General features: G+C 44.1%; 3 protein-coding genes across 7 annotated transcripts in view; 1 reads left to right on the top strand and 2 right to left on the bottom strand.

The window, feature by feature from the left end:
• The first annotated feature begins 9,184 nt into the window (after positions 1-9,184).
• LOC144503105 (tubulin beta chain-like) lies at positions 9,185-38,168 on the top strand. The gene is made up of 4 exons (XM_078227612.1): positions 9,185-9,250; positions 23,335-23,443; positions 23,530-23,640; positions 37,105-38,168. The coding sequence occupies exons 1-4, from the start codon at positions 9,194-9,196 to the stop codon at positions 38,166-38,168; spliced, it is 1,341 nt and encodes a 446-aa protein (XP_078083738.1). The 5' UTR covers positions 9,185-9,193.
• Positions 38,169-49,483: 11,315 nt separating this feature from the next.
• hdhd3 (haloacid dehalogenase-like hydrolase domain containing 3) lies at positions 49,484-56,012 on the bottom strand. Of its 5 annotated transcripts, none has more exons than XM_078226697.1 (3): positions 55,877-56,012; positions 55,679-55,791; positions 49,484-50,659 (listed from the first exon to the last, which is right to left on the bottom strand). In XM_078226697.1, exon 3 carries the CDS (start codon positions 50,613-50,615, stop codon positions 49,899-49,901), a length of 717 nt encoding a protein of 238 aa, XP_078082823.1. In that variant the 5' UTR covers positions 50,616-50,659; positions 55,679-55,791; positions 55,877-56,012; the 3' UTR covers positions 49,484-49,898. The 5 variants fall into 5 exon arrangements, with proteins under 5 accessions (XP_078082823.1, XP_078082822.1, XP_078082821.1 ...); XM_078226696.1 differs by having other exon boundaries at positions 55,462-55,791; positions 55,877-55,984; XM_078226695.1 differs by having other exon boundaries at positions 55,643-55,791; positions 55,877-55,984.
• Positions 56,013-62,260: 6,248 nt separating this feature from the next.
• The window catches only part of LOC144502578 (B box and SPRY domain-containing protein-like), a 37,640-nt gene continuing 30,315 nt past the window's right edge, over positions 62,261-69,585 (bottom strand). The window contains exon 6 of the mRNA XM_078226683.1: positions 62,261-65,618. Within this exon, the coding sequence (XP_078082809.1) occupies positions 65,092-65,618 (527 nt within the window). The 3' untranslated portion in view covers positions 62,261-65,091. The remainder of the gene's footprint in view (positions 65,619-69,585) is intronic.

The raw sequence follows: 69,585 nt of genomic DNA, 5'->3' as shown, positions 1-69,585 counted from the left end.
GCTAGAACTGCTGCAACTACAACTGTTTATAATATATATTAATGATTTGGAGGAAGGAAGTGAATATACTGTAGCCAAATTTGCACACGACATAAAAATAGGTGGATACACAAGTTGCAAGAGGGATACAAACAGTTTACAAAGAGATATTTATTGATAGGTTACGTAAGTGGACAAAAGTTTGGCAAATGGAATATTATGTGGGAAAATGTGAAGTTGTTCATTTTGGAAGGAAAAACAAAAGAATGGAGTAATATTTAAATGGAAAAACTGTATTTATGCATGAAACACAGAAAGCTAGCACGAGTGTAGCGGGTAATCAGGAGGCTAATGTGGGCCCTTATTTCAAGGGGGTTGGCGTATAAGAGTAGGGAAGTCTTGTTGTAACTGTACAAGTTTCTGGTGAGATCACAAATGGAGTACTGTGAGCAGTTTTGGTCCCCTTATTTAAGGAAAGATATTTCATTGGAGAAGTTCAAAGATGGTTCACTGGGATGATCCCCGGTATGGAGGGATTGTCTTATGAGCAAAGGTTAAACAGATGGGACTCTACACATTGGAACATAGAATTCTTAAGGGGCTTGACAGGGTAAATGCTCAGAGGATGTTTCCCCTCATGGGACAGTCTAGAACCAGAGGGCATAGTCTCAGGATAAACAGGCATCAATTTAAGACTTAGATGAGGAGAAACTTCTTCTCACAGAGAGTTGTGGATCTTTGAAACTTCTTGCCACAGAGAGCTGTGGGGGCAAGGTACTTGTGTATATTTATGGCTGGGATTGACAGATTTTTGATCAGTAAGGGAATCAAGGGTTACAGGGAAAGGGCGGTAAAATGGACGTGAGGAATGTCGAGATCAGCTATTGAACGACGGAGCAAGCTCGAGGGCGGCACTGTGGCACAGTGGTTAGCACTGCTGCCTCACAGCGCCAGGGACCCAGGTGCAATACTTGGGTAATTGTGTGGAGTTTGCACGTTCTCCCAGTGTCTGCGCAGGATTCCTCTGTGTGTTCCGGTTTCCTCCCACAATCCAAAGATTTGCAGGTTAGGTGGATTGACCATGCCAAATTTCCCCTTGATGACCAGAAATGTGTAGGTAAGGGAGATGAACGAGGTGAATGATAGAGCGGGTGGGAGGGGGCCTGGGTAAAATGGTCTGTCCCTACAGTGCAGAAGGAGGCCATTCGGCCCATCAAGTCTGCACTGACCACAATCCCACCCAGGCCCTATTCCCGTAACCCCACATATTTACTCTGCTAATCCCCTGACGCTAGGGTCAATTTAGCATGGCCAATCAACCTAACCCGCACATCTTTGGACTGTGGGAGGAAACCAGAGCATCCAGAGGAAACCCACAGACATGGGGAGAATGTGCAAATTCCACACAGACTGTAACCCAACATTCCCTGGCGCTGTGAGGCAGCAGTGCTAACCACTGTGCCATCTTATGGTAACTATAACATCGTTCCTTCACTGTGACCGGATCAAAATCCTGGAATTGCTTTCTTATCAGCACTATGGGTGTACCTACACCAGATGGTCAACAGCAATTTAGGAAGGCACCTCAGCACCACTTTCTCAAGGGCAAGAAATGCTCACATCCCTTGAAAGAATAAAAGAAGTTGGCCCTGAGAGGGATAGTTTGCAACTTGATTATAAACAGAGCTCTATTTTTTTGCTTGTGTCCTTTTCTGCCAATTACATAGAATTACAATGAATTTACAGCATGGAATCAGGCCTTTGGTCTAAGCCAGTGTTTGTGCATAGTTATATGGGATTACACTGTACTAACTTACCTAACTGCTGTTTACCTTTGGCAGCAAAGAGTTAAACAACCATTTGAATTGACAAAGGTGCTTTGCCCTATCTACACAGGAACTGATAAGCTATTGCTGTATGCACATAGGTTGAGTAATAATCTGTTTTAATGAATTTCATGAAATTCAAAACAATCCCAGAAAGAAAACAAATATGCTGCATCATCTGTGTCAAATAAAGCTGATCACTGTTCCAGATAGTCCACCAAATTTCTTGCAGATTGAGACGAGCAAGGCGATTGTCATTAGAAAGATAAACAGAAACTCAGAGGATTTGCTCAAAATTATCACATGGTCCACCCTGGAGAACAGGAGGTGGCAACTTCCTAGCACCAGTCACAAACTAGGAGACTCCTGAGTGCTTGCCCACTGAGGGAGGCCATAAGAAAAAATGGCAATATTTTCAAATTTCAGCAAACTGTGAATGGGCCTGTCATTCAGTAGATGCAGATAATGAAATATTGTTGGCATATCTCACCCTATTGGATTGAAATGATGGCCCTGAAATGCTGTACAGTGCACTTGTCCTTAATAATGTAATAAGTTAATGTGCCAAACTTCCTGGTATTTAGCAATTTATCTATTACTACTCACTCCTGAAACCCAACTGTTTGAATTAGCACCAAGGAGGAATTTTCTTAAATCCTTGGATCCTCTTTGTCTCACCAGGTGGCTGAGAAGGGAATTTGGACTGGCAATATGGCACTACTGCTCAATCCTCTTCAGCAGCAGAAGTGCCCTTTGAGTGACGTGTTCCCAGTCAGAAATATTCAGCAACTGTGTGTTCTGAATCTTACACAGTTGAGCTCTGCCACTGTCAGATATCAGGCAAATCAGCCAGAGCGGATGCCTCGCCTTTTTTTTGACACACACCAAGATCATTTTTAAAATATCTGCTGCAGGCATCATAATGTCAATGAACCCAAGGCAAATTTTGCAAAAGTCAGGTGATGTTTGCTCAAGAGGAAGTAAGCATAAATCAACCACAACTATACACTTTTTTACTAGAACTCTGGAGAAGCTGCAAAGGATCATAAAATCATATGGCTCAGAAGGTAATTTGACCATTGTGCCTGCTGAGGTTCATTATAAAGGTTATACAATTCGTCCCATTCACTTTGTCTTTCTTCATAGCCCTGCATTTCATTTTATTTTTCAAGTGTTTATCTAATCCCTTTTGAAAGCTATTATTGAATCTGCTTCCACCACCCTTTCAGGCAGTGCATTACAAGGCATAGCAAATCACTGTGTAAAAAAAGGTTTCCCTTATCTCCCCCTTCTCTCTGCCAATTATCTCTTGATTGCTGACCCTCTTGCCAGTGGAAAAAGTTTATCTTAACTTATGCTAGCAAAACACCTCATAATTTTGAACAACTATAAAATCTTCCTTAACCTTTTCTGTTCTAAGGAGGACAATCCCAACTTCTCTAGTCTGTATCTTTGGTACAATATTCATTCATTTCCACAGGCAAGACCTGGAAAACATTCAGACTGGGGCTGAAAAGTGGCAATTAACATTTAGAATCATAGAATCATACAGTGCAGAAGAGGCCCTTCAGCCCATCGAGTCTGTACCAACACGAGAAACACCTGAACTCCCACTTAATCCCATCTAAGAGCTCTTGACCCATAGTCTTGAATGTTATGACATGCCAAGTACTCTCCAGGTACTTTTTAAAGGATGCAAGGCAACCCACCTCTACCACCCTCCCAGGCAGCTCATTCCAGACCGTCACCACCTTCAGGGTAAAAACGTTTTTCCTCACATCCCCCCCTAATAATCTCTCCCTCAATGTTAACAAAATGAAGGAGATTGTCATCGCCTTCAGGAAGCATAAAGGAGAACATGCCCTTGTCTACATCAATGGGGACAAAGTAGAAAGGGTCAAGAGCTTCAAGTTTTTAGGTGTCTAGATTACCAACAATCTGTCCTGGTCCCCCCATGCCGACACTATAGTTAAGAAAGCACACCAATGCCTCTACTTTCTCAGAAGACTAAGGAAATTTGGCATGTCAGCTACAACTCTCACCAACTTTTACAGATGCACGATAGAAAACATTCTTTCTGGTTGTATCACAGCTTGGTATGGCTCCTGCTCTGCCCAAGACCGCAAGGAAGTACAAACGGTCGTGAATGTAGCCCAATCCATCATGCAAACCAGCCTCCCATCCATTGACTCTGTCTACATTTCCCGCTGCCTCGGCAGAATAGCTAGCATAATTAAGGACCCAACGCACCCCGGACATTCTCTCTCCCACCTTCTTCCGTCGGGAAAAAGATACAAAAATCTGAGGTCACGTACCAACTGACTCAAGAACAGCTTCTTCCCTGCTGCTGTCAGACTTTTGAATGGCCTTACCTTGCATTAAGTTGATCTTTCTCTACACCCTAGCTATGACTGCAACACTACATTCTGCACTCTCTCGTTTCCTTCTCTATGAACGGTATGCTTTGTCTGTATAGCACGCAAGAAACAATACTTTTCACTGTATGTTAATACATGTGACAATAATAAATCAAATCAAATAAACCTCCTGCCCCTCACCTTGAACCTATGTCCCATTGTGATTGACCCCTAAGGGAAACTGCTGCTCCTTATCCGCTCTGTCTATGTCCCTCATAATCTTGTACACTTCGACCAGGTCATCCCATAGTCTTCTCTGCTCCAACAAAAACAACCTAAGCCTACCCAGCTGTCTTCATAACTCAAACGTTCCATCCCAGGTAGCATCCTGGTGAATCTCCTCTGCACCCCCTCCAGTGCAATCACATCCTTCCTATAATATAGCGACCGGAACTGCACACAGTGCTCTAGCTGTGGTCTCATCAAAGTTCTATATAACTCCAACATGATTTCCTGCTATTGTAATCGATGCCTCGAATGATAAAGGCAAGTGTCCCATATGCCTTTTAAACCACTTAACTAACATGCCCTTCTGCCTTCAGAGATCTGTGGACAAACAGACCAAGGTCTCTTTGTTTCACAGAACTTCTTAGGTGTTCTGCCAATCACTGAGTACTTCCTTGTCAAATTGCTCCTTCCAAAGTGCATCACCTCACACTTTTCAGGGTTAATCTCCATCTGCCACTTACCTGCCCATTTGACCATTCCATCTATATCTTCTTGTAGCCCAAGACACTCAGCCTTACTGTTAACTACCCGGCCAATTTTTGCTAAGTAGTAGCAACCTTACTAATCCTACCCCCCACATAGTAATCTATGTTGTTTATATAAATGAGAAATAATAGGGGGCCCAACAGAGATCACAGGGCACTGGCTTCCAGTCGCTAAAGCAGCCTTCTGTCATCACCCTCTGCCTCCTACAACTGAGCCAATTTTGATTCCACTTTATCAAAATACCCTGTATCCCACCTTCTTTACAAGTCTCCTGCAAAGGCTTTGCTGAAATTCATATAAGATGGATATAATTTTATATATAAAAATAATCAGAGCATCCAGAGAAAACCCACACAGCCACGGGGAGAATGTGCAAACTTCACACAGTGACCCAAGGCCAGAATTGAACCCGGGTCCCTGGCGCTATGAGACAGCAGTGCTAACCACTGTGCCGCCCTTCTCGTTCCCAGGACTGCAGGTGTTACGAGTGACCCTTGAACCAACCGGATTTGCATAGGTAAGGTTTCTAGGCAATGCGGGGGGGGGATCTTCAGAAATGTATATCTGATGTGCTCATGTGATGTAAGGTCAGAGAGAAGTTGGAATCCTCTATTTCTCTCCCAATGCATGTTGGTCAAATAAAGAATGTCTTTAACTGTATACTGTCTTTCGCAAATCTTTTTGTTAGCTGAGATCAGCTGAATACAAGAACTCCCCAGTGGGATGCCCCGAGAAAATCCCCTTACACAAGTCCTTAACACTATGACTTTCCCAGTTAATGTTGGGAAAGTTGAAATCACCGAATATAATAACCCTATTGTTATTGTTTTTACACACCTCCGCGAATTGTGCTCATATTTGCTCAATATCCCGCTGACTATCTGGGTGTCTATAATAAACACCTTACAATGTGGCTGCCCTTTTTTTAATCCCAAGGTTTACTCACAAAGCTTCATTCAATGCCCACTCTAAGATATCATCTCTCCTTATTGCAGTAACTTACTCCTTAACTAGTAATGCAATGCCTCCTCCTCTTTTACCCCTTCCTCTGTCTCACCTGAGGATTCTAAATCCCAGAATGTTGAGTTGCCAATCGTGCTCTTCCTTCAACCATGTCTCTGAGATGGCTACTATATCACACTTCCATGCATCAATCATCATCCTCAACTCACCCACTTTACCTGCAGTACTCCTGATGTTGAAGTAGAGGCCATCCAGCCTGGCCTTACTCCCTTGAATTTTACAGCTGCACTCCCTCTGACTTGATTGTTTTACTGTATGATTCCGTGCCCTTATTTTGCTAAATCTGTGTCCCCTCCCCCTGCCAAATTAGTTTGTGCCCACACAATTGCTAGGCAATGACTATTTTCAATAAGAGAATACCTAACCACCCCACTTTGACATTGAACAGCATTACCGTCATTGAATCCCCACTATCAATATCCTAGAGATCAGAATTGACCAGAAAATTATAATTAACTGGACAAACCACAGAAATACTGACATTTACAAAGTAGTTATATATGCACTTGAAGTGCCATAACCTATAAGACTTCAGACCAAGAGATTAGATAGCTCTATTTAACAACACAAAAGACTGAATAGTCTCCATCTGTGGTGTAAATTTCTATAATTCTATGAAGAGCAGTTTTGGGATTGTGCATTCTATGATTGACCCATCTCCTGATTCCCTTTGGGCTTGCCAAAGCTCATTATCTACAAGGCAAAGTCAAGACTGTGATGGAATACTCTGCACTTACCTGGAATGAGTACAGTTCCAACAACACAAAAGCTCAACATTGTCCAGGACAAAACAGCCATTTGATTAGCGCCCCATCCACCACCTGAAACATTCACTCCCTCCACCACCGCCATACTTGTGACAGCAGTGTGTACCAGCGACAAGGTGAACTGCAGCAACTCACAAAGGCTTCTTCATCCATACCAGGACAGCAGATGCATGGAACACCAGCACCTCTAGATTCCTCTCCAAGTCACACACCATCCTGACCTGAACATACAGTACTTTGCCAATCCTTCATCATCATTGGGTCAAGATCCTGAAACTCCATAATAACACCGTAGGAGAATCTTCGCCACACCACCTGTAGCAATCCAGCATCACCTTCTCATCAGCAATTAGGAATGAATAGCAGATGCTGGCCATACCAACAGCACCCTCATCCCATGGACAAGTTAAAAAAAACTCTCCAGGACCTTGACAGACTTCCTAAAATGTGATGCTCAGTATTGGAATCCTCCAGCTGAATCTAATGAATTTAAAAAAATAATTTAGCATAACTTTCTCCTGCGTGCCTCTCTTAATAAAGCCCAGGATCCTCTATGTTTTTAGCAACCATATCAACTTGGGGTACAGAGGTATAAAGCTGAAGAAAGCAACTTTTACCTGACATAATATGAAAACAGAAAACACTCAGCAAGTCTGTTTCTCTCTCGACAGATACTGCCTAATCTTAAAATTTTAAAGTTTATTTATTAACGTCACAAGTAGGCTTACATTAACACTACAATGAAGTTACTGTGAAAATCCCCTAGTCGCCACATTCGAGTGCCTGTTCGGGTACACTGAGGGAGAATTTAGCATGGTCAGTGCACCTAACCAGCACATCTTTCGGACCGTGGGAGGAAACCCATGCAGACACGGGGAGAGCGTGTAGATTCCACACACACAGTCACCCAAGCCGGGAATTGAACCCGGGTCCCTGTCGCTGTGAGGCAGCAGTGCTAACCACTGTGTCACCATGCCGCCCCTGAATCTGCTGAGTCTTTCACACTTTTTAATTTATTTTTTTCAATGCACTTGCAGTATTTTGTTTTAATAGCATAGTACAGCCATTCATCTTGAGTCTGCATCAACTGTTTTACAGGGCAATCCACTTTTTTCTCAGATCCTTGCCACATTTTCCATTCAATATTTATCCAATTCCCTTTTGAAATTTACTATTGAAGCTCTGTCCAACATCCTACCTGGCAGTGTATTCCAAATTCTAACCACCTGTAGTATAAGGTCACCATTCATTCTTTTGCCAATCTGTCCTCTGGTTAGCAGCCCTTCAGCTATTAGAAATAGTTTTACTCTGACTGAACCCTTCATGATTTTAAACACCTCTATATGTCAACATGAGAACAACCCCAGCTTCTCCAGTCTAGAATCATACAGTGCAGGAGGCCCTTTAGCCCATCGAGTCTGCACCAACAGCTGAGAAACACACGAACTCACACCTTATCCCATCTATCAGCACTTGGCCCATAGCCCTGAATGTTAATCTAGCCACTAAACAGTGCCCTTTACCCCAAAAGCAATCTCGTAAATCTCTTTCATCCCTGCTCCAAAGTCCTCACATCCTCCCCAAAGTAACCCATGCAGGATTTCATGTAATGACCACTTATAACTCTCTCTTTTCCCGTCTCACCCATCAGAGACAGACTCCAATGACCGTTTACAGGATCACAATTGAACGGTCATCTCCCAACAAACCAACGACTGGGTAAAATGAATTAGACCAATTGAAATCAAACATCTTCCTCAACTGAGCAAATGTTAGGAATTGAGGGATAAGGCGGGAAAGTGGAGTTGAGGATTGTCACATCAGATCAGACATCTCATTGAATGGCGGAGCAGATTCGATGGGCCAAATGGCCTCCTTCTGCCCCTATGTTTTATAGGGTGGTGCCCAGAATTGGACACAATGGACAGGATTTTCCAGCCTTCAAAACCAGAAAATCCCACCCAAGGTCACAGACCTTTCCATGGTCCACCCCTCACCCACTCCAATTCCCATGGCAGGCAGGACAGTGAAATTCCAGCCAATATTCCATTTGGATCCAAATTAAAGTTTTGTAAAGGTTTACAATAACTTCTAGTTTTTTTTAATAGTCCCTGTCTTTGTTTATAAAGGCCTATATCTAAGATGTTGTTCAGGTGAGATGTTGCAAGATGAAACATGGTCAGCAAGATGTCATCATTTGTCCAGAATATTGTGACAAGCTGCCACCAGGTAGAAAGGGGGTGGGAGGTAAACTCGTTACCAGGCAACATCAACTCACAGCCAAAGACCAGCAGGACGACTGAAATGAACCAATTGGAGGCGCAGCTCCTGCGGTGATTGACAACCAAGTAACCAATGAAAAGATTGAAATATGATCTACCTGTCCAATAACCGATTCAGAGCATCGGGGACGATGGGCCTAATGTTCTGCTGAGAGGGAAAGTCAGTTTAAATCCCAACTGTCGGCATGCGGGAGATTGTGCACATCCAAGCCGGCCAGTGCGGGAACCAGATTGGGGCCAAGGTTTGTAAGCACCGAGCGTGGGAGGGGGAACCGGCGGGAGTCTGAATCGCTGGGAGTCAGCCCTGACCGCCAGTGCAGCCTAGAGTTACGGTGCGAGGCTGCGTTGACTGCTACCTCAGCGACTCGGCCGTTTCAAAATGGCGGCGGCGCACGCTCGCGCGCTTCGGAATTTGCGCGGGCCTCCGAGACCGCATGCGCAATTTTAACGGGCGGGTGGCCGCAGCGCACATGCGCAGAGTGTGAGATCCCTGGATGCTGGTTCCTCCTTGTGTGAGATTGCAGTCACTCTGTGGGAAGTCTGTATTTGAGGAAGGATGTCCTTACTATAAAGCTAGTGCAGCGAAGGTTTACCTGGCTGATTCCTGGAATGCCAGGTCTGTGATATGAGGAGAGACTAAATCGGTTAGGATTATATTCATTGGAGTTTAGAAGAGTGAGAGGGGATTTCAGAGAAACTTATAAAATTCCAACAGGTAGATTCAGAAAGAATGTTCCTGATGGTGGGGAAGTCAGAACTAGGGGTCATAGTTTAAGGATGAGGATAACCTTTCAGAACTGAGGTGAGGAGAAATTTCTTTATTTAAAGTAAAGTTTTTTTTATTAGTCACACGTAGACTTACATTTACACTGCAATGAAGTTACTGTGATAATCCCCTAATCGCCACACTCTGGCGCCTGTTCGGGTACACTAAGGGAGAATTTAGCATAGCCAATGCACTTAACCTGCACATCTTTGGACTGTGGGAGGAAACTGGAGCACCCAGAGGAAACCCATGCAGACACAGGGAGAACATGCAATCTCCACACAGACAGTGACCCAAGCCGGGAATCAAACTTGGCTCCCTGGTGCTGTGAGACAGTAGTGCTAACCACTGTGCCAAGAGTGGTGAATCTGGAATTCACTGCCACAGAAAGTAGTTGAGGCCAAATAAATTGTGTGATTTCAAGAAGAAATTAGATATAGCTCTTGGGGCTAAAGGGATCAAGGGATATGGAGGAGAGGGGGAATCAGGATATTGAATTTGATGATCGGCCATGATCAAGATGAATGGAAGAATAGGCTTGAAGGGCTGAGTGACCTACTCCTTTGATTTGGTTTATTATTGTCACATGTATTGGGGTACAGTAAAACGTATTGTTTCTTGCATGCTATACAGATAAAACATACAGTTCAAAGAGTAATGGAGAGAAGGAAAGAGTGCAGAATATAGTGTTATAGAGTCATAGCTAGGGTGCAGAGAAAGATCAGCCTAATATATGGTAGGTCCATTCAAAAGTCAGATGGCAGCAGGAAAGAAGCTGTTCTTGAGTCGGTTGGTATATGATCTCAGACTTTTGTATCCTTTTCCTAACGAAAGAAGATGCAAGAGAGTATGTCTGGGGTGCGTGTGGCCCTTGATTATGCTGACTGTTTTCCCAAGGCAGCTGGAAGTGCAGACAGAGTCAGTGGATGGGGGGCTGGTTTGCATGATGGACTGGGCTACGTTCACAACCCTTTGTAGTTTCTTGTGATCTTGGACAGAACAGGAGCCATACCAAGCTGTGATACATCTGGAAAGGATGCTTTCTATGGTGCATCTGTAAAAATTGTTGAGAATGGTAGCGGAGCTTCTATGTTATGTTTCTGTGTCCGACCAATGTTCGCGTTTCAAAGTGCCACTTCTAAAAAGTGCCTCTTCTAGTTTGAAGTTGTTTAATTCAAATAAGACAAACATTGCACAGAGGTGATTCACAAGACTGATTCCAGGGATAAAGAACTATGAGGATTGATTGGAGAGGTTGAGACTGTTTTTCTTGGAGAAAAGAAGGCCGAGAGGAGACTTGAGCGTATTCAAGATTTTGAGAGGTAAGGACAGGTAGATAGTGAGAAGCTGTGCCCACGCAAGATGACTATCAAGAACTAGAGGGCACAAATTCAAAATATTTGGCAAAAGAAGTAACAGAGGAATTTTTTTTTCACCCAGAGGATGGTGGAAGCCTGGGACAAATTTCCTGAGAAGGTGGTGGTGACCCCCTTCTTTGTATAGATTCTATGATTGTTGCTGCATTGATGAATTTTATTGAGGTGCTGTAGCAACAATATGTTGGTAAGTACAGAAATCTGATCATGTCCCAGATTAAAAGCAATGGTTCAGGCACAAATTGAGATAAATGTCCAGTTGGATGTTTATTATGTTTATTTATGTTTCATAAAAGGCCAACCAAATACTTGAGCTCAGGAAATACAATTATAAGGACAGAAATTGATTCCTTTGAAAATGCCACCAAAACTACGGATAGGAAAGCAGAATGAAAGACATGAAAATTATTGCAGGGGATTTGGATGTACTCCTTCAAGGAACAAAGAAAACTAATGTGCAGGTGCAGCAAGCAATTAAGGAAGGTTTTGTGGGTCAATGGGTTGTGTCCCTTCCTCTCGTCCAGTAGTTCTGGGTTTGCGTAAAACTGGAGGACTTGATGGCCAGGGAAGGTGTGTTTCATAAAGTGACTAAACAGATTGAGTATACATCTGCAAACCCTACCAACACTGCCTGTGGCAGTCAGTAAGATGAGAGAGATTCCTTGTCAGCCGTGTGATGGAAAGAATGTTGTAGCCTCCACCATCACACTACAACATGTGTGTAAAAGTGCATGTTGTCATAGCAACTCGGATTTGAGTGAACTGTTTAAAAAAAAAACACAGCAAGCAATTAATAAGTTAAATGACATGTTGGCCTTTAACCGCAAGGTAATAGGGGTACAAAAGTAAGGAAAACTTGCTACAATCATTCAGGATTTTGGTGAGACCACACCTGGGGCCCCATTTTACCAGTTTGATTCTAAGTGCTGGGTGGACTTGAAACTGGGAGTGTTTCAGATTCGTCTTTTAGACCCGTTCTGAGGCACCCCCATATGCACTCTGCCTGCAAAAATATCAGCGAGTCCAAATCGCGCTGCACAAGCCTGTGGGCGGGGTTTAACGCACCCGAAACCCTGCAGCTCTGATTGGCGCCTCGTACTGCACATGCGCAGAAGAACAAATGATAGAATGCTGCTCCCCTGCCACATCTCTCCTGGCCAGATAATGCCTCCCCCTGGCCTCCCACAGACATTGCCCCACCCCCACAACATTACTGACCCCTTTATCCCCCACCCCGCCACCTAGATTGATCACCCACCCCCACCCCCCGCACCACCAATCTCGGAGAGTGGCAGTGGACCCCCCTTTCCCCCCACCGATCTCAGGCAGAGTGATCCACCCTCTCCCCCCCTCCCCCCCACCGATCTCAGGCAGAGTGATCCACCCTCTCCCTATCCCCCCACCGATCTCAGGCAGAGTGATCCACCCTCCCCCTATCGCCCCACCGATCTCAGGCAGAGTGATCCACTCTTTCCGCCCCCCCCCCCCCCCAACCGATCTCAGGCAGAGTGGCAGCAGACCCCCACCTCACCGATCTCTAGCAGAGAGCTGTCAGACGCTAGGCACCTACCTCCTCACTAACCGGAGCGCCCAAATCGGACCTCTATGGAGCATGTCTGTTTCGCGCCAATTCTGGATGGGTGAACGTGATGGTAAAGGGGGAAGTGCTGGTAAGGTTGGGCGTGCAGTCCATTAAGTCAATTTAAATGCATGCAGATGCATTTAAATGGCCGTTGCAGTTTCAGGCGTGTTCCTGATCACGGTCATTTTCAGCCCTTGGTAAAGGAGGAACTGGCATGGAGGCGGGCATGGGTCGCGCTACTTGCCTCACACCCGACTCTATCAAGCTTTTGCGCCCGAAAACAGGCACAATGTGATGGTAAAATCAGGCCCCTGATATACTGTGCATAGTTTTGGTCTTCATAATCTAAGGAAGGATAGGATCTAAGGAATGACCAGACAGTTCATTCTGAAAAGGAGGCATCTGACCTGATTGTGAAAATTGGGCAAGGGGAAGCAGGTTCAAGGTGGTAAAAGATACAAACTTTTCATTATCTGTCTGAATGATCTCCATATGCAGCGATGGAGATGACTAACCCTAGAATCATTTAACAGGCAGCAATTCAATGCCTCCAATTAGGAAAGCATAGGGTCCTTTTGGATGGACAAATTAAGATGGGAGAAATGTCCATGTCTCCAATTGCTTTGATTGTGCGTACTGATGAGATATTCGAACTGAGACTCCATCTGTCACTCTGAGCTATTTGAAGGATAGCAGAGAGAGCTCCTCATGTCCTGTGCAACATTCATCCTTCAGTTCAACCAATGACACTTAAATGAACTCCCTGTGTGGACGGGAACAGGTACTGCAGGGAGGATGAGCAAACTGACCACGACACTGTAGTACAGGGAACCATTCAAGTTGGGGGGAAAAAAAGAAATGTAGTCGTAATTGGGCACAGTATAGTTAGGGGCATTGACAATGCTCTCTGTGACCAGGACCAAGAATCCCGAAGGTTGTGTTGCCTGCCTGGTGCTCGCTTTCGGGATATCTCATCTGGGCTGCAGAGGAACTTGGAGTGGGAGGGTAAAGACCCAGTTGTCGTAGTCCATTATAGGTACCAATGACGTAGGTAGAACAGGAACAAAGGTTCTGCTAAGGGAGTATGAACAGCTAGGAGCTAAATTAAAAAGCAGAACCAAAAAGGTAATAATCTCTGGATTACTACCTGAGCCACAAGCTAATTGGCACAGGGTCAATAAGATTAAGGAGGTAAATGCATGGCTCAAAGACTAGTGTGGGAGGAATGGGTTTGAATTCATGGGACATTGGCACCAGTATTGGGGAAGAGAGGACCTGTTCCGATGGGACAGTCTTCACCTGAGTCGTACTGGGATTAGAGTCCTGGCGAATCGTATAACTAGGGCTGTAGATAGGGCTTTAAACTAAATAGTGGGGGGGGAAAGTTCAGTTGTATGGCAAATTAGAAAATCAAAGTTAAAGGAGAGGGTAGAAGTACAGGTTAATGGAGCTGAGAGCTCAGGAGAGATTAGTAAAGTTTCCAGACCATGTAATAGAACAGAGAGTATAGAAGGTGGCAGGAATCTAACCTCAGGCAGAGCAAAAAAGATAACAAGTATGAGAAGGGAGGTGGTCAATGCAGGACTGAGGGTGTTGTACCTAAATGCGCGCAGTTTACGGAACAAGGTAAATGAGCTTGTTGCGCATGTTGAAATTGGCCGGTATGATATTGTGGGCATCACAGAGACATAGCTGCAAGGGAATCAGGGCTGGGATCTAAATATCCAAGAATATGTGTCTTATCGGAAGGACAGGCAGATGGGCAAAGGGAGCGGGGTTGCATTGTTAGTAAGGAATGAAATTAAATCGATAGCAAGTGATATAGGATCAGAAGGCATAGAATCTCTGTGGGTAGAGTTGAGGAATCACAAAGATAAAAAGACCCTGATGGGAGTTATGAACAGGCCCCCTAACAGTAGTCAGGATGTGGGGCAGAAAATAAATCAGGAGATAGAAAAGGTATATAAAAAAAGGCAATATTACAATAATCATGGGGGACTTCAATATGCAGGTGGGCTGGGAAAATCAGGTAATATAAAAGAAGGTAGGAAAAGTTTTTTCAGTATATAAAAAGTAAGAGAGAGGCAAAAATAGCTATTGGACTGTTGGAAAAGTAATAATAGGAAACAAAGCAATGGCAGAGGAACTGAATAGTTACTTTGCATCAGTCTTCACGGTGGAAGACACCAGTGGGATGCCAGAGCTCCAGGAGAGTCAGGGGGCACAGGTGAGTGTAGTGGCCATCATTAAGGAGAAGGTTCTGGGGAAACTGAAAGGTCTGAAGGTGGATAAATCACCTGGACCGGATGGACTACACCCAAGGGTTCTAAAAGAGATAGCTGTGGAAATTGTGGAGGCATTCGTGGTGATCTTTCAGGAATCACTGGAAGCAGGGAGGGTACCAGAAAACTGGAAAGTAGTGAATTTAACACCGCTGTTTAAGAAGGGAGGGAGGCAGCAGACGGGAAATTATAGGCCAGTTAGCCTGACTTCGGTCATTGGCAAGATTTTAGAGTCCATTATTAAAGATGAGATCGCAGAGAACTTGGAAGTGCATGATAAAGTAGGACTGAGTCAGCACGGCTTTGTCAAGGGGAGGTCATCTCTGAAAAATCTGTTAGTTCTTTGAGGAGGTAACGAAGAAGTTAGATAAAAGAGAACCAGTGGACGTGATTTATTTAGATTTCCAGAAGGCCTTTGACAAGGTGCCACATGAGAGACTGTTAAATAAGTTAAGTGCCCAATGGTGTCAAGGGTAAGATCCTGGCATGGATAGAGGATTGGCTGACTGGCAGAAGGCAGTGTGGGGATAAAGGGTGTTTCTCAGGATGGCAGCCAGTGACTAGTGGTGTGCCTCAGGGGTCAGTGCTGGGGCCACAACTTTTCATTACATTAACGATTTGGAGGAAGGAACTGAAGGCACTGTTGCTAAGTTTGCAGATGATACAAAGATATGTAGAGGGACAGGTAGTATTGAGGAAGCATGGGGACTGGAAGGACTTGGACAGGTTAGGAGAGTGGGCAAAGAAGTGGCAGATGGAATACAATGTGGAAAAGTGTGAGGTTATGCACTTTGGAAGGAGGAATGGAGGGATTGACTATTTTCTAAATGGGAAAATGCTTAGGAAATCAGAAACGCAAAGGGACTTGGGAGTCATTGTTCAAGATTCTTAAGGTTAACATGCAGGTTCAGTCTGCAGTTAACGTTAATGTTAATTGGCAAATGCAATGTTTGCATTCACGTTGAGAGGTCTAGAATACAAGAGCAGGGATGTATTTCTGAGGCTGTATAAGGCTTTGGTCAGACCCCATTTGGAGTATGGTGAGCAGTTTTGGGCCCCATATCTAAGGAAGGATGTGCTGGCCTTGGAAAGGTCCAGAGGAGGTTCACAAGAATGATCCCTGGAATGAAGAGCTTGTCGTATGAAGAACGGTTGAGGACTCTGGGTCTGTACTCGTTGGAGTTTTGAAGGACGAGAAGGGATCTTATTGAAATTTACGGGATACTGTGAGGCCTGGATAGAGTGGATGTGGAGAGGATGTTTCCACCAGTAGGAAAAACTAGAACCAGAGGGCACAAGCTTAGGCTAAAGGGACGATCCTTTAAAACAGATGAGGAGGAATTTCTTCAGCCAGAGAGTGATGAATCTGTGGAACTCTTTGCCGCAGAAGGCTGTGGAGGCCAGGTCATTGAGTGTCTTTAAGACAGAGATAAATAGGTTCTTGATTAATAAGGGATCAGGAGTTATGGGGAAAAGGCAGGAGAATGGGAATGAGAAAATATCAGCCATGATTGAATGGCGGAGTAGACCCGATGGGCCTATGGCCTAATTCTGCTCCTATGTCTTATGTTCTTATTCATCCTGAGGATGTGAACATTGCGAGAAATGTCAGCATTTATTGCCCTTGAAAGGTGGTGGTGAGTTGTCTTCTCACTGCAGTCCACATGATGTAGTTATACCCACAAAGCTGTTAGGAAGGGAGTTTCAGTACTTTGACCCAATGACAGTGAAGGAACAGTGAGTCACAATGGTTCCCAGTTTTTTTTTGCTGTTTGTTGGATTGTGCTGTTTCCTTGCTACATTTCAAGACATTCAATGACTGCAGAACACTCAAGTATTTAGGTGCCATTTATAAATTCCCTTGTTTGTTCTTGATTTAGATTTTATTTAATTAAGTTAACTATCTACCTTTGATTTTATTCATTGTAGACAACTTTACGTCTTTTGCTTATAGTAATTGAATCTGACCAGAAATAATTAATAGTTCAAAGCATGTCTTACAAGTGAGTTAACAGTAACTTTGAAATGTTGCATTGTACTCTAGTTAATTGCAGGCTATTATTCATTATATATGTCTGTTTCCATGGGCCTTTTGTTCATCATAATACAAATCCTAAGGCATAAACTTGAATCCCCCAATCGACCTCTTTTGTTTGGAGTCTTGTTTTGCAAGATGGTGTTTTTTCTTGGCTTTGCTTAATAATCAAATGGAACAGGCTGCTGATGAGGCAGGACAGGAGATGAAAGTGATTGAGGAAGATGACCATTAATTCGGGAGCAATTGTTGTAAAAGGAATTAGCCATCGCCTTGGAACAAAAGTAAAGTCAAGAGGAGCTAAATGGAACTTTAGAAGCCAAGGAAAGAATGGAATTGGAGTCTTTGTGCTTTGTTTGTCAAGTGGTGAACTGGGTGAAATGCTCCCAGTGTTGATTGTGAAACATTCAAGTTGGCCTGAGGTATAACCATTATGGACAAGAGAAAATTATTGAAAGGATAATTTCATAATACAACTAATGCAAATACTTTTGAAATTAGAATCATAGAATCCCTGCAGTGCAGAAGGAGACCATCTGGCCCATCAAGCTTACACCAACAACAATCCCAGCCAGGCCCTATCCCCGTAACCCCACGTATTTTCCCCGCTAATCCCTCTGACGCTAAAGGGCAATTTAACATGGTCAATCTACCTAACCTGTATATCTTTGGAGTGTGGGAGGAACCCAGAAGAAACCCATGAGGACATGTGGAGAACAGACAAACTCCCCACAGTCACCTGAGGCTGGCGCTTTGAGGCAGCAGTGCTAAGTACTGTGCCACCGTGCTGCCCCAAAATTATATAAACATGTAATTTTAGTCTGCCACTATGTTCTTCTCTTCGATGATGCGTACCAATCATACTGAAGGATTTATTTGAAGGTAAGCCTATGTACAGGTAATGTTCACCAAGAGGCTAAGTATATGGGTACATCTGATTTTTACTCTGCTGCATGCTGACTACCTACAAATCCTGGGGCATCATCCTGGGGTGTGTGATGATTGACAGTTGCTTAATATATGATAGTTCCTTCAAGGTTTATGCACATTGTATCACAATAGCCATCAAATATGGCGAGAGCCAGTGGCACTCATTATAGATGCATGTTCACAGGGAAAAAACACAACTTGATGTCATCTCCTTATTTTCCATCTGAAAGTTACAATAACTTTTTACATTTATTGAATTCACTTTTAAAGGTTTTATTTTCCTATTTTATCTGTTTTTTCTTCAGGAGAAAATATATGAATTTCTGTGTTTTTAATGTTTTTGGTTCCTGCCATCCACATTGCAGTTGGAGCTGTCTTGATGAATGCTTTCAGGCATGAGCTCACCCCAGTCTTTAAATTTGACCTGAATTTATATGCCATCTGCCTGAATACTTTTGATCTTCATTTGACAGGATCCCTTTGCTATAAGAACGGTGTTGGAGAAAGTGCAGAAAAGATTCTGTAGAAGAGTCATATGGACATGAAACATTAACTCTGTTTCTCTCTCCATGGGTGCTGCCAGACCTGCTGAGTTAATCCAGCATTTTCTGTTTTATTTCAGATTTCCATCCACAGTATTTTGCTTTAGTTTACAGAAAAGATCTACCTGGATCAAAGCAGAACCTGAGAAATTGCAACTATCAGGAATAACTGAAAGACTAGGTCACTTTTCTCTGGAGAAGAGAAGAAAGATTAATGTGATAAAGGTCTTTCAAATTATGAAACAACTTGAGATGTAGAAAACATATTTTCACTTGTGTGGGAGTCCAAGGGCCATAAGTATAAATACATTTAGTTAAGAAATCAGAACAACAACTTCACCCAGAGAATGAATCATAGAATCCCTTCAGTGCAGAAGGAGGCCATTCGGCCTATCTAGTCTGCTCCAACAACAATCCCACCCAGGTCCTATCCCCGTAACCCCCCAAGTATTTACCCTACTAAGCCCCCGACACTTGATTGGCAATTTAGCATGGTCAATCAACCTAACCTGCACATCTTTGGAGTGATGGCTAGAATGTGAAACTTATTCTACACAGAGACTTAAAGTGACTATCATAACTGCCTTTGAGATGAACCTAGGTATAAGTACATGAGGAAGGAATGTTTAGAAGGACATGCTATTAGGGTGAGATAAAGTATTGTGGGAGGAGGCTTGTATGAGATATAAATATGAGCACTCACCAGTTGGTCTTTTAATAGTCTGTTGCATTGTCAATTTATTACAGTTTTTAATCCGGCGTTCGGTACCTCAAAGCGACCATTATAGTACAGCATGGTACCATCTTCTAAGTATTGCTGCATGTTGCCATTGATTACGCTGAAGACTGCCTCAGTCCTTGGGTAGATCTGAGGAATATAGGAACAGGAATAGGCCGTTCACTGTTCTGCTGCTCAGAAAATGGCTGGTTTGTACCTTAGTTCCGTTGACTCACTTTTGCTCCACATCCCTTGATAAACTTGCTTAACAAAAATCTACCAAATCTACCTTTTTGAACTTTACAGTTGACTTCCCCAACCTCAACAGCCTTTTTTGTTGGCGGGTGGGGAGGAATTTCCAGATTTCCTGTGCCATTTGAACAGTTGCTCCCTGGAATGGTCTAGCTAATTTTTAAGCTTAAATCCCTTGTTTTGTAGTTCATAACGTTATAGAAGCAGAATTAGGCCATTCGGCCAATTGTGTCTGCTCCACCGTTTGATCATGGCCGATCTGCTCCTCATTCTTATCTTTGAGGCCTAACAAGAATCTATCTCCTTCCGCCTTTAAAAATATTCAATGACCTTGCGTTCAGCAGCTTCTGAGGCAGAGAGTTCCCAAGTTGCACAACCCCTCAGAGAAATAAATTCTCCTTAGCTCTGTCCTAAAAGGGGGTAACCCCCTTATTTTAAAACTGCACCCTAGTTTTGGACTCGCTCACAAGAGGAAATATCCTTTCCATGTCCACCTTGTCAGTAACATTCAGGATCTTGTATACTTCAATCAAGTTACCCCAGTGGAATCTCCAGTGGAAACAAGCCCAGTCTGTCCAACCTTTCCTCCTAAGAAAACACGTTCATTCCAGGTATCAATCGAGTAAACCTCCTCTGAAATGCCCCTATTTACACCGTTAATGAGATGACAAAAACTGAATACAACGGCCAGGATTCTCCCAGCCTGCTGTGCTGCCAGCCTGGCACACTGGCACTGTGTGGTGAGATCGGTGGGGGAGCAAGTGAGCAGGCGGTTGTGGCTGGCCATCGAAAGGGAGGGGGCTCATCGAGGATTGGGGCTGGCCTAGGGGGTCCGGTTGGCCACCAATTGGGGTGGGGAGGAGTTGGGAAGGCTGACGATTGGGGGGTACCGGTGAAGGAACCAGGTAAGCTGGCAATTGGGAGGCTGGCGATCTCCTCGGGCAGGATGAGCTCCCCCCCCCCCCCCCCCCCCAAAACTTTTCAGCCTGAATCCCTCTGAGGCACTCTGCATTGCACAGTGTGTCGGAGATTCATTTAAGTAAGTACGCCCAAAAAACGGGTGGGAAAGTCTCCTGTTTTCTCATCCATTGGACACTTATGCTGGAATTTTACCGCCACACCCGAACTGGAATTGCAGCGGGCACGGCTCACAGAACAGAATTCTCCTTTGGCCCCGGGTGGGATTTTACGAGCCTCACCCGAGCGAGGTCATAAAATATCAGCCTTTGTTTTGGGAAAATCCAGGCCAATATTCAAGATGTGGTCTCATCAATGTCCTGTACAACTGCAGCATAACATCTTTACTTTTATATTCAATTCCTCTTGTAATAGAGGATAACATTCTATTAGCCTTAATTGCATGTTGTACCTGCATACTAACTTCTTGTAACTCGTGCACTAGTATACCTAGATCTCTCTGTACTTAGGAATTCTTCAGTCATTCTCCATTTAATTAATACTCTGCTTTTTTAGCTTCCTGCCAAAAGTGAACAACTTCACATTTTCCCACATTTATACTCCATCTGCCAGATTCTTGCACATTCACTCAACCTGTCTATAGCCATCTTCAACCTCCTTACGTTGCCTTCATTCTGTACTTTCCTACCTATTATTGTGTCATCTGTAAATTTAACTGCTTTCATGCCACTCATCTAAGCCATTGATTATTAAATTGTAAAAGGTTGAGGTCCCGCATGGACTCCACATCCTGCCAATTAGAAAAATCAACCAGCCTTCTATCAATTATAATATGTTACACTATGAGCTTTTATTTTCCACAATAACCTTTGATGTGGCATCTTCTCAAATGCCTTCTAGAAATTCAAGTATAATACATTCACAGGCTCTCCTTTATCCAGAGCTTATGTTACTCCTCCAAATAAATCCAATAAATTTCTCTTTCACAATACCATACTGACTCCGTTTCTCCAAGTGCCTGATTATAACCACCTGCACGGTTGATTCTAACACCTTCCCTATGTCATACACCAAACTAACTGGCTAATAGTTTCTACTTTTCTGCCTCCCATCCTTGATTGGAGTGGTTATATTTGCAACTTTATAGTCTAATGGAAAAGAGATGAAGAAATTAATAACAGCAGTCAGTAAAGCAATTCAAAATGTTAATGCTGCACTGGGATTTGTTTCAAGGGATTGTAAAACTCAAAAGTGATGAAGTTAGGACTCTGATCAGGCTACACCTAGAGTATGATGCACAATTCTGTTCTCCATTCTATAAAAATAACATAAAGTGGAAAAAAGTGATGTTAGTACCAGAACCAAGATATCACGGCTATTGGGAAAGATTATACTGATAGAGTTTTGTAAAAGTTATGAATGTATTAGACAGGGTAGATGAGAGAATGCTTTCTCTTATGAAGAATCCAAAATTAGGATCATAAATATCAGATAATTACTAATAAATCCATTTGCGAAATAAGAAACAATGTCTTTATTCTGAAAGTGGTTAGAAAAATATACTTGCTACGATAGAAAGCAGTTGAGTCAAATAGCATTGATGCTTTCAAAAGAAAGCTAGATGAATACAATAGAGAAAAAGAAACAAAAAGATATTGTTGAATAACTGGGCCTGAAGAAGGTCACTGCACCTTCTCTCACACTCACCTACATCAACAGCTCCCACCTCAGATGTTGGAGCTGCTGATGTGTCAATGCTGGAAGGCCTCCGATTGGCCATTCAACCTTGGGAGCCCACCCACCATCTTTAATTGGACATCAAGCACACACTCTTGAACCTTAACCAATTTGCACTTCAAAAATAGTGTCAGGCTCCGAACAGCTGGGTTAGGACCTTAATCCAAAATCAGGATCCTGAGCTCGGAGCAAATATTCAGCCCATTATGTTCACTTAATTTTTACCTTTCCTTTTTTTCTTGTTAATGTTAGTTCGAAGGTGACAATTGTAGATAATGGTTACTTGCTTCTCTGTAAAATTATAAGTATTCAGTCTGAGAAAAGACTCAATCCAAGGACGGATGTGATCATTTATAGTGTGAGTGAAAGCAACACAAAACACTTGAGAAGTTCCACTGCACACTGGGAACACGACTATTTACAAATTCCACTCCCAAATCACACACCAACATCACTAAGAAATACTGTCATTCCTTCATTGCCGGGCCAAAATTGTGGAAATCTATGTGCTGACAAATTGTTTCTCAGACTGAAGGATTGAGTGCTGATTAATTCAGAACTGTACATTCTGGGTTATGAATTGCCACATAGAATATCTGTCACTCGCACAGTTCACTGAGGACCATTTCTCACACTGAAAACTCCGATAGAAAGCAATTAAGGGCAAGGCAATCTTCCAAATAGACATTGTGACTAAGCAGAGTCTGAGTGACAGCTGTGGCTCAGTTACACAGCTGCCTCTGTGTCACATGGTTCTGGGTTTCAGAACCCAAGCACAAAAGTCAAACCAGACACTCCAATGTACTACTGAAGGAGTGCTGCACTGTCAGAAGTGCCATCTTTCAGATGAGACATTAAGCCGAGACCCTTGCAGTTGGATGTAAAGATTTCATGACACTATATCAAACGAGCAGGTTTGTATCCCCAGTGTCTTAGCCAATATTTATCCCTCAAGCTACATTTCAAAAACAGATTATCTGGTTATCATCACATCGCTGTTTGTGGGAGTTTACTGTGTGCAATTAGCTGCCATGTTTCCTGCATAGTATGCTTCACAAGGTAGTACTTTGGCAGTAAAAAGAACTTTTCTTCCTCTCTAGAAATACTTGTGTAAGCTAATGATGAGCAAGGGCATTATACTCTCCCGTGTCCTATATGTGTATTGATGTTGTCCTATTTCTTGTTTAGTTCTGGGAAGTCATCAGTGATGAACATGGTATTGACCCTACGGGAACCTACCGTGGAGAGAGTGATCTTCAACTGGAGAGGATCAATGTCTACTACAATGAGGCCACAGGTACCAATCTTGCAACTTAGCATTTTTCAGGTCCTTTTTATTATTTGTATTTATTTCTCTCTTTACTTTAAACTACTTCTGAACAGGTGGTAAGTTTGTGCCTCGTGCTATCCTTGTGGACCTGGAACCTAGTACGATGGACTCTGTTCGTTCTGGACCCTTTGGACACCTCTTCAGACCAGATAACTTTGTGTTCGGTCAGTGACATTTTATGTAAATACTGGGACTACTTTGTGGCTCTTATGTCATGAAGCTACCAGATTCAACCTAGGTGTATAAAATTTCCTGTATGGTTGATTGTTGGTTGAAGTATTGATAAGTTGCTACTACTTTTTAGAGGTTTAAGTGTACTTTTGCAGCTGTGTGGTTTGACAGAAGAGGCCTAAATCAATGAAGCACAATAATCTTGTGTCATTGTTACAGATGTGCAGAATAGTAGATGACAAGACTCAGGGCACAGTGAGGAAGCACAAGTTAGAAGTTGAGACTACAATGTGGTAGCGACTTCTCTGGCTTGTATTCTCTGTGAGTACAGCTTCCCTGCTGGGAAAGCAAAATGATCGAAACACCTAGTGGAGCCAACTAATCCATTCAACAAGTGAAACAGGTCCATTCTAACTGTGAAGTGAACATTTTGTTCTAAAAATATAATTGCTCCTCAAAGTGTAAATTTACTTCAAGAATCCTGTTTTTATCCTACAAGGGAACAAACATCTGACTCCTGTTCCTTGAGCTGTTTCGTTGATTCATTCTCGGGATATGGATTTCACTGGAAAGGCCTTCATTTACTGTCCATGCCTCATTTATAGTAACTTACAGCATAGATGGAGGCTATTTGGTCTATTGTGCTCGTGCCAGCTCTGTCAAAGAGCTAACCAATTAGTCCCACTCTGAAGAAGAGACATACGGACTCAAAATATTAACTCTTGTTTCTCTCTCCACAGATGCTGTCAGATGTGCTGAGTTTTTCCAGCATTTTTACTTCTGTTTTCCAGCATCTGCAATATTTTGCTCTTATTTAATTAAGTCCCACTCCTTTGTTCTATCCCCATTATCCTGCAAATATCTCCATCGAAAGTTCCTAACGAATCTGCTTCCATTACCCTTTCTGGCAGGAATTCCAGATCATAAAACCCACTAATTTTTATATTTTAAAAAATTCTCCTCATCTTCCATCTGGTTCTTTTGCTAATTATCTTAAATCTGTGTCCTCTGGTTACTTACCCTCTAACAGTGGAGATGTTTTCTCATTATTTACTGTACCAAAAACCCTTTATAAATCTGAATACCTCTATCACATCTCCCCCTTATCCTTCTCTACATTAAGAAAAACAATCGCAGTTTCTGGGAAATTTCAGTGGGGAAATTAGAAGTATTTTGGCACAGCAAGTTGTTGTGATCTGGAATTCAGTGGCTGAAAGGGTGGTCAAAGCAGATGCAAATTGCAGCTTTCAGTTGGTAATTGGATAAATACTTGAAACAGAAACATTTTCAGGGCTATTCTTCAGTCCCCACGCCCATCCCTGTAGTGCTCTGGTAAATCTCCTCTATACCATCTCCAAGTACTTGGCATCCTTCCCAAAGTGCAGTGGTTAGTGCTGCTACCTCACAGCACCAGGGACCCGGGTTCAATTTCCGGCTTGGGTCGCCGTCTGTGCGGAGTCTGCACGTTCTCCTCGTGTCTGCGTGGGTTTCCTCCAAGTGCTCCTGTTTCCTCCCACCATCCAATAGATGGGCTGGTAAGGTGCATTGGGCATGCTAAATTCTCCCTCAGTGTATCCGGACAGACGCTGGAATGTGGCGATTAGGGGATTTTCACAGTAACTTCATGGCAGGGTTAATGTAAATCTGTGACACTAATAAATAAACTTAACTTAAACACCCTTCCCAAAGCAAGATGTCCCAAATCTAGCTGAGGCCCAAGCTGGGATTTATAAAGCTTCAGCATAACTTGTTTATTTTTCTACTCTATGCTTTTATTAATAAAGTCAAATATTCTACCTGCTTGAACAGCTTCATTAACATTCTGCATTTTCATAGAAACACAGAAGATAGGAGCACGAGGAGGCCATTTGGCCCTTCGAAGCTGCTCCACCATTCATTACGAACATGACTGATCATCCAACTCAATACCTAATCCTGCTTTCTCCCCATAACCTTTGATCCCATTCGCCCCAAGTGCTATATCCAGCCGCCGCTTAATACATTCAATGTTTTGGCATCAACTACTTCCTGTGGTACTGAATTCCAGAGGTTCCCCACTCTTTGGGTGAAGAAATGTCTCCTCACCTCCATCCTAAATTATCTACCCTGAATCCTTAGACTGTGACCCCTGGACACCCCCACCATCGTGAATATCCTCCCTGCATCTACCCTGTCTAGTCCTGTTAGAATTTTATAAGTCTCTGAGATTCCCCCTCATTTGTCTGAACTCCAGCGAAAACAAACCTAACCTAGTCAATCTCTCCTCATACATCAATCCTGCCATCCCCGGAATCAGCCTGGTAAACCTTCGCTGCACTCTCCCGAGAGCAAGAACATCCTTCTTCAGAAAAGGAGACCAAAGCTGCACACACACACTATTCTAGGTGTGGCCTCACCAAGGCCCTGTAAAATCGCAACAACACATCCCTGCTCCTGTACTCGAAACCTCTCGCAATGAAGGCCAACATGCCATTTGCCTTCTTTACCGCCTGCTGCACCTGCATGCTTATCTTCAGTGACTGGTGCACAAGGATACCCAGGTCCCGCTGCACTCTCGCCTCTCCCAATTTACAGCCATTCAGATAGTAATCTGCCTTGTTTTTGCTTTGTTTCAAACATTTGTGAATGTGAACCCTGAGCTCCCCCATTCCTGCACCCCTTTTAAATTTATCTTTTACTTTGTATGCTCTCCTTCCTCCCAAAATGCATCACTTTATATACTACACTGCATTAACTTTCATCTGCCACATGCCTTCCCATTTCATCAGTCTTCCTATGTACTCCTGAAGTCTGCTGCTATCTTTCTTACACTTCTGTTGTAAAGATGGTGGTGGGCTGTCTTCTCGAACTGCTGCAGCCTGCAGGGTGAAGGTACTCCTACAGTACTGTTAGAGAGTTTGAGGATTTTGACCCACTGATGGTGAAGGAACAGTGATCTGTGCCCAAGGCAAGATGCTATATGACTTGGAGGTAAACTTGGAGGTGATAGTTTAATCATGCATCGGCCACCTTTCTCCTCCTAGTTGACTGGTTCCCTAACTAATTTCCAATGTGTTACTTCAGACACCAGCAGAAACAATAAAGCAGCATAGAAGCATTCAGTATATAATTATTAAAGCTCAAGTATTATAGATCAACATAGAATAATGCATCATATAAATCTGAACATCTGAGTTTTTAAAATATTATTTTATGTATTCATGTAGGTTTCAGACAAGCTCTACATATTCCTTCACCAAAGAAGACTCGGTGAAGCCCCTCTTTTCCCCCATCACCCCACACATACATTGTAATGAACCCTTCACACATGCCCCACTTCCCAGCACCCCATCCTTCCAAACATACGCGCACACACCAGCCCCTTTTCCCAAACCCCCTCTCGCTACAGACATTGGGGTTGCTCCCCACAGTTCGGGAACCCTTGTTCTAGTTGAAAGAGGTTGCAAGTTTTGGAGGTGCTGTCAAAGAAACCTTGCTAGCTTACATCAATGCAACTTGTTGATACTGCATATTACAGTGTTCCTGTTGTGCATGGGGTATAGGTTAAGCAGACTGCTTTATCCTGGAAAATTGTGGAGCAGGTTGAGTGATGTTGCAGCTGTACCGATCCAGACCAGTGGGGAGTATTTCATCACGCTCTGGATTTGTGCCTTGTCAATGGGGTTTTGGGGAATCAGGAGATGAACCACTTGCCATAGAATTACCAGACATCTGGTCTGCTCTTGTAGCCACAGTATTTATATAGCTAAGTGTTCTAATTCCAGCTGATGTCACTACTGGACGGAGAAGGTCCCAGAATGGAACCCTGGCTCAATAGACTCATTTTAGAAATGTGGGTGAACAGAGTTGCAGGCTTGCCAATTAGCTTTTAACAAAAGGAAAAAAATAAATAAATATGAAAAGTTTGACTATGATACAATACTCCTTCACCCACCTTTAACTTCACAAATTTACATAGATTTTCAAAATAACACAGGTTACAAAATATATCTTGTACAGTAACATTCTCAGTTAGTACACAGTCCCTGTAAACCAACAGGCCACCTGTGGTCAAACCAAGTAGCAGATGCCACCCAATATAACTTCTATAGATTTCTCATCAGATCCCCACAGATGATTATTACACTGTGGGCCAACTTATTGAACTCTGGCTTCCACCCGAGTATCTCCAAACATCACTTTGAAACAACATGCCTTAGAGTCTTCTCCAAAACAATGCTTTCTCTCAGATATTTTCAGCAAGGATCCACTTCCAGGATTTCAAACTCTTCTCTTAATATTCCTCTGGCTTGAATTGCCACGTGTGTTCAAGCTTCCAAATCTCTCTAGTACTCAGCCATATCAATAGAACACTACTGCTTCATAAGTACACTAAGATCACCAACCTTAGGATTACTTCAGATGTCGGGCTTCTCCACTTTAAAACTGGTTACTGCAGCTGTCTCTTTAACTCAGTGTCTGTGCATTTTATTTGAATTCTGCTGAACAGGACCTTGTTCCATTTGTTATTTGTTCCTTTAACTTCAGTCTTGAGACATTCTTTTTCCATTCCCTGGTTTCTAGAACTATCTGTTCTTTAAATTCTGGGACATACTTTCTGTCCTTACTCCATTCTTCTGCTTTTGTCAGAGCTATAAGAGCTGCTTTCACCCCAGCTACCTAGCTCCAACTGCCTCGTGTCCAGATGAACACTAAATTCAATTATTTCTAACCTAAAGGTGGCCTGATTGCAAAGCAACAGCCTAAACTTTCCTTAAACTCTTTTTGCTTTTCATGTCGTAAACTCTCTAATCACAATGCAAGCACGTCTGAAATTGAAACAAAACCCCCATACACGTAAACACCTTTGTTTAAAATGAATCTAACTAAAGTTTTAACAGGGAAACACTTAATTTACGCAGAAACACTAAATGGTGATTGTACTTCAAAAATAATCCATTGCTTGTAAGTTGCTCCAGGACATACTGATTGCCTTTATTGCCATGTGAATTTAACTTATTTTTGCCCGTGTATTTTCTTTATTTGGTGTTTGGATCAAACAAACAATGTTTTCTTACAATCAATAAGTTTGTGTGCAGCCTGGATCAGCTTGAGAGAGCAGACAGAAGAGGAAGGGAGAGATAGGAAGGGTGTGCTGGCGCCAACAATTTAATTCAGCTAATGTTCACTCAGAGAAAATAAAATAATGGCTCATTGACGTAAACATCAAACAGTCAGGTAACTGGAGTTGATATTGGGGACAAGAAAAGATGTTGAGTTGGTGGCATAGTGGTAATGTCACTGAACTAGTAATCCAGAGGCCCAGGAGAAAGCTCTGGGGACATGGGTTCAAATCCCACTATGGCACCTGATGGAATTCAAATTCAATTTATAAAATCTGAAGTAGAAAGTTAGTCTCAGCGATGGTGACCATGAAATTGTCATCAATTGTCATACAAACCCATCTGGTTTACTAATGTCCTTTAGGGAAGGAAATTTGTCCTACATGTTACTCCAGATCTGCAGCAATATGGTTTAAAACTCCAAAATGTTCCATTCAAGGGCAATTAGGGATGGGCAACAAATGCTGACTTTGTCAATGGTACCCATGAAAGAAATAAAAGAAAAAAAAGGTGATGGAAAGTTAGAGATGAATGTCATCAACATTCAGGAGAGCAGAAGTAGGCCATTTGGCCCACCAGGCTCCACCATTCAATAAGATCAAGACTGATCTGATGTGATAACACTTGACTCCACTTTCCTGCCTTATCCCGCTAACACTTGATTCCCTTCCTGATTAAAAGTCTGTCCATCTCAGCCTTGAACATAGTTAATGATCCGCCCTCTACAGCTCCCTGGTAAAAAAAAATTCCACAGATTCACTACCCTCTGCGAGAAGAAATTCCTACTCATCTCTGTCTTAAATAAGTGACCTCTTACTCTGAGACTGTGCCCTCTGGTCCTAGACTCTCCCACAAGGGGAAACAACCTCTCATCATTTGCCCTGTCAACCCCCCCCCAGAATCTTATGTCTCAGTAAGGTCAGCTCTAATTCTTCTTAACACCAGTGAGTACAGGCCCAACCTACTTAATCTCCCCTCATAAGAAAATCCCTCCAGACCTGGAATCAATCTAATGAAGCTTTTCTGGATGGACTCCAGTGCCAGTACATCTGTCCTTGGATAAGGGGACCAAAACTGTTCACAGTATTCCAGGATGGTCTAACTAATGCCTTGTCTAGTTTTAGCAAGACTTCCTTATTTTTATTCTCCATTTCCTTTAAAATAAAGGCCAATATTCAAAGAACAAAGAACAATACAGCACAGGAACAGGCCCTTCGGCCCTCCAAGCCCATGCCGTTCCCTGGTCCAAACTAGACCATTCTTTTCTATCCCTCCATTCTCACTCCGTTCATGTGGCTATCTAGATAAGTCTTAAACGTTCCCAGTGTGTCCGCCTCCACCTCCTTGCCCGGCAGCGCATTCCAGGCCCCCACCATTCTCTGTGTAAAATACGTCCTTCTGATATCCGTGCTAAACCTCCCCCCCACCGCCCCCCTCACCTTGAACCTATGACCCCTTGTGAACGTCACCACCGACCTGGGAAAAAGCATCCCACCGTTCACCCTATCTATGCCTTTCATAATTTTATACACCTCTATTAAGTCACCCCTCATCCTCCGTCTTTCCAGTGAGAACAACCCCAGTTTACCCAATCTCTCCTCATAACTAAGCTTCCTTACCAGGCAACATCCTGGTAAACCTCCTCTGCACTCTCTCTAAAGCCTCCACGTCCTTCTGGTAGTGTGGCGACCAGAACTGGGTGCAGTATTCCAAATGCAGCCGAACCAACGTTCTATACAACTGCAACACCAGACCCCAACTTTTATACTCTATGCCCCGTCCTATAAAGGCAAGCATGCCATATGCCTTATTCACTACCTTCTCCACCTGTGACGTCACCCTCAAGGATCTGTGGACTTGCACACTCTGCGTATCTACACCCTTTATGGTTCTGCCATTTATCGTATAGCTCCCCCTACATTAGTTCTACCAAAATGCATCACTTCGCATTTATCTGGATTGAACTCCATCTGCCATTTCTTTGCCCAAATTTCCAGCCTATCTATATCCTTCTGTAGCCTCTGACAATGTTCCTCACTATCTGCAAGTCCAGCCATTTTCGTGTCGTCCGCAAACTTACTGATCACCCCAGTTACACCTTCTTCCAGATCGTTTATATAAATCACAAACAGCAGAGGTCCCAATACAGAGCCCTGCGGAACATCACTAGTCACAGGCATCCAGCCAGAAAAAGACCCTTCCAGTACCACCCTCTGTCTTCTGTGACCAAGCCAGTTCTCCACCCATCTAGCCACCTCCCCCTTTATCCCATGAGATCCAACCTTTTGCACCAACCTACCATGAGGGACTTTGTCAAACGCTTTACTAAAGTCCATATAGACGACATCCACGGCCATTCCCTCATCAACCATTCTAGTCACTTCTTCAAAAAACTCCTCCAGGTTAGTGAGGCATGACCTCCCTCTCACAAAACCATGCTGACTATCGTTAATGAGTTTATTCCTTTCTAAATGCGCATACATCCTATCTCTAAGAATCCTCTCCAACAACTTCCCGACCACGGACGTCAAGCTCACCGGCCTCTAATTTCCCGGGTTATCCTTCCTACCCTTCTTAAATAACGGGACCACATTAGCTATCCTCCAATCCTCTGGGACCTCACCTGTGTCCAGTGATGAGACAAAGATTTGCGTCAGAGGCCCAGCGATTTCATCTCTCGTCTCCCTGAGCAGCCTTGGATAGATTCCATCAGGCCCTGGGGATTTGTCAGTCTTTATATTCCCTAAAAAACCTAACACTTCCTCCCTTGTAATTCAATTTGTCTTCCCTATTGTCTGCTGAACTTGCATGATTTATGCACAAAGACCCCCAAAATCTTCTGTGCTACAGCTTTCTGTATTATTTCTCCATCGAAATAACATTCAGCTACTTTATTCTTCCTACCAAACTGTATAACTTCCAATTTTCCTACGTGATAGTCCATCTGCCAAGTTTTTGCCCACTCACTTAATCTGTTTGTATCTCTCTATAGACTCCTTGTGTCATCCTCACGACTTGCCTTCCCACCTATTTTTGTGTCATCCGCAAACTTGGTAATAGTACGTTCACTTCTCTCACCCAAGTGTTAATACATATTGCAAATAATTGTGGCCCCAGGACTGAACCGTGTGGCACTGTTATGTTGCAGCTGTTATGGCGTCATCAAGAGATTTCAGACTTTGTTAGGAACATCGATAAAGAAAAGCTTGGGTACAGGAAGGTTTTGCAGCACTAAGCTGCCTGAAGCAGAGCTCCAGTCTATATGCTTACTACATGGCTGCTAGAAGATTCTGTCTGAGAGAGGACTCCAGCCTCTGTAATCACTCACTCTCAGTTTCCATTGGTCCTCCAGTCAGGTGACACACTTCAACTATACTGTCTTAAAGTGACAGACACCACATACAAAACATCCCTCCCCCCTTTCACTTTCTTGTATAATCTTCAAGTCAATTTACTCAATCCACATTTTAAATAAACATTACACACACAAATTAGACGTTTGTAAATTGATGTAGTGATTGTTCAATGGAGGGATCTTGAGGGTTGCATTTAACTTCTTCTAGAAAGCTTCAACTATATACAGTTCCAAATATAGTCTTGCATGGGATTCTTCCATTCAGTCTTGCTGCTTTCCGAGTTCTGTCTTGGATTGTGCAGTGACCAAGGACCACATGCTTTCCTCTGCAGTGTCACTCTCCAATCCACTATTGATTCTTTTCACTGTCAAGTACCTTGCAGTACAGTGCAAAAAGATACCACCATTGTAATACAACAGTCTTGTGCCTTGACAGTTCTGCACAAAGCTGGTTTGTCACTTGTGAAGGAAATGGCCATGGTACTCTATTTCTGGTACTTAGATCATGTGATAAGGTTTCTTCTCTTCCTAGCATTTCTATTCGGCATGTTTTCTGTGACCATGTTATCATATTGGTTCTTGTGCATTTCTATTAGTGTAACCATTTCAGCAGTCTTGTTCTGGCATGTAATCTCAGTTTCCTTCTCTGCTTGAATTGCTGCTTTGTCTCATTCTCTCAAGCACATTTCCTTCAACTGGGTGGCTTAATTTACCATCTCTTCTTTTCATCTTCTGCATCAACCAATCTTCTGCTTAGACCTGAGTTTTTTATTCCATACATCTGCTTTCACAATCCTTTCAGTTTATCCATTTCTGAGTTTCTTCCAAGGTGAATTCATCATTCTCTTCTAACGACATTTGATAATGATCTCTTCCTTCTCGTGCGTAGCATGTTTACAGAGAACTGCCACATTCCTTTAGTAGTAGTTACAGCAAACTCTACTTCAACGTTCCTCATCTCTTCCTTCTTTTTGTCATTTTTATTAAGACAGTTCTCCTGAATTGTTAACTTGTTCAAACAGTTGTGTTCTCTCTGGGTTTGTATGTTGATCCAGTGATCTAGAGTCCAAGGATTCAACCCACCTCTCGGAAACACCTGTCAAGTGTGCGGTTGAAGATGGCAGCTCTGGGGTCAGGCTTATCAGCCAAGTAATGACCCACAGAACCAATGCCCAGTAACACGGAGATTCTTAGGTGGACAATCATACTCGATAGCGAGTGATTGCTGAAGATGTAGGCTTACAAAGAAAAAGGATATGGCAGCATTACAAGACAGCTATTTGGGTAATGACACTCAAAAGGACATGAAAAAGCAACAAAAATTGGGAGTCTAATGTGAGGTTATTCACTTTAGTGGGAAGAACAGAAAATCACAACATTATTTAAATGGAGACAAATTACATAACATTGAAGTACTGATGGATCTGAGAGTCCTTGAACATGAATCACGAAAGGTTAGCATGCAGGTACAGCAAGTAATTAGGAAGGGAAATTACCTTTATTACTAGGGGAACGGGTATAAGAATAGGGCAGTCTTGCCACTATACAGGATATTGCTGAGATCATACCTAGAGTGCCGTGTACAGTTTTAGTCTCTCTTTAAGGAGGTACAGTCTTGCATTGGAAATAGTTCAGAGAGATTCACTAGGCTTATTCCTAGGATGGAGGAATTGTCATATGAGGAAAGGTTAAGCAAGTTGGACCTATACATAGTTTAGAAAAATGAGAGGTAATCTTATTGATACTTAAAATTCTAAGGGGACTTGAGATGGCAGACACTGAGAGAATGTTTGTTTCTCCTCTGGGGAAAATCAAGAACTAGAGGGCATTGTTTCAGAAAATGGAATCTCCCATTTAAGATGTTGATGAGGAGGAAATTCTTCTGAGGTTCATGAATCTTTGGAATTCACCACCTATATCATTGAATATATTTAAGACTGAGAAAAAGAAATTCTTGGCTATGAGAGTCAAGGTTTACGGAGAAAGTTTGAGGCCAAGATCAGATCAGCCATGATTTTATTGAATGACAGAGTAGGTTTGAGGGGTCATGTGGCCTACTCCTGCTCCTATTTCCATAGGATGTATGGCACAGAAACTAGCCACTTGGTTCAAACACCCCATGATGATGTTTATACTCGACTTAAGCCTCCTCCACATCTTTTCTCATATAAATCTACCATTGCCATTATTTCCCTCTCCCTTAGATGCATCTATGTTTTTTGCCTCAAATACTCCCTGTAGTAGTGAGTTTCATGTTCTATTTTTTGTAATGGTTATACACTGGAGCTATTGGGCTATAAAATAATTTTGAATAGTTAATCAGTTTGCCCTATAGTTGCATTCCACATTTTTGCCCTTTGCACAATACTTTTATATTTATGTTGAATTTAATTTGTTATTTCTTTAGCCAACTCTGTAACTAATCCAAATTCCTCTCCGTGGCTGGATTTTTGTGGAGTTGTGGAGACTCTGCAGACCTTTAAAAATGGCAGGACTCAGATTTGGAAGTCCCTCCCCCATACTGACTGATCCTATTTTCAGCAGTGGGGGAAAGAAGGTGGAGTGTGATTCACACAAATGGGGAACCCAAACTCAGCAGGGCCATTTGAACTCAGTGATGAGTGCAAACAGACTCCATTTTCACTGTAACAGGGACCTTAACCCGCAGTATGGGAGTTCTGAACTTTGAGTAGCCATTGAGGTTCGGGAAAGGCAGAAGAGGTCTGAAGAGCTGTCAGGTTATTAAAATTCCAAACCCTTTAAAAAAAAAATGCTTTCTTGTGAGAGTTTGAAAAAAAACTTGAGCTGTGAAGTTATTCTAATGACTAGCCTTTTAATTTTAAAAAAACAGTGCCAGTGAGTTGGAAAATATCTGGACTAACAGTTGCAATAGCTGTTTGTCAACATTACCCCATGGGCTATCGTTGCGCCATTTTTAATGTTTAGGTGCTTTCCACAACCTATAGTCTCAGTATAGAACATAGAACATAGAACATTACAGCGCAGAACAGGCCCTTCGGCCCACGATGTTGCACCGACCAGTTAAAAAAAAAAAAAAAAACTGTGACCCTCCAACCTAAACCAATTTCTTTTCGTCCATGAACCTATCTACGGATCTCTTAAACGCCCCCAAACTAGGCGCATTTACTACTGATGCTGGCAGGGCATTCCAATCCCTCACCACCCTCTGGGTAAAGAACCTACCCCTGACATCGGTTCTATAACTACCCCCCCTCAATTTAAAGCCATGCCCCCTCGTGCTGGATTTCTCCATCAGAGGAAAAAGGCTATCACTATCCACCCTATCTAAACCTCTAATCATCTTATATGTTTCAATAAGATCCCCTCTTAGCCGCCGCCTTTCCAGCGAAAACAATCCCAAATCCCTCAGCCTCTCCTCATAGGATCTCCCCTCCATACCAGGCAACATCCTGGTAAACCTCCTCTGCACCCTCTCCAAAGCCTCCACATCCTTCCTGTAATGTGGGGACCAGAACTGCACACAGTACTCCAAGTGCGGCCGCACCAGAGTTGTGTACAGTTGCAACATAACGCTACGACTCCTAAATTCAATCCCCCTACCAATAAACGCCAAGACACCATATGCCTTCTTAACAACCTTATCTACTTGATTCCCAACTTTCAGGGATCTATGCACACATACACCTAGATCCCTCTGCTCCTCCACACTATTCAAAGTCCTCCCGTTAGCCCTATACTCAACACATCTGTTATTCCTACCAAAGTATGGGGTTGTAAGTTCACGGTTTCATAGCTCAAAGAGGTTATTAAAGGATTAGCTGTTTTTGATGTGCAGTTATGAATACAACTGTTCATTTTTATAAGGGATTAAGTATTTTAAGGGGTTTAAATGTTTTGAATGGACTTTTATGAATGTAAGTGTTATTGTTACTATAGGAAAGGCTGTAATAGATAATTACAACTTTATTTAATCTCAGCATGGTTCCTGAGGTCTACCCATGGAGGACACTGGGTGAATTGGTATGGAGGGTATAATGGCAAAGGATGGTGTGTGGGGTAACTGGGTTGCCATGTGTTGGCATTAATTTGGCATGGAGGGAATGAAGGGCCATGGGGAGTGGCTGAGGGCTAGAGCTTAAAAATTAACAAAATTATTGGGTCAAAGTCTCAGGCCCCTATTACAGCCCACCTTGGCATTTGCATCCTGTGGCACAGGCCCAACTATACCATGCCCTCTCTCTCACTCCCCCTTTGTCACCCCATCCCCAGGGATCAAAGATCCCACCAATCGGGAATGTTTCACCCAAGGTGGACTGTGAGCTGGGAGATTTCCTGACTCGAGCTATTCAACTTTGGGGCAAAAATTCAGACCCATATTGTTAACAAATGCAATAGAATCGGCACAGGATGATTTGATTTGCTGAGGGACCTGGGAGTAAAAGGTAGGCTTGTTAAGACAGTTTTTAAAAATGTGAAAGAAAGTTGGGGTGTGATAACAGATTAGAGCTTATACCACAAGTTCCTACTTCACTGTTCAGAGCACACTTTGAGTAGTGCTTAAGAAAGTTAATGGTTCAAAAAGGATATGTGTATATTGAAGGAGGGCATGCAGAAAAGAGCAAAAGAATCATTCCAAATGTAAAGGGATGAGTTGAGGAAGCTTAACGGAACTACGTTTTAGTGCTTTGAGAGAAGGCTAAGGACAATCTTGTCAAAAGATATAAAATATTGTACAGTTAAAAATCTGCATTATTAATTCATAGTAAGGAGAACCAGAGGACCTTAATTAAAACCTGATTAAACAGGTATTGGAATGTTGTTCGCCTGAAAGGTGATAATTATTTGGAACATTCTGCCAAATCAGGTATTTGAGACAATGTCATGAAGGTGTCCAGAATGCTAGCTGCAGGAGTTAGTGTACTGGAGGGAGGTGAGCTTGTTGCGACAAATAGTCTTTCATCAAACTTAACTGTTTGTGTCTTCTAGTAAAACTTTTTATTTGGCATCCTTTGTTCTAGGGCGTAGCGGTGCCTCGAACAACTGGGCCAAAGGCCACTACACTGAAGGAGCTGAATTGGCTGACTCCGTTATGGATGTGGTGAGGAAGGAGGCTGAAGGATGTGATTGCCTCCAGGGATTCCAAATCACTCACTCACTGGGTGGTGGTACTGGTGCTGGCATGGGTACCCTCATCCTGAACAAGATCCGTGAAGAATACCCTGACAGAATGATGCTATCTTTCAGTATTATTCCTTCACCCAAAGTATCGGACACTGTGGTAGAACCTTATAACGCCACCCTGTCTATTCACCAACTTATAGAGGATACAGATGAGACCTTCTGTATTGACAATGAGGCTCTCCACGACATTTGTTTCCGAACCCTCAAACTGACATCTCCCAGTTATGGTGACCTGAACCACTTGATATCAGCCACCATGAGTGGTGTAACAACCTGTCTGCGATTCCCTGGTCAGCTGAATGCTGACCTGCGTAAACTAGCAGTGAACATGGTCCCCTTCCCCCGTCTACATTTTTTTGTGCCAGGCTTTGCTCCTCTGACCAGCCGTGGTAGCCAACCATACCGTGCCCTCACCGTGCCCGAGCTCACCAAGCAGATGTTTGACGCCAAGAACATGATGGCTGCCTGTGACCCTCGCCATGGCCGCTACCTGACCGTTGCTGCCATTTTCCGAGGCCGCATGTCCATGAAAGAGGTGGATGAGCAGATGTTGAATATACAGAACAAAAACAGCCCCTATTTTGTGGAGTGGATCCCCAATAACGTCAAGACGGCTGTCTGTGACATCCCACCTCGAGGTCTCAGAATGGCAGCCACCTTCATTGGCAACACAACGGCTATCCAGGAGCTATTCAAGCGCATCGGTGAGCAGTTTTCTGCAATGTTCCGCAGGAAGGCCTTCTTGCATTGGTACACTGGTGAGGGCATGGATGAGATAGAGTTTAATGATGCTGAAGCTGACATGCTTGACCTGATAGCAGAGTACCAGTACTACCAGGACGTTCCAGTCAATGATGGGGCTCACTATATTGTTGAGGAAGTTGATGATGATGAGCCCTGAACACCATTGTTTTGAGCTCCCAATTCTGGACTGCTATCTCCTGCAACTGTTCACATGATGTCATCTTAATAGTGAATGGACTTGATTAAAATCACCTGACAGTACTTGAAGTATTGACTAATGTGTGTCGCTGTAGCCTATTAACTATACAGCCAGAAGTCCTGTGATTCATATTAGCCACAGCACTCCCTTGCAACATTTCTAATATCTCTGAAACCCAGGTAATGTGTTGACAAAAGATTCTCATCCTAGGAAGAGTTTTGTATTGTCTGAAAATATCTATCTGGACTAAGAAAGTAGGAGCTGTCTATTTATATAGCCGATTTCACAGCTTTGGGATGTTCCAAAGCGCACCAACGAAGTAATTTTTGAAATGCCAGTCCCTCTTGTAGGAAATGCAGCAGCCAATTTACACATAGAAAGGTCCAACAAACAGTATTGCCCTTCTCAAAGGCAATTAGGTATGGGCAATAAATGCTGACCTAATCAATGATGTCCATACCCTGGCCGGGGTTTTCCAGTCTGTCCACTTTGGAACCGGAAATTTGCACCCAAAGTCAGTGAGCCTGTGGCTAATCTGTCAAATTTGCCTGTGACAGTTTCCACCCCAGGTAGGACTGGAAAATTCTGGCCCCATGAAAGAATAAAGAAAAGGTATGATAATGACAAGATAGCCTATTTTGGGTATTGAGGGATAAATATTGGTTAGGACTGTGGTGAAAATCCCCTGCACTTCGAAAAGTGCCATGGAGCCTTTTAATTCCACCTAAGGACAGGTGGAGCACCTTCAACAGTTCAGCACTCCCTTGGTATTGTGTTGTTTTGTCAGCATAATCTTTTGTGCTCCAGATTCTGGAAGAGATGTTGAGTCCATGACCTTCCCAGTCTCAGCCAAGTGCACTGCCACCTGAGCTGTGACTGACTCAGTAGAAAAAAGTCACCCTGTTTTACTCGTCACTGGTTCCACTGTTGATGGTGTTAGAGGCTAACTAACTGTGTGCTCAGCAAACATTTGCCCCATCTGCTAAACCTGATGCCCCTGTACCCACCCTCTCTCCCCCCCCCCCCCCCCCCCACCCCCGAAAAGAAACCTCACTCCTAACAAGGCAGCAATAAAGTAGGTCTATGCAGAATCTAATGATGTCCAGTCACCCAAGGTCCCCTGCAAGCAATATGATGCACTTTACATTGTGATAGTCAGCCAGTAGGATTGAAGCTTCCTGTTTCTTTAGTGACAGCTGAGAAATATGACATGCCTTAGAGGAGGAAATAAACAAACGAATGAAGCTATCATTTCAAAAATATGTGTTTGAGGGGTGTCTAGATAAACATGAGGGAGAAAGGAACTGAAAGTTATGCTGATAGGGTTAGATGTCCAGGCTGAGTAGAGGCTCGTTTGAGGTGTATACACTGGCATGTACCTTTTGGGCTGCATGACCTGTTTTAGTGCTGTAAATTAAAGCATACCAGGGGAGATTTTCCACCCCTATTTTCAGTGGGTCTGAATGCCAGAGTATCTAGGGGAAATCCCAAAACAGCTTTTACACCAGCAGGATTTCCCAGATCAATTGTCCCTGCACCCCAGCAGTGATGTAACAGGGTTCCCACCACACAATGATGGGAACTCAATTTGAATGCATTTTAATATAATTGGTGGATTTCCCCACAATAACATCCCCCCCATGTAGGAAAGTCCCCTACATACTGGGGGGGGGGGGGGGGGGGGGGGGTGCACAGGTAAGTTCAGCAACTGGGGGTAGAGTGTCATGCCCAGGCAGTACCCTGATGAGGAGCAGTGCAGGGGGAGGCCAGGGAGTCAATATCTGTGGAGGGTTGGAGAGCGGTGGTTGTGGTTTTAGAAAGAAAGAAAGTAGAAAGTTTATTTATTAGTGTCACAAGTAGGCTTACATTAACACTGCAATGAAGTTACTGTGAAAATCCCCTCATCGCTACAGTCGCCTGTTCAGGAACACTGAGGGAGAATTTAGCATGGCCAATACACCTCACCAGCACATCTTTCGGACTGTGGGAAGAAACTGGAGCACCCGGAAGAAATCCATGCAGCCACCGGGAGAACATGCAAACTGCACACAGACAGTGACCCAAGTCAGGAATCGAACCTGAGTCCCTGGCACTGTGAGGCAGCAGTGCTAACCACTGTGCCGCCCAGAGATGGAGGGGGTGTTCTTTTCTATTTCTACCTTATTTACATTGGGGTGCCTTTAAAAATGGTGCCCCAATCTGTCAGGAGCGCAGGTTGCTGTTAAAGTGGGTTTCAGTGTGACGTCATGCGATCCATCACTTCATTTTTTTTTGTCTGTTTAAAAATATGGCGGGAAAAGCTGGCAGTGCAGCTTGCAGGCGAACCTCCGCTTTTCTTAAAATAAAAGCAAATTACTGCAGATGCCGGAATCTGAAACAAGAACAGAAGATGCTGGAAAATCTCAGCAGGTCTGACAGCATCTGTGAAGAGAGAATAGAGCCAACATTTTGAATCTTGATGATCCCACTTTTCCTGCCCGAGTTCACACTTAGACAAAAAATGAGAAAATTCCACACACCAGCTAAAGAGGAGGTTATCAATGAAAGGTAAGCTAGAAGAATTTGCAGAAGTGATACCGCTGGATAGATGTGCGATTAAAAGTTTTGTGCATTGTGTGGATTTCATAACCACAAATCTTGCTTCCTGTTCGCACGTTCTTTGTCACTCACTTTTGTGTCAACTTTTCTCACTGTGTTGCTATGTCAATTATTCCATTCCATCATCTTATGTCAGGTTTCAGTCTCATTGGTTGGAAGTGTAATTCTCAGCGCAGATGAACAAGGGTTATTGTAAGACCTCTGCCTCCAGCGTCAAGGGAATTATCTTGCAGCCCAGTCTGGCACATAAACCACTCTACATTTATGAGTTGAAAAATTAGCGATAGCGGTTTTGAGTTTGCATTGATGCAGATTTTCAATCTAACTACTGGGAGATGAAGTTTTAGCTCACTGCTGCAGGACATTGTTCAGTTCCCCTTTCCGTGCTCGTTGATATTTTCCCTGACCCATTTCCCCCACCTTTATTGCAACTCTCACTTCTCCATACCTCACATCCTGTGCACATCACACAATTTGTCCATGATAGGCACATTCTCCAAACAAGGCTGTTGCTAGTATTCTCCTTAGGAACATAGGAATAGGTGTAGCCTATTTAACGTTTTGAGGTATTTACCATCCAATGAGATTATGGCTGATTTGTAACGAATTGCATATACCCACATTTGTCCCATATCCCTTAATATTTTTGAGAATTTTTTCTTATCCAGTTTTAATAATAGCCGATCTAGCAGCATCAATTGTCATTTGACAAAAGTTCCAAGCTCCTACCTCCTGAAAGGACTGGTTCTAAATTTTAGACTATGCCCCTTTGTCCTAGACTTCCCAACCAATAGAAATAGTTTTCCCCAAACTAATCTGTTCCCCTAATGTATTGAACTTCAATCAGATCATCGCTTAGCTTTCTAAATCCCAGGGAATAAAATCCTGATTTGTGTAATCTCTCATTGTAATTTAATCCTTGGAGTCCAGGTATCATTCTGGTAAACCTTCCAAGGCCAGTATAGCCCTCCTAAAGTGTGATGCCCAGAACTGCTTACAGTAATCCAGGTGTGCTCTGAAAACTCCTTTCTTGCAGGACAAGGTGGCAACATGGAGAGAACAAGCAGTGAACAGAGGCCACTGATGCATCCTTTCTCCATTAGGTCAATTTTTGGCTTGATACTCAGGAACAGGTTTAAGGTGAGGGGGAGAGATACGAAAGGGTGCAGAGGGGCATTTTTTTCACAAAAAGGGTGATAAGTGTCTGGAACAAGCTACCAGAGGTAGTAGTAGAGGTGGGTACAATTTTGTCTTTTAAAAAGCATTTAGACAGTTACATGGGTAAAATGGGTATAGAGGGTTATGGGCCAAATGCAATTTGGGACTATATGGGCAATTGGGACCAGTTTAGTGGTTTAAAAAAAGGGTGGCATGGACAAGTTGGACCGAAGGGCCTGTTTCCATTCTGTAAACCTCTGTCTCTATAACAGGGACAAATCAATGCCACCAAAGAGTTAGGGTAGGACCCTTTTTTAAAATCCTAATGAGATTTCTGAATACTTCCTGCGTGCATCTATGGGGATGCTCTAACCAATATGGCAGGCAATGTGAGACATATGCGCATGCCATCAGATATATATGCCTGCATGTCATATCATTGAATATCTTGTGTTCACAAGTCAGTGGCAAGCAGAGCCTCTGCTAGAAACAAATGCAAAGCATGTGCAATTCTTTGAGTGGGAGGGAACTGCTAAAAATGTATTCACTGTGCACAGTATTACTCACTACTGGCTATTATGATGGTGTTAGAGACAACAGTGATCTGAAGTGGATATTTCCTGGTCAAGCGTGTCTGATTTTCACTGGGTGTCAGTGCTGTGGTTGCACAATGCTGTGTCCTTAATTTCTCCAGCTTTTCATCATCTTGACAATGGGCTAAAAATTAATTTGGGGCCCATTTTCAGGCACAGAATGAATCATAGAATGGTTACAGCATGGAAGGAGGCCATTCAGCCTGTCATGTCTAAACTGGCCCTCTGAAGGAGTAATTCGCGTCATGCCAATCTCCTGGAAACCTTTCATTTTCAAATAATCCAATCCCCTTTTGAAAGCCTCAGTTGACCCTGCCTCTATCACACTGTCAAGCATTGTATTCCAAATCTTAACAACCTGCTGTGTGAAAACAAATTCCTCAGTTTCTTGAATCTTTGCTCTCTGGTTCTCCATCCTTCCACCAGCAAGAACATTTTCTCTCTATCTACTCTGCAGACCCTTTGATGATTCTGAATCCCTCTAGCAAATCTCCTCTCGACCTTCTCTTATCCAAGGAAAATAGTCACAACATCTCCAATCTATCAATATAACTGAAGTTTCTCATCTCTGAAACCACTGTCGTCATCTTTTCCGAACCCTCTGCAATGTCACATCCTTCCTAAAGTGTTTTGGTTAAACTGGGCACAATATTCCTGTTTTATATGGATTTAACATAACTGTCTTGCTTTTTTACTCTGCTCTTATTAATCAATGGTTGACATGCCTGAAACTCTGCTGGAACTGGACCTCATTTCACTATTACTGGGGAGGTGTAAGTAGCTGCAACACCTTAAGTGGCAACGAACTAGCTTGGGAAGTAGCTATCAGAGTTGCTGTCAAGCCTGGAATATCCCTCCTGGCTCCACACCCAGAGTTTATAAATTTAAGGGTGTTCTAATTAAGGTATTTGAAATGATAAATGGTACTTAATTGAGTAGAGACAGAGGAACTACTTCCTCTGGCTTGCGGAATCTTGAACTAAGGAACTTAGTTAACTTAATCTTAAAATTAGAGCAAGAGCATTCAGAAGTTTAATCTAGACATGTGGGTGGGGTACTCTATCCTCTCTGAATTGAATTCCAAACCTTATTGCTACACCTCTCCATGGTTGCATTGTGATAATAAGTACAGAGATTCTGAATGGAGAAAATTAGGTGAGACTCTATGATCAATGTTAGTTTGCACAGGCTGCATTTAGTACTAAATTATGGAAACAAGCTGAATAATTAAGGTTATGGAGAGAAGGTGGGTGGCACAGTGGTTAGCACTGCTGCCTCACAGTGTCAGCGACCCAGGTTCAGGTGACTGTCTGTGTGGAACTTACACGTTTTTCCCGTGTCTGCGTGGGTTTGCTCCAGATGCTCCTGTTTCCTCTCTCAGTCCAAGGATGTGCAAGTTAAGTTGATTGGCTATGATAAATTGCCCCTTAGTGTCAGGGGGATTAGCAGGATAAATAAGTGGGGATACAGGGATAAGGTCTGGGTGGGATTGTTGTTGGTGCAACCTTGATGGGTCGAACGGCCTCTTCCTGCACTATATGGATTCTATGATTCAATGAAGTTTCTTTGGAATCTCATTACAGTTTGTTATGCATTGCTGGCAAGATGACCTTGTCCCACTGTCATAATATCATCTGTCTCTGCTTCTAATTCGGTTAATCTGATGTTGCTGCAATCCTCATCTTTGCTTTTGTTACCTCCAGACTCAACCATTCTAATGCTCTCTTGGCTAATCTACCATCCTCAATAAACTTCAGATGATCCAAAGCTCTGCTGCCCTGTAGGAAATGTGAATCTTTTTATACTTTTCAGATATTTTATACTATGCATTTTGTATCTTCTGAGCTGGTAGATGAAGGGTCAATTCTAAATGTATACTTGACCGAGGACATATTTTTACAATCCAGTTTGGGACCGTTAACATTTACCAAAAGAAATCCAAAACCCTTGTGTTAACTAATAGAGATACTCTACAAGATTCCACTTGTTTTTAACATATCGGAAAAAAAACCAAATACAATCAACACTAACTTATGGGCCCTTAGATTTATTTCTTAATTCCCCCAAGAATTCTCTTATATGTTACAATATCTTAAAAGTTATCCTACAGGGAGCAAGCATACCAGTCTTATAAAAACAATATTTAATTCTTAGTTCGAGCTATTCTCAAGATGTTAAATTTTCTTTTATCTTCCCTTATTATCTCATCCCCTGTTCTGGTTACTTCTTCAATACTTTCCAACTAATCTGCTTGTTGCTTTCTTTGCCAAAAGAGCCAAGGAGGACCACTGTAGATTCTTCCACCAGTTTCAAATGAAACAATCTTCTGGTTTCTTTTCCCTCAAAATTCAAACTGCGATTAAACCTCACTCACTTTCCACATTCTCATGGCTAAGGATAACTTTTTTTTATTGTTTACAGTACAGGTCTATCTAACTGCCATTTAATTTGGCTATCTCTCAATGAGCTCAAACCACACCAGGTCCAAACTACAAACTACTGCTTGGATAGCTCTGCATCCTTTCATAAACCCATGAGCAGGTTCAGTCTGCCCGATTTGGTTTCCAAACCTCCAGTTCCGTTTTTGTTTCCATAGCTCTTACCAGGGAGAATCCGTGTCCTTTCCATGTTTTTATTTCTGTTTTTATTAAGAAAAACTTGGACGGGTTCATGGATGAGAGGGGTGTGGAGGGATATGGTCCAAGTGCAGGTCAGTGGGACTAGGCATAAAATGGTTCGGCACAGACAAGAGGGGCCAAAAGGCCTGTTTCTGAGCTGTAATTTTCTATGGTTCTATGGTTCTATTTCAGTTTCTGTTTCCAGTTAGGTCATGCATTGTTTTAAGTTTCTTTACTTGTTGTTTTTAATCATAGAATCCCTACAGTGCAGAAGGAAGCCATTCGGCCTATCTAGTTTTATTGCTCTCTTCTATTCTGATCTTTTACGTATAATAATCTTCCAGCTTGGTGTGAACTGATAGCGTGAATGGGATAAGGGAAATAGGGACAGATGCCTGAGCTATGTTAGCAGTTGTGATCAAAGGTATGCTTTGAAATGTATAGATCAATGGACCTGATATATAATTAAATGTGTAAAGAATATTATGGCAAATGGAAAAGGTTAACAATGGACTGTTTAGATGTTAAGAATATCCTGTTCAAATTGTGACCACGGGTCTGGGACTATTAACAAGTGAAATAACACAATTAAAGCTTGATGGCAACATGGGAACACAGGAGAACACTTGGTTACAGAGGATAAAACAAGCCACTTGAAGAGATTTGTTGCACATATTTCAAGTAGCATAAGCCATCTGTGCCCCGAGTGCAGTTGGTGGCAAAGATCATTCAAACTAAGACATTGATTTTCTTTCTTTGTGAAGTATACTTTTTTTGCTTAATAAATTGTCTTGCTACCACTGCATTAAGTGTCTCCTCATAAATTTATTATCCGGTCTCAAAACGTGATTGGTATACAGGGCCAATTAAAGATTAAATGGGATCTTGTTGGTGAGGCAGAGGGCATAGATAAAGTGTGAAAATAGTCTGTCATCACTGAAGAGGTGGATCCTGCTGTTATGGGGAGTTAGTGAAAAAATTAGATACAAATTGATCAATAAGAGGCCCTTAAACAATTGGCAGCTCCAATGTCACCAGGTCCAAATGGGATGCATCCTAAGCTGCTAATGCAAGGATGGAAATAGCAGAGATTTTGACCACAATCTTTCAAGTCCTCTTTGGACATACAAGAGGACTGGATAATTGCAAATGTTACACTGTTCAGAAAAGGGAAGAGAGTTAAACTAGGTAACTACAGGCCAGTTAATCTGAAAATTAGCCCCACAATGTGCATCATGATTCCTTGTATAAAAGGAGTCACTAGTAATTTAAAACCGGGCTCCAAGTGGATGGCTCTTGTGTTGTAAGTGAAGCACAGAGAGCCATGTTTCCAAATGTGCTGACAATACCAAGTTAGTAGGCACGGTGAGTTGTACAGCTGCAACGGGACATTGATAAAGTGAACAACCAAAATAGTGACAGTTAAGGGTGAGATTCTCTGGCATCCCCTCAGCGCTTTTCTCGGCGGTAAGATCCTCTGGTCCCATCACTGTTAATGGGAATTCCCATCGAAGCCACTCCACTCTAACAAGTATACTATTTTGGATAATGTTGGGGGGGATGGCCTATCAGGGGATAACAGCAGCAGCAGCCAGGGCAGTGGCACCACGACTGGCTCTGTTGTTAAGCCGGGAGGGACAAAGAAAACTAGAGCAATAGTTATAGGGGACTCTATAGTTAGGGGTGCAGATAGGCACTTCTGTGGATGTGAAAGAGACTTCAGGATGGTATGTTGCGTCCCTGGTGCCAGGGTCCAGGATGTCTTTGAATGTGCAGAAAGCATTCTGAAGGGAGAGGGTGAGCAGCCAGAAGTCAGGGTACATATTGGTACTAATGACATAGGAAGAGTGATGAGGTCCTGCAGCAACAGTTAAGGGAGTTAGGTAGAAAGTTAAAAAGCAGCACCTCTAGGGTTGTAATCTCAGGATTACTCCCTGTGCCCTATGCCAGTGAGGCTAGAAATAGGAAGATAGTACAGCTCAACACATGGCTAAACAGGTGGTGTAGGAGGGAGGGTTTCAGTTATCTGGACCATTGGAATCTCTTCTGGGGCAGGTGGGACCTGTACAAGAAGGACAGATTGCATTTAAACTGGAAGGGCATAAATATTCTGGCTGGGAGGTTTGCTAGTGTCACACAGGAGGATTTAAACTAGTTTGGCAGGGGGGTGGGAACCAAAGCAAAGGTCAATTAACTGAAGGGAAACCAGAGTGTAAGGCCAGTAAGACTGAGCAGGAAGGGTGTGGTTGCTAATCAAAGAGGGTCTGGTGGACAGAAGTGCATTTATTTCAATGCAAGAAGTGTAACAGGTAAGGCAGATGAACTTAGAGCTTGGATTAGTATTTGGAACTATGATGTTGTTGCTATTACAGAGACTTAGTTAAGGGAAGGACAGGATTGGCAGCTTAACGTTGCAGGATACAGATGTTTCAGGCAGGACAGAGGGGGTTATAAAAGGGGTAGGGGAGTTGCACAACTGGTTAAGAAGAATATAGTAAGAAGTCTCACAACACCAGGTTAAAGTCCAACAGGTTTATTTGGTAGCAAAAGCCACAAGCTTTCGGAACAGGCTGTCCCTTCGTCAGGTGGGTGGGAGTTCTGATCACAAACAGGGCACAAAGACACAAACTCAATTTACATGAATAATGATTGGAATGTGAGTCGTTACAGCTAATCGTCTTAAAGGTACAGACAATGTGAGTGGAGGGAGCATTAAGCACAGGTTAAAGAGATGTGTATTGTCTCCAGACAGGACAGCTAGTGAGATTTGAAAATCTGGGCTGGAGAGTTTTAGTTATGAAGAGAGATTGGATAGACTAAAATTGTTTTCCTTAGAGCAGAGGAGACGTGAGTGAGTGAGCGGGCGGGCGACCTGACTGAGATGTATAACATTACGAGGGCCATAGACAGAGTGGACAGGAACAAACCTTTCCCCTTGGTGGAGGGATCAATAACCAGGGAGCACTGATTTAAGATAAGGGGCAGGAGGTTCAGAGGGGATGTGAGGAAAAACTTTTTCACCCAAAGGATGGTGGGAGTCTGGAACTCACTGCCTGAAAGGGTGGTGGAGGGAGAGACCCTCATAACATTTAAGAAGTATTTAGATGTGCACTTGTGATGCCAAGGCATACAAGGCTTGCTGGAAAATGGGATTAAAATAGTAAGGTGGTTTGTCTTTGACCTGCACTGACATGATGGGCCAAAGGGCCTTTTAATTTTTTTTGTACACCTCACTCTGAAAGTACAAACATGAGAAATGACAGTTCTGACCTTGTCAGCTCAGTGAGCTCAGTGTCTCCTTCCCCCACCCCAAACTCACTGGACAGGCCCTCTCCTACTCTGTGTATTCCCAGTACAGCCACATCTGTATACTGTAGACAGATGAGGGGGTGGGGGTGAATGTGAAGAGTGTTTGTCGGCCTGGTTCATTCATCAGCAATCCAAATGCTATTTTCTCCTTCCTAATAAGTGTGACACTAGCAAACCTCCCAGCCAGAATATTTATGCCCTTCCAGTTTAAATGCAATCTGTCCTTCTTGTACAGGTCCTACCTGCCCCAGAAGAGATTCCAATGGTCCAGATAACTGAAACCCTCCCTCCTACACCACCTGTTTAGCCATGTGTTGAAGGCAGTCCACTGAAACCTTAATCAAAGCTTCAACTGGCACCAACAATTCCAGTAGATATTAAAGATTCTTTTATAATTCATTCATATGATGGAGGTGGCAAAGCTGGCATTGATTGCAAACTTCAAACCAATTTGTGTGCCCCTTCACAGTGTTGGCATGGGACTGAAATCACATATAGGCCAGACCAGATAGAAATAGCAAATTTCCTTCTCTAAGCACGAGTAAACCTGTTGGGTTTGACAACAGGTCAAGATCACTTTTATTGATACCAGCTTTTCATTTCTGAAATTTCACATTTTCAGTGTGCAGTGGTGAGATCTGAACTCCCATTCACTGGATCACCACTATACCCAAGGTGCTAGGCTACCAATACAGCTAAAGTGTGAATTTCTCACTCACTTTGCAAAATTTTAACTGCACAAAGCGGTCACCACACTCCAGCCTACTCCACGGTGTAGGTGAAGCTGACAGATGTCCGAAGATGCTTTACCAATAACATTTATCTTGCTCATTCTCCTAGTCCATTCCGTTCCACACAAAAATACGCACCACTAGATTCAAGACAAACACAGTTATCCCCCATTCATTTTACCTCACAACATAGAGGTGCACAGTACGGGAGCTGAAGAGAGTACTGTGGGAAATATTATTCTAAGACTGATTACATGACAAACTGGTCAGAGGAAGAAAAATGTTTATTGCAGATATCCTGAATAAAATATTCCCCAAATCACCCGTTTTGAAGTGTTAATCATTGAGTTTTGCTTTAAAAATGCCATTGATATTATAAGATACAGCTGGAAAATGCCAGACTTTTCCAGTAGATTTATACTTGGTACAACATTCTAGAATTCCTCTCATGTGGCTGTTCAGAATGACACCTAGTGAGGATGTAGACTGAAGCCCTCTGTATATCACTCAAAGTTACCCAGAATCACCAAGCCAAAACCACTAGCTCCCCCTCCCCCAAATAAGGGATGAAGCAAATCTCACCCAAACACAATGTTGCCCATCAAAATTCTGGCTCAGTTCCTCAATGAAAAACACTCTCTATTTGGTGTGGACACTATTGAGTTTGGGGACATACATCATTCATTTCAGGAAGCTGTTCAGCTGCTGCAGGGAGTCAAGAATGTGAGCCTTGGGCACCAGTCCCTCAGTCCCTGTGAGTTGCTCCTTCTCTCTGCAGATCAGATAGCTCTCCATCCCCACAGCCCGGGCTGCCAGATAATCTTTCCACACATCATCACCAATGTGCGTGGCCTGTTTCGGCTCCACCTGGGCAAGGCCCAAGGCCTTGATAAAGATTCGATGGTCTGGTTTGCTTATTCCTACGTCCTCCGATGTCAACACAAACTGAAAGTGCTGCCGCAGGCCGCAGTTAACTAAAATCTGCTCCAGGCGGCGGTCAAAGTTGGAAATCACCGCCATGTGGATTCCCAGCCTGTCGCAGTGAATCAGGGTGTCTTTCACATCGCTAAACACCTCCCAGTTCTTTGCACTGCTGAACCCGCGATACAGGTTCTCTGCCAGGGGGGACAATACCCGTTCATCGCTCACTCCACAGAGCCGAAACGTCCTTTTGACTGTTTCCACCCACCACTGCTGGGAGCTCATGCCCTGTTCTAGACCATAGTTGGGAAGCAGCTTGGCCTGCGTTTGGATGGCAGCCAGGAACGATCTGTTCAGTGCCTCGGCCTCCACTCGGATCCCGTGCATTTTGGCCTCCAAGGAGTACTGCTCGCCGACTGTGTGACGCACTCGGAGCAGAGTGTCCTTAACATCCCAGGTCAACAACCGAGGCCTCATCCTCAATCACCTTTAATTCAACCAACACCAATCGTGGCTACACACTGGGCAAAGAAAGAAAGAAAGAATTCACAATTATATAATGTCTTTCACATATCAGGACATCTCAAAGCACTTTATCACCAATAATGTATTCTTGAAGTGTAGTCATTGTTTTAATGTAGAAGACAGGGCAGCCAATTTATTCAAAGCAAGGTCCCGCAAACAGCAATGACTAAGTGACCAGATAATAACCTGCATTTTGAAGTCAGTGGCTAAGGAACAACTTGGCTATTCATTACACTCACAGCTGTCCACAGACTTTCTGTGGACATATGAATAGCAAGTTGGTATCATCAGGCATCCAAAACAGCATGGCATTCTCCCAAGAGAATATGCTGTGTGTTTGAGCAGACTGGGTAATCACAGTGCAGGAAGAGGCCATTCAGCCCATCAAGTCTGCACTGACACCATCCCATGCAGGCCCTATCTCCGTAAACCCCACGCATTAACTTGCTAATCCCCCTGACACTAAGGGGCAATTTACCATAGCCAATCAACCTAACCCATGTATCTTTGGAGTGTGGGAGGAAACTGGAGCACCCGGAAGAAACCCAGACACGGGGAGAATGTGCAAACTCCATTCAGACAGTCACCCAAGGCCGGAATTGAACCCAGGTCCCTAGTGCTATGAGGCAGCGGTGCTAACCATCCACCATGTGAGTAAGAGCATGCCTCTTCAACCAATCATATTGAATAATCCATACTGCAGGTAACAGGATCTAAACCAGATATACAAATTAGTATATTTATTTGTAAAATCATGTACAGAAGGCAAAAGAGAGGGAAAGAAGATTAGATTAAGAGGGTGAAAGTTAAGAGACAAACAATATATTAAAAAGTTATAAAATCTGCAACAGTAATTAAATTCTGAAGGAATAAGAGAACATGCCTGTAAAATTTAATTTCAGTTCCAGAGAAGATCATTGCAATAATTATCATTTATTATATTTAAATTTAAAAAAGCTCGAATGGGAATGCACCAACCCTAACACTAACTCTTGTTTAGTGAGTAACTTCAGGCTCTTAGATAGAAACATAGAATCATAGAAACCCTACAGTGCAGAAGGAGGCCATTCGGCCCATCGAGTCTGCACCGACCACAATCCCACCCAGGCCCTACCCCCACATATTTTACCCGCTAATCCCTCTAACCTACACATCCCAGGACTCTAAGGGGCAATTTTTAACCTGGCCAATCACCCTAACCCGCACATCTTTGGACTGTGGGAGGAAACCGGAGCACCCGGAGGAAACCCACGCAGACACGAGGAGAATGTGCAAACTCCACACAGACAGTGACCCGAGCCGGGAATCGAACCCAGGACCCTGGAGCTGTGAAGCAGCAGTGCTAACCACTGTGCTACCGTGCCGATAGGTTTCAATCGCGAGTCTCTGGAGGAGTTTCAAGTATAACAAACCTCTGGGGGAACAATACAACTAAAGCCAGCAACTTCCTGATTTGCTCCACATTAGCAATTGCTGGAATTTGCTATCCAATTTACTCTTTAATAATGGTGAGCACTGAGAGGTTCATAGAAACCCTACAGTGCAGAAAGAGGCCATTTGGCCCATCGAGTCTGCACCGACCACAATCCCACCCAGGCCCTACCCCCATGCCCCTACACATTCACCCGCTAATCCCTAACTTCCTACCTATCTCAGGCCACCAAGGGGCAATTTTAGCACGGGCCAATCAACCTAACCCGCACAACTTTGGACTGTGGGAGGAAACCGGAGCACCCGGAGGAAACCCACGCAGACACGAGGAGAATGTGCAAACTCCACACGGCCAGTGACCCAAGCCAGGAATCAAACCCAGGTCACTGGAGCTGTAAAGCAGCAGTGCTAACCACTGTGTTACCGTGCCGCCTAGACTTGGCCGTGTTCATTTATTATAACTGCAAAATGTGGGCTATTTTTCAGTGATGTTAGCTGAAAGATAGATATTGGCCAGGACCCCAGACAGCTCCCCTGTTTTTCTTTGAAATAGTGCCTCAGCATCTCTTATGCCAGGGTAGATACAAGAAGGATGTTCCCAATGGTCAGAGTGTCCAGAACTAGGGGTCACAGTCTGAGGATACAGATTAGACCATTTAGGACAGAGGTGAAGGGAAATTTCTTCACCCAGAGAGTGGTGAGCCTGTGGAATTCACTACAACAGGAAATAATTTAGGTCCAAACATTGTATGTTTTCAAGAAGCAGTTAGATTTCGCACTTGGGGATCTAATGATATGGAGGGAAGATGGGTTCAGGCTATTGACTTGGATGATAAGCCATGATCGTACTGAATGGTGGAGCAGGCTCGAAGAGCTGAATAGCCTCCTCCTGTTCCTACTTTCTATGCCCACTTGAGAAGGCAGATGGAGCCATGGTTTAATTAATTAGCTGAAAGATGACAGTGCTGCACTCCCTGTGTACTGTGCTGCAAGTGTCAGCCTAGATTTTACATTCAAGTATCTAAAGCGGGGCTCAATTCCTCAACCTTCAACATTACTGTATTAATGGTGGAAGAGGGAATGGGTGACTGACATTTAATTTCTGCTCAAAGCCCAGGAATGGAATATTTATGGGATATCCCAATAGACTACACAGAACCCTTTCCCTTGCCCACTGAAATTTGTCTACAGGGGTACTCTGCTGCATCCTGAGGTCAAAGCTGCACCCACTGCTGGATGAAAACACTAATTCTTGGCGCACTCCACTGCAAGTGGAGTTAGGGCACAAAACTGGGGCTGAGATAGCTGCATTCTACATCCAATGGGAGTGCTTGATACTGGGTGCTAAGAACAGCAGCACATTTCCCCCCTAACCACAAAATTCACCCAAACAGTTTCTTTTTACAGGATGCAGGACAGACTTGAACTTAAAGCTACCTCACATTTAGCTTCATCACTTAAAAATCACCCTATTGTGAATAGTTCCAATAATCCCTCACGCGACAGTAGCAATCACACATCAACGGACACAAGTCAGAAGTGTGCAGGGACACACTACTTAGCTGGTTGCAGCTGCAATAACACTCAAGAAGCTTGTTAAAATACTTAAGAAACTATTGAAATGGTCAAGCTATCGCAATATTCCTTAGTTGGACAAAGGTGGGGAAAAGAAAATCCTGGCCGGAATTCTCCAGCCGTTCACACCCCGCCATCGCTGCAGGTGAGGAGAGAGAATTTGGCGCTCAGCCAAATCTCCATTCACTGCAGCGGAACCAGAGAATCCTGTTGGTGCGAACGGCCAGAGAATCCCGGTCTTTATCTCGATATCTGATCAACAGTACAAGGGTAGAGAATAGAAGTACCCAGTTCAAGATACCCTGATGAGAGACTTGTTGCCAAAACACCACATACACGATGGAAAATAAATATTTGGTCTACACACTCACTGTAATGTAAGCAATACTGGTAGCATGAAGGCAAAGCAGAAAAAAATAGAAGCTAGCTAAGTACCTAAATATACATCCTTAACTAAACATGCAACCTACATGTTCATGGGCAAGGGGGAAGATTGTATTATATTGTAATAATAGTGGAATCTGTTTCCTCTTAGAATCATACAGTGCAGAAGAGGTGCTTCGGCCCATCGAGTCTGCACGGACATGAGAAACACCTGACATCCCACTTACCAGCTCTTGGCCCATAGCCTTGAATGTTATGACATGCCAAGGGCTCATCCAGGGTACTTTTTAAAGGATGTGAGGCATCCCGCCTCTATCACCCTCCCAGGCAGCGCATTCCAGACCATCACCACTCTCTGGGCAAAAAAGTTTTTTCTCACATCCCCACTAAACCTCCTGTCCCTCACCATAAACCTATGCCCCTTTGTGACTGATCCTTCAACTAAGGGGAATCCTGCTCCTTATCCACTCTGTCCATCTCATAATCTTGTACACATCGATCAGATCGCCCCCTCGGTCTTCTCTGCTCCAACGAAAACAAGAAGAATCTCCAAGAAGATCGCGCATATCGACACAGACATCAAGTTTCACATCGACACCGCCAACGAAAACAACTCAAGCCTATCCAACCTCTCCACATAACTTAAATGTTCCACCCCAGCAGCATCCTGGTGCATCTCCTCTTAAAAGGCAGGGCATAAATGGATTTGCTGTTGCCAGACTAACAGGAGTTAACAACTTTTTGTGACAATAATCAAGAGAGAGATTCCTTAACAAAGTTCAACTTCATCTGGGATAAAGCAGCTCACAATCAAGACCCTATCCACACTTTAAGCATTCACTTGTTCCATAGTGCAAACTGCTGCCATTGTATAACTGCTGTCTACAAGATGCACTGCACCATCCCACCTTCCAAACCTGTGATTTCTACCATCAGGAAGAACAGATACAGGAGTCACATGGGAACACCACAACCTGCAAATTCCCCTTTGAGCCACACACCATCCTCAGTTGGAAACATATTGCCATTTCTTCACTGTTCCTGGGTCAAAATACTGGAACTCCCTTCGTAACAGCCGTTCAAGAAAGGCGAGACGGTGGCTCAGTTGTTAGCACTCCTGCCTCACAGAGCCAGGGACCTGTGTTTGATTCCCAGCTTGGGTTACTGTCTGCGCGGAGTCTACAAGTTTTCTCTGTGTCTGTGTGGGTTTCCTTTGGGTGCTCTGGTTTCCTCCCACAGTCAGAAAGATGTGCTGGTTAGGTGCACTGGCTATGCTAAATTCTTCCTCAGTGTACCCAAACAGGCCCCGGAGCGTGGCGACTAGGGCATTTCACAGTAAGTTCATTGCAGTGTTAATGTAAGCCTATTTGTGACACTAATAAAAAAAAATAATAAAAAGGCAGCTCACCACCACCTTCTCAATGGGCAAATAGGGATGGGCAATAAATGCTGGGCAATCTGAGACTTGCCAACACCCTTGCTGCTCTATTAATCAGCCAATGGGGGTCTATCCTCAAGAATGCCCTCATTAACCAGAAAATAAAGGCACCTTGTTAGCCAATTGGATAATTATTAACCATTGGACATACACTTGGGGACAAACAAAGAACATGGACGCTGCACACAATGTTTTGTTGGAGTCTCAATGGATTTTCCTGGGATTTGGAAGCAGTTGTTCTGGAAATGAAACTTTAATTCCTGGAGACTCCAAAGCTATCTGGAAAGTTGGCAACTCCACCTGGGAAGGAATAACATTTTTTTATTATTTGTCAAGGAAGTGTTTTTACTCCAGGTTCTTCAATAACAATGAGATAGACTCTCACCTTTAGATCAGAAACTGCTGCTGGATTTGTTTAGTGACCCCTGGCCACCCAGGATGTATTGTCCAATGCGAGGCCTCGGATCACCGCGCCAAATGTGAATCTACCCGGAGACTTGAGCCGATGCAACTTCCTGTTTGTCCCTGAATTCCGCCCCTAGAAACAACCCCGGAAAGCTGCTGTCCCTACTTGCCGTTCCGCCGAGTGTTCACCCAGTGCACAGGTTGGGGTGATGGGGAGTCACAGTTCAGTGGGGTTTTAGGTATTAGAACATATAAAGGGGGAATTGAATTAAATTCGTGTGGTGCTTCTATTTGCAAAACAAACAATAATCTAAGGTGTTCAAATCCATGCTCACCAGGGAGATGCTAACTGGTGGACCAGCTTTGCCTCTTATTCATTGTTTGGCTCTATTTTATTGTATTGTAAGAAGTTGAAATCAAAGTTCTCAGCTGAGGGCTCAATTTCTGCCCCACCACCAAATCATTCTCGCAGCGGACACAGAGGAATTCATCAGGCGTATGAGGCTCCGGGAGTTCTTCCACAAACCCGAAGAGGCCAACAGCGAACCCAATGAGACAACCAATGAACCGGAACAGCCGACAGAGATCCGCAGTGCAGCAACCGAAGAGGAAAGAGTCGAATTGGACCCCTCCGGAAGGCCGTTGCCCTCGACTTGACATGTATGCCCAAGCCGTCAGGAGGTGCGTCAATGCCAGATTCATCAGCCGCACTCACAGACAGCCCTGAATGTCACCCAAGCACAACGCAACGCCATCCACGCTTCACTTCTTACTGTGTCTACCCCAGTCCAACGTCGGCATCTCCACATCATTATTTTACCATTGGCATGTCAGTCCCCATTCCCATTCCCGCACCTATTCCTGCTCTCCTCCTCTGTTGTCTTGTGAACACTCAGCCTAGTTCTTGGCCTGCAGATTAAGGTGCCCAGCCCAGCCTGACGAGACAAAGCTGCCAATGCTCCAAGATGTGGCCTGGAGTCTTTAGGAATTAATTTCCTGGATACTATTGGTACAATACAAAAGTAAAATTGCCTTTGAACACTTTACTGTATCAGTAATAAAAGGCTGTTTTATTTTTTTGTTTGTTCATGAGATTGAACATGCAAGGCTAGCATTTATTGCCCCTTCTTTATAGTTGCTGTCCACAGATATAGATAAACCCACAGTGCTGTTAGTGGGGGTGGTGGTTCTAGGATTTTCGCCCAGCAACAGTGAAAGGACGGTGATGTAGTTCCAATTCTGGAATGATGTGTGATTTGGAGGGCATCAGTGCTGGTGGCAAATGTTACTTGCCATTTCCCCAAGCATGAATGTTATCCAGATCTTGCTGTAGGCAAACAAGGACTGTTTCGGCATCTGAGAAGTGCCATATCATACTGAACACTGCAATAATCAGTAAACGTCCCCACCATTGATCTTATGGAGGGCATGGCAATTCATGAAGCAGCTGAAGTAGGTTGAGCCTAGCACACGACCCTGAGGAACTCCTGAAGCGATGTCTTGAGGCTGAGATGGTTATAGCTTCAAACAACCACAACCATCTTCCTTTGTGTTAAGTATAATTCCAACCATTGGGCAGTTTTCTCCTGTGTCACATTGACTTCCTTTATGCAAGACTTCCTTGATGCTGCACTCAATTAAATGCTGCTTTGATGTCAAAGGCAATCATACTCACCTCACGCTAGAATTCAATTCTTTTGTACGTTTGGACCAAAACTGAAATGGAATCAGGAACCAAGTGGCCTTGCTGGAAAGCAAACTGAGCATAGCTGAGTTAGCGCTGCTTGATAGCACTGTCAAATGCACCTTCCATTTGCTGATGATTGAGAGTGGACTGATGGGCAGTAATGGGCCAGATTGGATTTTTCCTATTTTTCATGGACAGGACGTACCTGGGCAATTTTCCAAATTGTCAGGTACATACCAATATTGTAATATTGTGCTGGAACAATTTGACTAAGGGAACGGCTAGTTCTGGAGCACTAATGTCTGTAATCATTGGAGGCTTGCAAGCCTTGTAATGTGAAGGTGGTAAGAGGGTCACGGTTAACCCTCTCACACTGATGTGTGTAACACATAACTCTCCTTGGATGTGTGTTTGAAAACTGATAGAATCATAGAAACCCTACAGTGCAGAAGGAGGCCATTCGGCCCATCGAGTCTGCACCGACCACAATCCCACCCAGGCCCTACCCCCACATATTTACCCGCTAATCCCTCTAACCTACACATCCCAGGACTCTAAGGGGCAATTTTTAACCTGGCCAATCAACCTAACCCGCACATCTTTGGACTGTGGGAGGAAACCGGAGCACCCGGAGGAAACCCACGCAGACACGAGGAGAATGTGCAAACTCCACACAGACAGTGACCCGAGCCGGGAATCGAACCCGGGACCATAATAGGAATAATGAGAAGAACCATAAAACCCACCAGAGCCAGTAAAGTGGTGCCTTGTTGTCCAAACAGTATAAATACAGCAGGGGAGTAAAAAATACAAATTCAAAAACAAAATGTATTCTTTATCTTTAATATGGAACATAGCGGACCACCAGGAGGCCTTCCTTTAACGTATCGAAGTTCACTGGTTAGAATGGTGAATGAATTTAATACTGTAAAAGGTATGTTTCACTGTGCTACCTGGAGATTATACTTTCCCATCTCCTATTCTCCAAAAGGATGTCTTGCTACAGTTATACACGGCCTTGCTGAGGCCACACCTGGAATATTGTGCACAGTTTTGGTCTCCTTATCTGAGGAAGGATGTTCTTGTTATAGAGGGAGTGCAGAGAATGTTTACCAGACTGATTCCTGGGGTGGCGGGACTGACGTATGAGGAGAGATTAAGTCAGTTAGGATTATATTCGCTAGAGTTCAGAAGAATGAGGGGGTGATCTCATAGAAACCTATAAAATTCTAACAGGACTAGACAGGGTAGATTCAGAAAGAATATTCCTGATGGTGGGGGTTTCCAGAACCGGGGGGGGGGGTCACAGTCTAAGGGATACAGGGTAAACCTTTTAAGACCGAGATGAGGAAAAGTTTCTTCACCCAGAGAGTGGTGAGCCTGTGGAATTCACTACCACAGAAAGCAGTTGGGGCCGAAACATTGTGGCTGGAATTTTCCAGCCGTTCACACTGGCAGGATTTTCTGGTCCTGCTGCAGTGAACAGAGATTTGGCTGGGCGCCAAATTCTCCGTCCTCGCTGCAGTGGCAATGGGGTGTGACCGGCCAGTAAGATCGTGCCCTGTATGCTTTCAGGAGGCAGTTAGATATAGCTCTTGGGGGCAAAAGGTATCAAAGGATATGGGGGAAGGCAGATCAGGCTATTGAGTTGGATGATTAGCCATGATCATATTGAATAGCAGATGGCCAACTCCTGCTCCTATTTTCTATGTTTCTATGTTAAACTGTGACTTAATGAAAGGACAATAGCAGAACTGATAGACATTCACTATGCAAAGTAAGTTACCAGGGGAAAGACACAAGGGAAATCTGAGGATTCTGATTGGCAAATTCATTAAAGGAAGTAGGGCTGATGCTCAGCCTCCACGTCAAGCTTAAGGAGGGAGGAAGGGCATAAATTGCAGACTAAATTCAATACACGCTTCCTCTCACTGCCTCACCCACTCGCTTTTAGATTTTGCCTTGGTTACAGAGTGAGGCACAATAAACGGATGGTGTCACAGAGCATGCAGGACTGTAAAAGATAGAGGAGAAATATGATAAAGGCAAAAACGTCATTCAATAAAATAATTTTCATAAATCTGAAATACATTTGTTTAAATATTTTTATTTAATTATAGCACACTACTGAATAAGAAATACATTCATTATTAAATAGCAGAGTGGGCCATATACAGTGTCGGAAATTCAATCTTTCCAAATTGCTTTGAACAGCGACAGTGCCGCTTTAACTGTTGGTACTGTATTGTCATGTGGACATGATCCAGGCTTTGAATTAGTGCTGAGGTGATCAGCTCAGCACTGGGACATGTTTCGAGCAGGTGACTGTGGTCAGTGGTAACCAGGAAACACAATACTGTCTGAGCGAATTTCAGATGGAAGAGTGACACTGAACCCAGGCATTACAAAGTTCATAACCTTGTCCCTCTTGTAACCAGAATGTATGGCTCAGTGACCTTCTTGATAACCCCATCTCCACACCTATTTGTTCCATAACAGTTCCTGTATCGCATGGTAATGTCCTCCAGTTATACCTTCCACCCAAATCTATATAAGGCACAATCCATTTCTTCAATCCTGTCTATAGTGTTGCCAACTCTGAGTGAATTTCTGGAGCTTTCATCACATGACGTCCTGACTCCAACCACCCTGTTCAGTCAAACAGCCTTTCCCCTGCACCCCTCTTCGATACTTTTAGAAATAATTATTAAACTAGAGTGTTCAAAAGAAAATGAACAAAAACCATTTTTTTATTGGCCCTATTAATTTTCTGCTGGGTTACTCATAAGAGTGTCCAGAAGATTAATTCTTAGAGGGTTGGTAATCCTAACCCTACTCCCTCCTTCTCCAAATCCTCTAAAGGAAAGTGGTAGTGGGACATGGCAAGAACTGAAAGAATTGCAGAGTAAAAAGTAAAGCAGATTGTGGATCTCAGTAGCTTATTTATTACTCTCAGGGCTTCCATTCCAACCCCTCTATCCAGAGAACATCTTTTTAGTATTTGGGAATTAAAAGCAGGCATTGTACATCAGAGGAACAGGATTGGGTAATTCAGCTCCTCAAGCATGTTCTGCCCAATATCATCCACGTGGTCACCTTTAGAAATCTCAACATTCTTGAGGGAACATTAGACTCACAGACACATAACACAAAGTCTGAATTTCAGACAGTTTCCATTTTACAAATTGCCACCATTAAAAACTCCATGATTGATCCCACGAACCAGTTTCTATCCTCAATCTGTATTAAGTCACCGGGCAACAGTTGATTCATAGAATCCTACAGTACAGAAGGAGGCCATTTGGCCCATCGAGTCTGCACCGACCACAATCCCGCCCAGGTCCTATCCCCATAACACCATGCATTTACCCAAGCTAGTCCCCCTGACTTGATTTGGCCATTGTGTCTGCACCAACTCTTCGAAAGAGGCCCTTTCCTCTGCCCTATCCCTGTAACCTATGCATTTAGCATGGCCAATCCACCTAACCCGCACATCTTTGGACTGTGGGAGGAAACTGGAGCACCCAGAGGAAACCCACACAGACACAGAGCAAACGTGCAAACTCCACACAGACAGTGACCCAAGCTGGGAATTGAACCCAGGTCCCTGGCGCTGTGAGGCAGTAGTGCTAACCAGTGTGCCACCATGCCACCCAGTAACAACTTATATTTCTTTAGCACCTTTAACGTAATGAAACATCCCACAGTGCTTCACATGAGCATTATAAAAGTGTATGACACCAAAACACATGAAGAAATGACCAGAAGCTCAAGAGGTAGGTTTTAAGGAGTATCTTAAAGCAGGAATGATCTCAGAGTAAAGGCACCTCTAATAACAATGACCAAAATATGACTGAATTTTATATCCAGTTTGAAAGGGAAAAGAGTGGGTGTAAGACTAGTATTTGAAACTTAAAATAAAGGGCAACTGTGGGCATGAAAGTTGAGCTAGCTTTCATGTCGACACAAGGGTGGCATGGTGGCATTGCTGCCTCACAGCAACAGGGACCCGGTTTCAATTCCAGCCTTTGGTGACTGTCTATGCAGAGTTTGCACATTCCCCCCCATGTCTGTTTTGGTTTCCTCCTGGTGTTCCAGTTTCTCCCACAGTCCAAAGATGTGCAGGTTAGGTGGATTGGCCATGGTAAATGCATGGGGTTACAGGGATAGGGCAGAGGAAAGGGCCTCTTTCGAAGAGTTGGTGCAGACTCAATGGCCAAATGGCCTTTTTCTGCACTGTAGGGATTCTATGGTTCTATAGATGAAATGAACTGGGATATGAGGCTAGAGGATAGATCAATAGAGAAGCAGTGGCAGACATTTAAGGGGATATTACAGAATACTCAGAATAAATATATTCTTACTATAAAGTAACATCCTAAGGGACAGACCCACCATCTGTGATAATTAAAGAAGTAAAGGAAAGCATCAAACTTAAGAAAAGTCTTATAACTGCGCAAGATAAGTGGCAGGTCAGATGACTGTTCAGAATATAAAGAACAGCAGACAATGACTAGAAGGTTTATCAGTAAAAATCGATTAGAATATGAAAGGAAGGTAGCCAAAAATGTAAAATGGATAGTAAGAGTTTCTACAGGTATTTAAAAAGAAGAGTAAGTAACGTGAGTGAGAATAGGGAATTAATAGTAGATAATAAGCAAATGGTGAATGAATGAACAAACATTTTGTTTCTGTCTTCACTATCGGAGATATAAAAACATTCCAGTAATAGCTGTAAATCAGGAGGTGGAAGGGAGAGTGGAACTTGGTAAAATGACAATCACTCGGGAAGTGGCATTAAACAAACTGATGGAATTGCGGGTAGACAAGTCTCCGGGTCCTGATGGACTTCATCCTTGTGTCTTAAAAGAAGTGGCGAGCGAGATCATCGATGCATTGGTGTTAATTTTCCAAAATTCTCCAGCTTCTGCAAAGGCTTCATCAGACTGGAATGTAGTAAATATAATCTCTCTATTCAAAAACTGACAGAGAGGCAGGAAACAATACATCAATTAGTTTGATGTGTGTCATGGGGAAGGTGCTAGAATCGATCATTAAAGAGAGTTTAGCTGGGCACTTAGAGAAATTCAAGGTAATCAGGAAGGGTCAGTATAGCTTTGTAAAAGGAAAATCACATTTAACCAATTTATTGGAGTTCTTTGATGTAGTGACAAGCGCTGTAGATAAAGGGAAGCCTGTAGATGGAATGTACCTGGATTTCCAAAAGACATTTGTACAAAGTAGGAGCTCATGGTACAGGAGATAACGTATTAGCCTGGATTGATGATTGGCTGGCTGGCAGGAAACAGAGTATGCATAAATGAGTCTTTTTCTGATTGGCAGGATGTGACAAGTGGAGTTCTGCAGGGGTCTGTGCTGGGACCTTAATGTTTTACAATTTATCAATGATTTAAATAAGGGGATTGAAGGCATAGTAGCTAAATTTGCAAATGACACAAAGATAGGTAGGAGAGTATGATGTGAAGAGGATAAAAGGAGATTGCAGATGAATACAGATAGATCGAGTGAATGGGCAAAAATCTGGCTGATCAGAGTATAATGTGGAAAAATGTGAAGTTGTTCACTTTGGCAGGAAGAATAAAAAAACAGAGGATTGCTTAAACTAAGAACACCTGCAGAATTCCAAGGTGTAGATGTTCTAGTCACAAAAGGTCAGTATGCAAGTCCAGCATGTAATTAAGAAGGCTAATGGAATCCTTTATTATGAGAGGAATTCAACATAAAAGAAAGGATGTTGTACTTCAGTCATACAGGGTATTGGTAAGACCACATCTCGAATATTGTGTGCAGCTTGGTCTCCTTAGTTAAGGAAGGATGTAAATGCATTGGAGGTGGTTCATAGGAAGTTTACGAGATTGATACCTGGAATGAGCGGGTTGTTTTATGAGGAAAGGTTGGACAGACTGGACTTGTTTCCGCTAGAGTTTAGAAGAGTGAGGGTTGACTTGACTGAAATATATAAGATTCTGAACAGTACTGACAAGGTGGACATAGAAAGGATGTTTCCCCTTGTGGGTGAGTCCAGAACTAGGGGTCACCCTTTTAGGACAGAGATAAGGAGAATCTTTTTCTCTCAGAGGGTTGTGCAATTTTGGAACTCTCTGCCTCAGAAGGTGGTGTACGCGGGATCATTGAATATATTTAATGTGGAGCTGGATAGGTGCTTGTTAGGCAAGGTAATCAAAGGGTATCAGGGACAGATGGAAATGTGGAATTCAAAACACAAACAAATCAACAATGATCTTATTGAATGCTGGAGCAGGCACGAGGGGCCTCCTGTTCCTATTTGATATATTCATAGGAAAGTGAGGTGGAGAGATGTAGGGAGGGAACTCCAGAGCTTGGAGTCCAGGCAACTGAGGGCACGGCCATCAATGGAGCAATTACCTCCGGGGACACTCAAAAGCTGGAATTAGAAACAGTTACAATTAGGGTCAATGCCCCTGGGTTAGGGAGAAAACAATCCTGGTTCCTGTCCCAATCCAGTAAGCCCCCTCCTCTGACAGTAAGATGGCCTGCTAACATTCACTGCCAAAAGTATGATATGGTAGTGTAATGATTATGTACTGGACTAATAATCTACAGAATGAGAGTTCAAATCCCACCATGGTAGTTTGAGAATTTGAGTTCAGTTATATATTTTTAGCCTCAAAATAAAAAGCTGAAATTAGTAATGGTGACCATGAAGGTGTTGGATTGTCATAAAAACCCAATATTTCACAAATATCCTTTCAGGAAGGAAATCTGCCATCCTTACCTGGTCTGGTCTACATGTAACTCCAATCCCATACCAACGTGGTGACTCTTAACTACCCACTGTCGTATAAAATTGATACCAGAGATACAAGAAGACCCATCCATGATGCCAACCCAGAGATGGCCATGCCAGTATTGCCCACATCCCAAGTAGTCAGTTTGATCAAAATCTAGGCCAGGATGGAAACCAATGATCCAGGAGGGAAAATAAGGGTGGGAAACCAGAGGAAAGCCCCTGTTACTGATCTTTTCTATGTTTAAATGTAGGTTATGTCAACATCTTATTCAGGAATAAACACAGGATTTAACCCAAACTGCAAGAGTGAAACATCCCTATGTGGACCACTCAGCAAAATAAGCTTTTATGTCCTGTTTAAACCAGCTTTGGGACCTACTGGTTCCTGAATAATTAGACTGGGGTAAAAACAGAAAACATTGGAAATACTCAGCAAATCAGGCATCTGTGGAGAGAGAAACAGAGTTAGCATTTCAGACTGATCATTCATCAGGACAATGAAGGGTCACCAACCTGAAGCACTAACACTGTTTCTCCTTCCACAGATGTTGCCAGACCTGTTAAGTATTTCCAGCATTTTCTGTTATTTCAGATTTCCAGCATCCGCAGTAATCTGCTTTTCGATTAGACTGGGATCTCCTCCTAGGATGAGAACATTCCCAAACAAGATAAACGAGGTGCAAACTCGGGGATATCCAGTGCATGCACCAGCCTGCTAGTGGACAAGCGCGATGCTCTCATCTGCCACTGCTAATGCCGGGTGAATGGGAAAGGTGAATTTTGTTCTGTAATTGTGTATTATAGCACAGGTGTCAGCGTCATAGAAGAGGATTTCACCTCCATCATAGTCCACCAGCACACCAATCGATTTTGGGCACCTCAGCAGATCCAAGGTCTTCAGCTGGCCATCATGGGCAACCGAATATTCTTCATCGTACCGAGAGAATACCCAGGAGAACGAGTTATAACCAAATCGGGACTCGTGGCTAGAGCCTTTGCGCGGAAGGCAGCCGTATGCCAGGCCCACTTTATAGGCACAGCTATTTCGCACGTCCACTCTCCAGGTGTGAAGCCCGCTCTGGAAAGACTCCAGCGTCAGGGCATTTGGCCAGTGCTCAAAGCGCTCAGGACAGTCCGGATACGAGTGGACTTTCTTCTTGACAAAGGTCAGTCTCTTTTTATTTTCAGACAGTATCAGCGACGGGTGCAGAGTTTTCTCATCAATGTGCAAGTCTTCAGCATCTGAAACAGGAGATTCTAGTTTTACAAAGGTTCCTTGCCCATTAAAATCTTTACAACCAGAGTCAAAGAGTCATAGAGGTTTACAGCATGGAAACGGGCCCTTTGGCCCAACTTGTCCATGCTGCCCACCAACAATCCCAATTGCCCACATTTGGCCCATTCCCTCTATACCCATCTTATCCATGTAACAGTCCAAAGGCTTTTTAAAAGACAAACTTCTAGCATGGGTTAACTTGTTAGTCTTTTCTTTCTAAAGTAAAATTGTGGGTTCAAGCCCCACTCCAGAGACTTGAGGTACAAAATCCTCAATCCAGACCCCAACCCCACTCCCACTCCCAGGCCCACCCGCAGATCCCAGCCCCACCCCAAACCCCAGCGCCACCCCCGGACACCAGGCCCACCCCCAGACACCAGGCCCACCCTCAGAACACAGGCCCACCCCCAGACCCCAAGACCACCCCCAGACCCCCAAGACCACCCCCAGACCCCAGCCCAACCCCCAGACCCCAGCCCAACTCCCAGATCCCAGACCCACCTCGAGACCCCAGACCCACCCCCAGACCCCAGACCCACCCCCAGACCCCAGGACCACCTCGAGACCCCACACCCACCCCCCAGACCCATCCCCACCCCCAGACCCCAGGCCCACCCCCAGACCCCAGTCCCGACCCCAGACCCACCCCCAGGCCAGTCCCCAGACCTCAGCCCAGACCCCAGGCCCACCCCCAGACCCCAGACCCCAGCCCCACCCCCCACACCCACCCCCAGACCACAGCCCCACCCCCAGACCTCAGCCCCACCCCCAGACCCACCACCAGGCCAACCACCAGGCCCACCTGGAGACCCCAGCCCAACCCCCAGACCCACCCCCAGACTCCAGCCCCACCCCTAGGCCAACCCCCAGACTCCAGCCCCACCCCCAGGCCAACCCCAGGCTCCAGCCCCACCCCCAGGCCAGCCCCCAGACTCCAGCCCCACCCTTAGGCCAACCCCCAGGCCCCACCCCCAGGCTCAAGACCCACCCTTAGGCCCAAGACCCACCCTTAGGCCAACCCCCAGGCCCCAGCCCCACCCCCAGACCCCAGCCCCACTCCAAGACCCCAGCCCCACTCCAAGACCCCAGCCCCACCCCAAGACCCCAGCCCCACCCCAAGACCCCCAAACCCCAGTCCCACGTCCAGACCCCAGTCCCACGTCCAGACCCCAGTCCCACATCCAGACCTCAGGCCCACCCCCAGACCCCAGCTCAACCCCGAGGTACAACCCCTAGGCCCAACCCCAGGCCCGTCCCCGGACCCTGGCCCTGGACCCCGGCCCCGCCCCCGGACCCCAGCCCCCCGGACCCTGGCCCTACCCCCCCGCCCCGCCCGCAGACCCCAGCCCCGTCCCCGGACCCAGCCCCCAGCCCCCGGGCCCCAGCCCCCGGACACCAGCCCCCGGACCCCGGGCCCCAGCTCCGCCCCTGGACCCGAACCCCAGCCCCAGACCCCCAGCCCTGCCCCCTGGCCCCGGCCCCACCCCCGGACCCCAGTCCCAGGTTCACCCCGAGACTCCAGGCCCACCCCCAGGCCCGACCCCCAGGCCCGACCCCAGGCCCACCCCCAGGCCCGACCCCAGGCCCATTCCCAGACCCCAGGCCCACTCCCAGACCCACCCCCAGACCCCAGGCCCACCCCCAGACCCGCCCCAAGCCCCAGGCCCCACCCCCAGACCAGTGTGTGAACATTTGGTGAGAAGAGAGAAATTTGAAATATCTTTTTAAGTATCTATCCAAAAATCTAATAGTGGTTGTATTTGTGTTTAATGTTTAACTGCGGGTATTGTTTGAAGTGTAGGTCTCATCCAGGGGCCTATGTCAGGGAAGAAACGCTGTCTACCAACATCAGCTGAAAGAATTAATTCAGGAAACTGGGTTGAACTGGTCTCTGGTATACCTGAGCTCAACAAGTCCCTTTGTTTAGAACAGATAAATCCAGACACACTGTGTGTGACCGGCACTGAGTGTGGCCTTGGACAGAGTTTGGTGAGGAGGGCAATTTGTTGAGAAGAGGAAATCCGGTGAGGAGGGGGGCGGGGGCGAGGAGGGGGGCGGGGGCGAGGAGGGGGGCGGGGGCGAGGAAGGGGGCGGGGCGAGGGCGGGGGGTGCTACTTCATTGCCTTCCTAACTTTTTCACGCTGTAGGAATTGGTTTCTGTTGTTCTACAGGGTAGGAGCTGAGCTGTTGGTGAGTATCTTGTGAATATCTGGTAAGTGGTCAAAGTCTATTTTACAAAGGCTTAAATTGGTCCTGCAGTTTGTGATAAGATTAATTAAGATCCAAAAGAAAAAAAATTGAATAAAATAATGAAACAATTAGTTAAAAATCATAAGTCTGGCAGGATAGGTGATGTGTCATGGTTGTAGTATGTGGGGTGCTCATGGATACAGCTGTTATTCAGGGCAACATGTCTGCAGTAAATGCCTGTGGCTTGAGGAGCTTTAGCTCAGAGTCATTGAGCTGCAGACACAGCGACACGTCAGCAAGGGAGAGTTTCCTAGACCCTTTGTTTCAGGAGGCAGTCACACCCTTTAGGGTAGAATCTTCCGGTTTGGAAAGTGGTAAGGGATAGGAGGGTGCAAGTGCAGCTGAGGCAGGCAAGGGAACCCAGAGGGCAGAAGTGTCTGCCACTGCAATTGTCCAACAGGTTTGGATGAGAGTGGGGGCTGGAGAGTGGATTGGCTGACTGACCATGACACTATAGTACAGGAAGCCATTCATAGAAACAAAGAAAAACTACAGCACAAACAGGCCCGAGTTGTGCCGAACAGATCCCTACCTTCTAGACCTACCTATAACCCTCCATCCTATTAAGCTCCATGTACTCATCCAGGAGTCTCTTAAAAGACCCTATTGAGTTTGCCTCCACCACCACTGACGGCAGCCGATTCCACTCGTCCACCACCCTCTGTGTGAAAAACTTACCCCTAACATCTCCCCTGTACCTACCCCCCAGCAATTTAAACCTGTGTCCTCTCGTAGCAGACATTTCCACCCTGGGAAAAAGCCTCTGAGAGTCCACCCGATCTATGCCTCTCAACATCTTATATACCTCTATTAGGTCTCCTCTCATCCTACGTCTCTCCAAGGAGAAAAGACCGAGTTCCCTCAGCCTATCCTCATAAGGCATGCCACTCAATCCAGGCAACATCCTTGTAATTCTCCTCTGCACCCTTTCAATCTTTTCCACATCCTTCCTATAGTGAGGCGACCAGAACTGAGCACGGTACTCCAGGTGGGGTCTGACGAGGGTCTTATATAGCTGCATCATTATCCCTGGACTCCTAAACTCAATCCCTCGATTGATAAAGGCCAGCACACCATACGCCTTCTTAACCACCTCCTCCACCTGCGGGGCCGATTTTAGAGTCCTATGGACCCAGACCCCAAGGTCCTTCTGATCCACTACCGTACTAAGAGTCTTTCCCTTTATATTGTACCCCTTCATCCCATTTGTCCTATCAAAATGGACCATGACGCATTTATCTGGGTTGAAGTCCGTCTGCCACTTCTCCGCCCAGTCTTGCATCCCATCTATGTCCCTCTGTAACTTCTGACATCCCTCCAGACTATCCACAACCCCACCAACCTTTGTGTCGTCGGCAAACTTACCAACCCATCCCTCCGCTTCCTCATCCAGGTCATTTATGAAAATGACAAACAGCAAGGGTCCCAGAACAGATCCCTGGGGCACACCACTGGTGACCAATCTCCATTTAGAAAAAGACCCATCTATACCCACTCTCTGCCTCCTTTGGGCAAGCCAGTTCTGGATCCACCGGGCAGCAGCCCCTTGGATCCCATGCCCTCTCACTTTTTCTAGAAGCCTTGCATGGGGGACCTTATTGAACGCCTTGCTAAAATCCATATAAACCACATCTACCGCCTTCCCTTCGTCAATGTGTTTAGTCACATTTTCGAAGAACTCCA

The sequence above is a fragment of the Mustelus asterias genome, chromosome 13 (genome assembly GCF_964213995.1).
Source record: "Mustelus asterias chromosome 13, sMusAst1.hap1.1, whole genome shotgun sequence".
Taxonomy (NCBI): Eukaryota; Metazoa; Chordata; class Chondrichthyes; order Carcharhiniformes; family Triakidae; genus Mustelus; species Mustelus asterias.
This window is presented reverse-complemented; position numbering and strand designations above follow the sequence as displayed.

Excerpts from the sequence above, each read along its gene's own strand:
- LOC144503105 (XM_078227612.1), top strand. The coding sequence starts at position 9,194 with ATGCGGGAGATTGTGCACATCCAAGCCGGCCAGTGCGGGAACCAGATT. Across the intron at positions 9,251-23,334 it reads GGAACCAGATTGGGGCCAAG|TTCTGGGAAGTCATCAGTGA; the intron begins GTTTGTAAGCAC and ends TTTCTTGTTTAG. Across the intron at positions 23,641-37,104 it reads ACCAGATAACTTTGTGTTCG|GGCGTAGCGGTGCCTCGAAC; the intron begins GTCAGTGACATT and ends CCTTTGTTCTAG.
- hdhd3 (XM_078226697.1), bottom strand. The coding sequence starts at position 50,615 with ATGAGGCCTCGGTTGTTGACCTGGGATGTTAAGGACACTCTGCTCCGA.